Below are 60,948 nucleotides of genomic sequence, written 5' to 3'. Positions count from 1 at the left end.
AATTTCTTTGTAGGAGGTTAAAAACGTAAAGCACCACATCCACAGTGGTCACGCAGTTTGTTCAAAATCAGTAAATGCTTTGTCTCAAAAGGCAAATCAAGTGTTGTTTGTATTTGTCATGGTGTTTTTAAAGTACTCAAATAGTTCATTTTAGCACTTACAAAGCAGATTATTTTCTTAGAAACAGAGATGTTCTTCAGGCTATATTCTGTAAGAAAGGTGCTAGGAGATCTCCTTTTTCTTCAGTCTATTAAAAAGGACTTCCTTGATACAACGACCTTACGTGAGTGTCTCTTCATTCTCAAAATCCTCTGCTGTTGGGCTGCAGGGGCTGCTGAGGTGGAATATCTCTGTCCCTCTAATCGGACCTCTTCAGCATTTTAGAAGGACATACTAATTGCAGAACCACCTGGAAACCTGACTGCTACTCTTCCCTCTGGCAAGCATCTTGTTACCCTTCTCGCATCCTTTCTCTTTTGTCTTGTACTGCTTGGCCAACACAGCTGAAGAGCTCATGTATTCCTGCCTCTTCGGGGGCCTGAGATTCATTTCTTTGTTGTGACTTGTGAGCATTTTAAACAGAAGCAAAGAAGCCCCAGAGAACTGCAAATTTGAAATCAGATGTTTAGATATACCTGAAACAAAACTTATTTTCAGTGTGTTTGTTTTGCTGCTATGGTAGCAAAAAATGAGGTGTTTGCAGCATGCTGGGCTTCTGGCTCTGCTTCTCCAGTGGAGAACTGTGCCAATGTGTGGACAGGAGGCATCGCCCCTCTGCCACTCTCCCAGCTTGGGCGTGGGCACAAGATAGCGGGGCTGTCATCCACGTTTCTAGGGCTTTGTTTCTGTAAGGTGTGCTGCAAACACCTGTGATGCAGTCCAGAGCTGCGTGAAAAGTGTTTCTGTGCTGCAGCATGTTGCAAAGGTGCCACTGGGCAATGGGAGGCTGGGTATGGGAGGGAACAGAACAACCTTTTCCTTTTCTGACTGATCTGCATCTGTTTGAGAAATGCTGCTTAAATCTCACCTGTGACTGACCAGTCATTAAAACCAGGCCAGAACAAGGTAGTATTTCTGTGCTGGAAATGACACTGGGTAAGTGTTCAGACCTGCCCATCTTTGAGTAAAAGGGATATCCCATCCAAATGGAAATAGCAGCTTCTGCTTGGCATAGCGGTGAAACTTGTGTTTTACAAATCTGAGGCATTAAAATAAATCCAGCTTCATCTGTAGTGCATGGTGCAAAAAGAAGAATGAGAGGAAAGATAACAAAATAATCCACTTGGGACAAAACTGTCTTTTAATGTGATTTTGGTAGAAACCAGCTTCTCTGGCTTTGATTACCATGGAAACTAGTACAGCAACACTGCTTACCACTGCCTGCAGCGAGGCTGAGCTGGGCAGTATCAACAGTAGCGGTGCGCTGGGTGATGGGCTGGCCAGTGCCTCAGGGGATGCTCAAATTCATGAGCATGATCTGAACAAAATGGGGTCACTGACCCAAAAAGCCACCAATGGGTCCCTCCGCACCTCCTGATCTGTCTCAACTTTCTTTTCCCAAGGGCTCTTCTCCCTGAATTTTGTGGTCAGAGCCCAGGCCTGCTTTGCCTTCTCCCCATCTTGGTCTCAACTGATGTGTGGATCTCAGTATCGCCTTCCCTGTAGCAGCCTGAGCTCCTGGTAAGTGTGGTGCCTGCTGGCTTCTGGGGCGGTCATGAGCTCTCACAGGCTTCACCCCAGCTCTCAAGATCCCTCTTCACCTCACATGCTGGCCTGTCTTTTCACTACCCCGTGGGCTGCCATGGGGTCTCCTGATTGTTAGTTTTAACCTGTAGACCTGCTGCTGTCTGCTGTTGGCTTCCCCTCAGCAGCTGGGTGGCCAGAACTGGCCCTACAGTACAGCTGTGTTTTGGAAGTGACCACAAAGGTTTCAAAGTAGTGGCACAGCTGCATACAAAGTACAGAAAACTGCTTATTTGAAGAGGTGACATCTTTTTATGTTTCACCAGTGTTTGTGTGAATTCCTTTACCCACCAAAATGCCTTGTTTCCCAGTCCTCCCAACATATAATGAGGGCAAACGAGAAATCATGTCAATGCTGGCGTATTTTGAAGGCGATGGTTTGCATTTTGCCCTTGCTAAAAAGAAGCAGTGTTGTTCCCAGTGTTCTGGCAAGCAGAAAAGCAGTGGAAGAGGAAGTGCTGACATAGGTATGAGGGCACTCAAATTTGGCCATGGTTTCCAGAGCAGAAAAAATGCGAAGATGGCTGATGAGTGCCTTTGAGCCCAATCAGTAGTAGAGCAACAGGGAGAAGAAGAAAGGGCTGTGAAAGGAGCAGGAGTCTTCCTGTGATGGCTGGAGGCGTTTCTAGGACAAGAAGACTGTGGGTCAGGCTCTGAGGACAATGTAGACCTGTCTCTTGTTTCTAATCCCTGCTGTCCCCAGCCCTTCTGCAAGCTGTCCCCCTTCTGTTTCAGGGGACAGCTTGGCCTGTACCAGGTAGACGGCAGGACTTGGAAGAACAATGCTCAGGCTGTGACTTTCAAGCCTGGCTCCCACCAGAGGGAGGTTACGCAGCCAGCAGCGGGGCTGCACTGGTGTGAGGGTGTCTGTATCTCAGGCTACAGCAGAAAGTAGGGCACAGGGTGAGCTGAGACTGATGTCCCACCCCAGATGTCAGACCCAGTTGCACCTTCATGTGCTTCTCTCCTTGGGTCTCTCTGAAACATGTCTCCTGAGTCTTGTTTCTCAGGATCTCAGTGAGGATCAGACAATCCAAGACTGGCTAGGCCTGAACTAGAAGATCTTTTCCACCCCTCATCCCAGTGATTCCTTCCCTTTTAAAATAAACACAAGAGCCACCAGTGCTACAGCTGGAAATTCATAGAATCATAGAATTGTTTTCATTGGAAAGGACCTTTAAGAACATCAGGTCCAACTGTTAACCCAGCACTGTCAAGGCCACCAGTAAACCATGTCCCTAAGCACCACATCTACACATCTTTTAAATACCTCCAAGGACGGTGACTCCACCACTTCCCTGGGCAGCCTGTTCCAATGCTTGACAACCCTTTTGGTGAAGAAATTTTTCCTGATATCCAATCTAAACCTCCCCTGGCATAACTTGAGGCCATTTCCTCTCGTCCAGTCACTTGTTACTTGGGAGAAGAGACTAACACCCTCCTCGCTACAACCTCCTTTCAGGTACTTGTATATAGTGTTAAGGTCTCCTCTCAGCCTCCTTTTCTCCGGACTAAACAACCCCAGTTCCCTCAGCCGCTCCTCATAAGACTTGTGCTCTAGACCCTTCACCAGCTTCATTGCCCTTCTTTGGACTCGCTCCAGCACCTCAATGTCTGTCTTGTAGTGAGGGGCCCAAAACTGAACACAGTTTTCAAGGTGCAGCCTCACCAGTGCGAAGTACAGGGGGATGATCACCTCCCTAGTCCTGCTGGCCCCACTATTTCTGATACAAGCCAGGATGCTGTTGGCCTTCTTGGCCACCTGGGCACACTGCTGGCTCATATTTGGCCGGCTGTTGACGAACCCCCTCGCAGGTCCTTTTCCGCCAGGCAGCTTTCCAGCCACTCTTCCCCAAGCCTGTAGCGTTGCATGGGGTTGTTGTGCCCCAAGTGCAGGACCCAACGCTTGGCCTTGTTGAACCTCCTACAGTTGGCATCAGCCCATCGATCCAGCCTGTCCAGATCCCTCAGTGGAGAACACGTAATAGGGACCGTTAATGCTGAGTTTTGCCTTATCTTACCAAGGGACAGAGCAAAAAAGGATGTGTTCTGCTGTCAGCTGTGATCCTCAGTGACTGCAGACCAGTCACATCAGCTCCCCTTCTCTGAACTGGGAATGGTTCCATCTGGCTGCCACATGAAGTGAACTGTAATTCAGTCACCTTAGAAAAGCAATTTCTCCATGGCAAAGAGGAACCATTTTTGTTGATGATGTTTCTTAATCTTCCCCTGCAAGTTGTTTAATTCTTCGTTGATTTTTTTCTTTGCTCGATCAATCTCCGAGTTTGCTGCACTCGCAGTGCAGTGTGACAAAAGCAAGCCCTCCCTGAGGCACTGGGCTCAGCGAGCAGTCGCAACACAGCCGGTGCTGCCCAGAGCTCAGGGTGGGCTCCACGACCTGCCTGAGCCACCGCACTGATGCTGGGGCAGTTTGCCCCTGCTGATCACCTTGCTGTGCTGACTACAGCAGCGACTGCCCTGCAGCTGGTGTGTGCGCCTACACGTCCTACCTTGCCTGCCCAGCCAGACAGGAAGAGTGAAATTCTTTCTCTGTTATACTTTCTCTATATTCTTTCTCTATTTCTCTATTTTCTATAAATTCTTTCTCTGTTTCAGAAGGCTGGAGCACCTCTCCTGTGAAGAGAAGCTGAGAGAGTTGTGGTTGTTCAGCCTGGAGAAGAGAAGGCTCTGGGGAGACATTATAGCAGCCTTCCAGTACCTGAAGGGGGCCTACAGGAAAGTGGGAGAGGGACTTTTTACAAGGGCAAGTAGTGATAGGATGAAGGGGAACGGTTTTAAACTGAAAGAGGGTAGATTTAGATTAGATAGTAAGAAGAAAAATTCTTTACTGTGAGAGTGGTGAGACACTGGAACAGGTTACCCAGAGAAGCTGTGGCTGCCCCCTCCCTGGCAGTGTTCAAGGCCAGGCTGGATGGGGCTTTGAGCAACCTGGTCTAGTGGAAAGGTGTCCCTGCCCATAGCAGGAGGGTTGGAATTAGATAATCTTTAAGGTCCCTTCCGACCCAAACCATTCTATGATTATTTAGTCTCCATGTGTTTTGCCATCATCTTCACTTTCATCTGCTTTTCTCCTTTCTGGTCTTAAAACAGACTTTGTGGGTGAGGAGCTGGAACAGAGAAACATTTTTTGTAGCAGAAATTGACGGTGGGCTTTCTCTGCACTGCTGCATTTTTCCTTCTCTTTTTGCAGGTTTGTGGGGGGTGTTACTCAGTGCGTACGCATGTCAGGTTTGGGAAAGAGACTCAGTCTAAATCATTGTTCCTGCTTGGATTAAATTTCTGATTGATTGTGCATTTTCATTCTGTTGGCTTTAAGAAATGTGAGGGGCTGGGAGGAGGCTGCCGGTCAGCAGTCGCTGGCTTCGTGGCAGAAGCAGCAGTAGAGAGCTGGCCCAAGGCAGGTGAGACTGAGGGCTAGGGGAGAGCTCAGTGGTTATCCTGCTTGTTTTTTCTTCAGCAACAGACACAGGCAAACCAATAATTTAACATTTACATCTTGAAATGGCTACAAGGAAGGAGAGAAATATACGTAATGCTTGCAGTGGGTCTGCCTTCTGTACTGGCACTGCTCAGGGGATGCTCTGTACAGGTCCTCCCTTGGTGTCCCGCATCATATCTCTTTGCCTTTGAAACACCCAGCTGTCTCAGGTTGTTCATCTGCAGTACTGCTCAATACACTGATACTTCTCCCCATGAAAATCAGCTTGATACAGCTGCTGTGTAGATGAAGGTTTGACTATGTGGGCTTTATAATATCACCCGGACTGCCTCTGCTGCTGAACATGCTGCCGGGCAGGAAGCACGTAAATGGTGTTTCAGTGACTCAGGCATGGAGGGACCTCTTTGAGGCGGAAGTTGTTTTTTTCTATGTCATTTCTTAGACTTTTGAGGAAAAGCAGCAAATTGTAGCAGAGACTTGATTCCAAATTGCTGGATTTGCTCAGCCTGGTGTACCAGGCTTGCAGGCTGCTTTTTCCTTTTGGCCAGCCCTGAATAGTTCTAAACCATCCCCTAGATCAGGCTTACCGGCACAGGCTAGCACAGTGCAGCCTGACTGTGGGCTGAGATACTCAGCTGCCACAGGAGAGTTCAATCCCTCACTCAGCAGTTGCTCTTACCTCCTGCCATATCTGGGATTTTCATGGGAGCCTTCACCTCCAAGAGTTTTGTTTAGTCTAAATCACTCAGCCTGTGAGAGCTGATGGTGCTGCAAATATCTGTTGATGAAAACGAGCATTAAAAATGTGACAGATGTGGCTGAGTCTAAAAGCATACCAAAGGGTCTTATGCTTGGGGTTAAATGATGGAGTGCGAATGTTCAGGCTGGTTCTTTCACGGCTCCTCTCAAGGCTTCAGTGCAGCACGTTTAATCTTTAGGTTTTTTAACTCTCTTAAAGACTATTGCGTGAGATTTGTTGTGTGCATATTTTTAACTAGAGGCTACACGTTGTAACGCTGTTGACAAGGACAACCAAATGATGTCAAAGTCCTAATTATCCCAAGCTGAAGTGTCACCTCTGCTTTCTGTCTGAGTAGATGAAAGCAATGTTCAAAGAGACCCACTTAATACCGGTGCCTTTTTCAAGGCAATCAGCTGCTCCAAGCTCTTTTCCCCCTAAGCAATCTAAATGCTAAATAGATCTTTAAAATAATTACTGTATCGCCTAAGATGAGGAGCCATTTTCCCCTGCAAACACCTGATGCTCGTTAGCAATATTTAATGTGTCACACATCACTCCTGTTTACTCTAAACTTTTTTTGGCAGGAGTTTGTCTGGTGTCTGCAAGTGTTGAGCCTATGCTGAAGAGCCTGGGGAAGCCTCTTGAGCACAAATCCTTTGTCCTGAGAGAGAAAGGGTCTGCTTTTCTGCAAAACTCTTCCCTTTTTCCCCCTCTCCCAGCTTCATTTTGATCTTATTACAAATAAATAGTGTCAGTGAACAACACCAACCTGGCACCAGCCTAAGCTGGGTCTCCAAATCAGAGATGAATTTAGCACTGAGTTTGTGAGGGATAGAGTGGTAGAAAGGCTGTCGTTAACCTGTCTTTGCAGCTCCTCTTTCCCAGGTCAGAAGAGGAGAGAGCTGGGTCACTGGTGTCTGTTTGCAGCAGCCAAGAGCCCTTGGCAGGACCAGCAGCTGCCAGCATGGATGTAGCCCCTTTGCCCAGGAGCATCTTTAGCACATGCTGAACTATGAATCCCACGGGGCTGCCGCAGGGCTGTTATAGCAGCTTTCCCGCAGCAAGCAGAGCCTCCTGCTAGTGGAAATCCACAGGAGCAGTCTGCTCACTGCCCCTCATATGGCTGCCAGGAATCACTCCCACCCTTGTACAAATGCAATATACTAATGAAGGTTCCTTCATTAGACCCTCTGGGAAACTGGGGTTGCTCAAGGCGGAGCCGATCTTAGCTCTGCCTGCTAAAGCTGCTCTCCTTTATGCCTCACATGATAATAAAGCTTAGTTTGGACAAAGGATGTATGATTCCAGCCTAGTGGTTCAAGAGCTTTCTGTCTCTGGAGCAAGGCCTGGAGCCTGAGATTGCTTCAGGAATTACTTTGCAAGTTTATTCTGTAACTGTTTAATCTCAAGTTCATAAACAGGCTTTGGAGCAGTGCCTGGTATGCAGGACCTTCCTGCCATGCAAATGTCCCAGCTGCTGCTAGAAAACTGTAATTGCTTTCCCGCTGGTGCAGGTCATCCTCAGATATTCCATACCAAGGATTTCAACAGAGCCTCACCATAAGATGTTCAGTGTTTTGCCCTCTAATCCCTCCTGCCAGCCCGACAAGCCTGTACAGCTTGGTGAAATAAAGAAAGCAGTGACTGTTCTTTTATTTTTGTGTTTGTTCACAATGGCTGTGCTCTGAGAAGGCTTACCAAATCAAGGGAAATGGAGGAACACCTGGTTTATGAATTCCCTTAGCACTTACAGAGATGATCTGAACACAGCTGAGACTAAAGCGCTTCTGGGTAGGTGTTGGAGCAGATCCTGAATTGCGAAGACTGAGATGTACATGTTTGAGGTGAATCCAGCTTTGGACGTCAGCTGAATAGAGGCTTTTTGGATTCCAGTGTGAGATCTAATGATTCAAATCCCACCTACACCCTTTGGATCTGGGCTTCTGGACACCGCACATTATCTGGTGTACAGCCTGGAAGAGACTCTGAAATCATCCGACTTTGAGCCCTGTATTTTGGCTAGGATGCCATACATCCCTCTTAGTGCACACTTCTCAAAGCTTTTATTTCAAATGTCTCATTTGAATAATGTGTGCTTCATTACCACAGGGGTTCTTTATCCTGCAATATACTGCAAACAAGGCTGAAGGTCTTGAGTTAGTGGAGTTCATGGGAGTCTTTCATGGGTGTGCTGCACATGGTAATACTATCATCTGTGACCTCTGTGAACTCAGAGCCTTCAGACACCATGTCCATTAGTAAAACACGTTACGGAATCTCAAAGGGGTTTTTTGGTGTTGCTCAGAAGAGAAGCAAGTGCTGCTGTGGAAATTTCCTCTGAATTAGATAGTACTAAAACCTGACCCAGAGGACTGTGAGCATGTGTGAGAAGGGTTATTGGGGGCTCTCCCTCACACCCCAGGGCCCCCACCAACTGATCTGTTCAATTATGTCTTAATCTGACCAAAATCCCACCAAGATAATGGAAGGGAACTGGCAGGAAAGGCTTGGTGCCTGCTGTAGCGATAAGTGACCAAGCAGATCCTGTAAGCTGTAAAAGGTTTTAAGGGGATCAATATTCTCTGTGCTCTCATTTCTAACTGGGCTTTATTGCAGGGCTCTGATTCATGTAGTTCATTAAATGGACTCAGATGGAGTTTCTAAAACAGAGTTTATACTCCTAGGGCATAGGATCAAAATAGCAGCAGCAAGCAATAGCAAGGCCCCCAGAACTTGTCTGGAGAAGTAATTGCAAGAGTGCTGAAGCATTAGACTTCAAAGAAACATGGATGTGGCTAAATCAGTATTATTAATTGCATTTAAATTTACAAAAAATGTTATCTGCCATGTTAAGAGTCACTTTAAAAACCACTCAGTGCCATAAAGTAGATATTTCAGCTAATTTGTAGTACCACTTGCATTCTGGGGCAAGTATTTTCTGGGTCATCAGGAAGCCCATGAGTGAACGGCTCCTAAACAGTAACTGTATCAACTAGAGTTACGTCATCTCCAGTTGTCTCATTCTCATGACATCGTGCCCAAAACACCAAACTAGTGGAAACAATGAGGAAAATACACAATGGAGAAAGATGCTGCCTATTGCACCTCATTATCTACCTTAGGTCTGTGTAGACACTTTTAAGTTCCCTGCAAAACACGTGGAAAACATTAGTCAAATAAAGAAAAACCCCAAACCCAACAAAATAACCCCAACATTGAGTGCTTATGTGTATCTGATCAGATAAAAGTGTCACCTAGCCTGTTTCTGTCAGTGACCCAAACCAAGTATCTAGAGGAAAAATGTAAGAACAGGGCAATTGCATGGTGCTACTCTCCCAAAACACTCTTAAGGTCCTCAGCAACTTCTGATGCATTGAAATCCTGAGCCAGGGCTGGCATCCTTGCATTTAACAGCCATTGATGGATTTTTCTTTATGGGGCTTGTCTAAGTAAGTAGGAAGAGGGGTATGTTTCAATTTTTAGAGGGTCTTCTGCATTAACTAATTAGCACTACTTATTGCTAGTTAGGGTGAGTGTCAGCATTTGATGGAAAGCAGGGCAAGAGCTACCAGTTAGGTCAATACATGTGTGAGGGAGGGAAAGGGGGAATTGGACCCAGGTGCTCAGCATGAAGCTGGCTCAGCGGGTGTTGGGCTGGGACCTGCATTTTAGTGTTATATTACTCTGGGAGGTAGAAGGGGACCTGGGTAAGGCACATGGATATTTTTTTCAACCTGAATTACATGTCAAACACCTTTGAGGTGAGAACCTCTGTTCTCCTGCAACTAGACGTAAGTAATGTCTAACTTCTAAGGACAGCATGCCTGAAGGTAGTAGTGAATTTTCTGCAGAAACAATTTAAATGGGGAACTCAGGTTTATGGAGCTTAAAATGTTTTATTTGAGGTGTCTTGGGGGGGAGGTTGATAAAAATTCTTCTAGCTGTTGTTCCCCCCCCAGGAGGAATCTGAGGCTCTAAAGGAGATGCCTAGGCTTCCTGTAGTTAGGGAAGTTGGAGCTGAGGAGTCAGGCAGACAGAAGCCAGTGTGCTGAGCAGAGAGCTGCCTGGGCTATGCAATATGCTAACAAGATGATTAGTCTGTTAATTATAAGATGGGGGTACCTATTTTTCCTTGGGATTTTCAGAAGAAAAATACTTCCTGGAAATATGGCTGACCTGGTTTGGGTGCCTTTCTGCCAAGAAACAGAGTAACACAGCCTTGTGGTTAATGTAGCCCCCACTCTGCTCGTTTCAGACAGGCTTGGAGTCCTTGGGAATATCCCAGGTGAGTGTCCTCATTAAGATCAACTGCTTGGTTATTCTCATGTCTCTCTCGAGCTTTCTAGCTGAAGTTTCCTTTTGTAGGAATAATGAGTGGTTTTACTTGGAGATGATAGAGGAAAGGGATAGAGAGTGCACTGAGTGATCACTGAACAATTAAGTGTGTTGTAAACTCAAAAACAACACATGCAATTTTAGGAGGCATTAAATGATTCATTCTTGGTTAAGACTAAGGAGGTATCATTGCCACAGGATGAAAGATTGGTAAACTTTGTTTAGAGCTGCAGGTGCCCAGAATGATAACTATGTTCAATTGAAGACAAACTTTGACAGGAAAAGATGCAGAAAACTGGTAGGATGAGGAGGAGACAAAGCAACTTCTTGTATGAGAAGAAACTACCAATCACGAGTTACTAATTTAGCAAAATTGAGATGGGGAATGATTGCTTTTCCCAGGAGATGAGAGGAGAAGTACTTGAAGAAAGAAGATAAAAAGGTGCTACTAACACAAAGTGGGTAGAAGTTGAAATTAAACTCATTTGGCCCAGAATCTACAAGGATACTAATGAGCTAAGATGTGTGTTCTGGAACAGCATTACAAGCCAGGCAAAGAAAGCTGCATTTGTTTGGCCCTGGCTAAACTTCTGGAGATGATGGGGGGTGGAGAAGAAACAATTCTGGATTTGAGAAATGCACCACTTCTTTGGAGAGAAGACTTGAATGCTGGTTCTGCTGCTACACTCTGATTATGTCTCAGTGCTTCCGCTACACTCCAGTGTTACAGTGGAATAGATGTACAAGCCAATAACGCCCTCAGAGATCAAGTTAATGTATTGTGAGAGAAGAGAGGTGTGTTTTTTTTTTCTTTTCCCCTCCCTTTCCTTCCTGCTGAGAACCTGAGAGTAGGCATAGCTAAAAATGAAATGTGGAGCAAGGTTTATTGCTAGCCCTAGTAGCATTGACTTTCCTCTTCTCCCTGCAAATATGTTACTGCATAGTGCATGAGGGTGCCTTTGCCTCCCAGTAAGATTAGCAGGGGGTGTGATTGATTTTTCTCTTTATTGTCTTGCGTGACTCAATTCTTACCTTCCCCTGGCATTTTGCAATGTCCTTGAGTTTTCCCTATCAGTACATCACAGATTTCTGAGGCCTTTTCTCTCTTATACAGATTTTTTTTTTTTTTTTTTGGTAATTTGTGAGGGCTGGAAATGCTTGTGGGGTGTGTGAGTGTATGGAGGGGAACGGAGGAGCATCTGGGTGGCAGGTCTGATGACCTCTCGGGACTAAACCTCTATGACAAGGCATTATTCTCTGTCCCGTGTGAACCTTCATACCTTCATTCAAAGAGAGTATCAAAACAAGATTGAATCTGACTGTTCTGCATCCTTTGTCACCAGGGATTAGTTGCGCTTTCTGTAGCCCAGTGAATACTACCATTGTGTCTCACAAACCCCCTCACAGTACTTGATAGCCTGCCATTTGCAGCACCGTCCTAGGTGGCCTGGGGAAAACTGAGTTCAAATGCCTGCATGAAATTGGACAGAGTAGGAATTCAAAGCTTAGGTTTCCCATTTTTTTATGATATGAGATGTTCCAGTAATGAGTCCAATAGAATGATGGATAATTTAGGTTGGAAGAAAGCTCCAGAAGTTGTCTAGTCAAACCCTGCTCAGAGCAGGTCTTCTAACCAGATCAGGTTGCTCAGTACTGTGTCCAGTTAGGTCTTGAACATCTCCAAGGATGGATATTCCCTAACCTCTCAGGGCAACAGGTTGTGTTGGGAGTGCATGAAACCCAATCCCCTAGGTAACTAAGGTGGTAATAGTTTAACCTTAGGAGCCTGTTTCCTGCACAGTCAATGGAGTGATGCCGAAGCTGGCTGAACAGGAATTAAATACACTAGATGGAAGCACTGGTGCATTAGAGATCTGGGCCATGCAAGTGTCATATTTAGCCAGTGGTAGAGTCCACACACAGCCTCTAAGTACAGAGCCCATTTTTTTTTTCTCTTCTCCAGCTACACAGAGTTCCAGAAGCTGTGTGTATGTCACCGATGGCTGATGCTAAGATGACAGTGTGTAGTAACAGTCTTAGTTGGAAGGACTACAGAGATGCTGCACGGGTTGCAGCAGCAGATCGACTAGGGTGTATACAAAATTGATAACAAAACCCTTGCTAATGCCCCACCAGGGATGGCACTGAGCTGGGCTATGCAGCACGCAAGTTTGATTTGCATGTCATATGCAAACTCGGCACAAATCGTAGGAATGAAACCTATAAACTGGAGCTATGCCCAAATCTCATCCAATAAACTGTTCATACAGGCACAGTTCAGTCTACAGTAATGAGAAAACTAATTGCTAGAGTACGATGCTTCCCTGTAACAAATCCAGATGGGGCTTACTTTAACTTCAATCCTTTTCAGGCATAGTGAGGATGAAGCATTTAATGGGTCAGAATAGAGCGCTGCCTTGTACTACGCAAAACCAAACATCCCCAATGTATTTCAGTGGCAAATTCATTCCCCTGCTACTTCAGTGAATGGTACATTGTATTCAGCCAACACTAAGTAACATTATAGCAGACAAGACATTCAGTGTAGAAAACCTCAGAGAATTGACTAGTATGGCAGAGCTTTAAAATAATTTTCCGTTTCAACAGATTTACTCTTGCAGTTTATGTATTGCTAGTAGAAGTTATTTATCATCTTAAGACAAATACTGAAGTCAGCACTCCTAGTCTTCAAGGGAAAGTGGGTACCTAAGGCGAGTGGCTCAGACGCTCAGTGAGGCTGAGAATCTCGGACTCAGTTACTAGGCTCAGCCATACCCTGTCTCCTGCTGGAGAAGTGCTAAATTATGCTCCCTGGCCCTGCAAATACTTCCCCCCACCCCCCTCCGGCATAATGGTAAGACAGAGAATTCATAATTTATTTGTTTTAATGCTCTCCAGGGTCTAGCAGACACATAACATTTCATAGCAGTTGAAAAACAGGAGCTTGAAATTACTTTGTGCTTGTCCAGCTACCCTTCATTTTTCAGTGTTTATTAGCTTTCTAGACAGACTGTTTGAATTTCCAACATAGCTGAGTTCCAGTACAATCAGGCTGTTACTCAGTGGGAACTGCAAATGTACATAACTGTTTATGTACTCTAAAGCAAAGTAGCTGGAGCATTCCCCTCCTCCCTCTGAGAGCAAGCCATCTTAAGGAGCATCCTTGCTTTCAGTGCATCACGAACTAGCTCATTGCTCAGCATAGGGTAATGAGATCACAACCTGTAACTTTCTTACCTCTTTCTAATGTAAGTGAAAAACCTGGGTTCTTTCGACTTAAAAAATACTAAGAGTGGTGAAGTCTCCTCTTGCTGTAAATAGGTTTTTCTAAAGCACGTACATTAGTTACTAACAAAGATAAGGTGGTCTTAGCTACTAACTTTTTTTCCTGCTGTATGTGACAGTGGCGTTAAGCATGAGAACGGACTGATGTAACAATGGGGATGCTGCTTTCCTGCTGTGCTTGTGATGTATTGTGAGAGGTGTCATGATTTCAGTCTATTTAAAAGAATGTGATGATGGAAGAAACTGTAGACAAGTATTTTAACTACCCAGCTTATTTCACCCTCAAAGCAGGAACACAAACTCAATTTTGCTTTTCATAAACCCCTTTCAGCATACTGAAGGAGGCTGCAGAGTGAGATTCCCCTGAGTGTGATCATGTTATTATTGTGGTGTCAAATACAGCTCAAATTCTAATCCTAGTGGGGTTACCTCAGACCTAGGTCCTTGAACTGGCTGCAAGATTTTGGCCTGTACCAAAGGATTAATTACAGCAAGCAACAGAATAGTGTCAGGTATCCTCCCCCTGCCCCAGTGCATGACTGCCTGGCAGGAGCATGCAATGGTAGATAAACTGGTCCTTATATATACATACAGCAATTTATCTACCGTTTTCTCTGCAATAGTATTTACCATGCTCAACCTTGTCCTCAAAGCCTCAGATGAGTTTGTTTTTTTTATAAGTGATCAGCCACTCGGCTTGTTGGTGCTGATTGGCAGTCCTGTTCTCCCCTTCCCCACAACACCCAGCATCTCTTTTGTATGTAGTGTGGAGTAGCATTATGCCTTTCAACAGCAGCGAACTGTTGGATCAGCTTAGCTGTCTCACAACACTTCACCTCACTATTTGCTTGGCAAACAGCCGTGCCAAGAAATGAATTGTACCATTCTCATCACACACAAACCTGAAATCAGTAGCAAGCAAGCAGGAGACTGCATGAGAACTGTTCTATTCCATGATTAGAAAAGACACAGCATCGTTCATGGCTCCACAAGCCAAGCTGAAGTCAGGCAAGCACGTCAGTTGCTCTGTACTCGTGGTGATGGATGACGGCTCGTACATCTCGTTGAACTGAAGCTAGGCTTTCTTAACGCACTTGCTTTCAAAAGAAAATGTATTAAGTATTTATTTCCACCCTTGGAAATACTAGGTCTCTGAATTCCATTCTTTATCCTCGTTTTACAATACTGTACCACTCTCCTGCAGAATCAGCAAATATAATTTACTTTATCATTTCCTCCCACACTGTAGCAGGTATAACCAACACTGCTACTTGTACCTATCCTTTATGCAGGAAGCACCAGACAATCTGCCACAGGGAAAGCAGCACGGGATGACAGATTCTTTTCTGACATACTTTCTATCATCATGCGATTTGTTTATGGCTTTACTTGCAAAATGCTGCTGACAAACCTCACTCTTAAAGTAGCTGAACCCAGGCAAATGTCTGATATGTCTTAGTAGAAGTGCTGTCTTATGCCTCTAAGGACAGGTGCAACTGGAGGAGGTCCTAAACGCACTGCTGTCATCCTTCACTGGAAAGAAACCAAGAAGCCAACTGAAGAGTAATTTTTTTCACCTGGCCTGCTATAGCAGACTGCATTACTAGAGTGCCAGTCTACTAGCACATTAGATGTTTCCAAATGCTCATAACCCTCATCACTCTATTTCTGAGGGCAGTGATTAGTTGGAGACAGCTTTCCAGATTCTTCTTTCTAACCAGTTGCACATCAGGTAGATGCTGCAGCATGTTTTTTCCTTCCAGTGTATTCAGTCAGTTGCTCAGTTAAGCAACAAATCTGTTGTTTCATGAATAGTTAATCAAGTAAAAGGCAACTCTGAAGGAATTTGGAGAACAGCAGCTCAAGAACTATGCACTAGAGAGTTTTATCTAGTAGCTTATTTCAGGAAAAAAAAAAAGACTCGTAGCTGGGTGACAAGGGGGAAAAGAGAGATGATGCCTAAGTCCCTTCTCTTAAAGTGGTCTACAGACTGTATCTTTATATCAGCAGAAGGCTGAGTCTGGTTCCAGAGGTATAAAAGGGACACTTACTTGCATTTTCCAGTTCTGTGAAAACTTCTATTACCGAGATGACCACAGAAGTTTAAGTGTTAAAAAAAAAAAAAAATTATAGTGAATTCATCTTGAAGTTAAAGCTCGTTTCCCTTCTATTTTCCGAAAACATACCCTCACAAAGTCCCTTTCATAAAGGAGAAACGTTTATTACCACCTGCTTTAAAGTACCTTCTTCCTATTTTCTGCTCTAACATGAGAAATTCATGTTTTGTACTTGTTTACTGGTCTTAGTTTTCAGTTATTATACCAGAGCCAGAAGCCAATTTTTTTTTTTTTATCAGACCGAACTTTAGGTTATCTTTGAAGGAAGGGCTGTGTTACATTTCAAGTCTCTGATTACTATAGATTCAGCATGCTCCTTGCACTTTTCACAAGAGACCACATTGCTGGTTCTCCTTAAATTGAAAACAAGCTCACAGAATGAGGAAAGTATTAAATCACTATTTTTAATGCCACAGTAAGTGAGAAGGGATATTTGGCTTCATTTAAAGACTGCAGAGCCACATCCTACTTAGCACCTTGAATGCTCCACCATGAGAATACTGAATTTTTTAAAAAAAACAAACAAAAAAAAAATTGTCAACATTTACTAGAAGTAAACCCCAAACATGTTAGGAAAGAACAAGCTATTTTACTACTTCCTATAGAGGAGGAAAAGCTATACAAGCTGTTTAAATAACATTGCTTATACTAAACCTGAATGTCATTATATGGGGCAATAGCGAATTTTTGAAGTCTTACTGTGTCAAGCTGCATTTGAATATAAAACTTCCATACAGAAGTATTTCCAGATTGAAGTAACCTGGTAGATTAATATACTTCTGACCTACTGTGTTTTGAAAATCACTATTTATTATAAAGTAAGGACATTTTTACATTAGCAGATTGAATCGATTCCTGGTCACTACAACTGTAGAGACAGTAGGTCTATCTCCAGTTTGTATTCGTGTTGGGAAAACAGTTTAACACCCCCTCTGAATATCTTTCTAAGAATTTCTATCTATCTCTTCAGTAATTTGATTCTAAGTCTTCAGCAGCTATTACTTATCGCTTAAGTGAAGCTATTTTCATCAAAGCTTTCCTACAGACAGCCAATTTGACCTCATATTCTTTTAAGCCAATCCACTTGCTGTGAGGTCCATCAGAAACTATCGATGTGTATTAGGAAGTTAGGTGCACTGGGAAGAACTACATTCCTCTGTTAATCCCAGAACTGCTCCTGGTTAAGTATACCCATAGTGTCTAAGATTCAAATTTGTACCTATTACAGACAGACTCTAGACTAACACAAAGGCACCAAGTACCACGCCAGCCTTGCTTTCCTATGCACTGTATTTTTTGGTCTACTGTGTTCTCCAATCCAACCTTTTTCAGTACAGCAAAATTACAGAGACATCAGTGTTCAAGAGAGATATCCTGGGGCAGATATAATTTTACAGAGCGTGCAAGCAGTTAAGTCCTTATCCCTTGTAAAGAGAAAATGCAGTTTGGGGCAGATTCCCATGAAAACATTTTGCTTTGCCTATTCTCTTCTCAGGGAAGGCTGGAAGGAGACTAAATCATGGGGTCTGTGATGTGATACACTCAGCCTGCTCTTACCCATCACCTATCTCAGAGCAGACACGGTTACCTGAATATAAATGCCTTGTAGAAAGATCAAGTTTAGAGTGCAAGAGGGCTGCTGTTTTTCCTAAAGATCCCCAGGAAAGACAGTAGTCAAGACTAAGAAGTTAACTCAGCAGGCCAGAATCTGAGCCATTCTGTAATACAGCAAACAACTTTTGGTTCAGTCCATGTAACCTTTCAAGCCCTGTTCTTTGGCAAACAGGCAAGAAAGATTTAATTTGTTGTTTCAGAAACCACAAAATTCAGCACTCAAGTTTAACTAAAGGGTAATCTTTTATTCCCCATTAAGACCATCTCAAGGACATAACTAAATGTTGGAAAACCCACAGAAGGGCACATACAGTGAATGTGGTGAAATACAATGTGAACAGCCCCAGGGGTTCAAATAAGGTAGGACCATTTGTTAACCAGAGGAAAAAACCAAATTAAAACTGCCGAAGATGTTGCACTTTCTTCTCCATTTACACTGAAAAAAAAAGTCAAATCCAACAAAACCCTTGCATCTCTAACAATACATTCAGTCCTGGCTAAAGAGTTTAACAAGATGGCAACAGGATGACTATAATACAAAACGTTCACTACTACACTCTGTACACACCTGTTGTCCAAGCCCTCCCCCAAACCCACGTAATGATGGTGCCCCCATTATTTGCTTGCTTGCTGGGCCTGCCTGCGGAGGAGGACGTAGATCTTCTCCTTTATCCAGTCTTTATTGTACGGTTGGTATGTCTGAGTATCAGCACGGTAACTAGAGAGAAAAAAAAGAATTAATTGTCCTGTTGTACACCTACCAGAAGAACTTCACAAACAATTAAGCGTCCTCAAGTGTGTGAGGCAGAAAGTTGTGTACAGAACACAATATCAGAAGTAGATGGGAACTGCCACTTATTAAAGAGATTTATCCTGTTCCCTAAAAAACAGTTAACCAGCAGATCAGGAAGAACCTGAAATAATACTAGATGCTCCAAGGACTACTGAGTGACTGGATCACAGTGTGTTCACATTTTAATTAATGAATATAATTACTTATGGGAGAAAACAAATGGAGCACCTTAATATTCTGGAGCTCAGAATGAAGAAGAATAGTTCCACTAGGAAACAATGTAATTTGTCTTAATGAGACAAACACTTCTTCAACACTACTTCAAGCAAGTGTTCATGTGACTTTTCAAGTGTTCCACTTCTGTTTGGAATTTTTAGAAAATGAATAAAAGCACAATTTTCCAGGACCAAAGGTAGACTCATAGATGGATGACAAAAGATTCTTGCCAGTTGGCAGTGACAGCAAGCTTGCATCTAACAAATAAGGATATTTCATAAAAAGCAAACTGAAAACAAGAATGCACAGACTCATTTTCTTCACTACTCAGGGATAGTTGATAAAAGCAGTCTACTAGCAAGATTTCTTGCCCAGGCCAGAGAACTCAGTTACTCAAGACACTGTTGAATTGAAGCAGAATTAGACCGAAAAATGCAAGCAAATTGCGTGAAGTTATCTGTGTAGATTCATGCTCTCCTTTCTCCCTTAGTCATTAAAGATGAATGTTTTTTTGATGAAGATGGTACTTTCAGTGAATGCTTCAAGAACTACTGAAGTCCCAGTCAGTCTTAAATCTTGGTACACATATTTCAAATGAGATTAAGAAGGCCGAGATGGTCATTGGTAAGAATCTACGTAAAAATTCAGAGTTAACTCAATCCAGGACAACTTACAGTTCTCACCTAAGGAAAAACCCCTCAGCATACTGTTTCTAAGAAAGCCTTGTTATTTAAAACCCAGCATGACTGGTTCAAGGCCATAGAAAGAGTTTCAGAATATATTGATATAGCAGTAGTTCCAGCACCGTACAAGAAATGTAAATTTCAGGAAAAGTTACTGATTTCCACCCCCACCCCAATCCATTCATAATGCTGCACCACAAGACCAGATAGAAAGTACTTTAGGAATCTCCATGAACACAAGACATGTCTGGTATGCTACGTGTGCCATCTGGTGGAAAACTATAAGCTGGAGCAGAATTTGGCACAACACTAAGTTTACAAGCCTAATTAAGAAAAGCACAAGACCGTACTAGAAAACAGTTGCTACTTCCTAAAGCAAGTAGCTAGCTTCAGTGTGTGTCTTTCAACCTGCATTAGCCCAGCAATATGACATCTGAAGAACAAACATGGCAGACCGTCTAGGAACAAGGTAACTGCAGAAAATATAATCCTGTTTTACTTATTCTACTGAAAACTTCAGTAAATGGCATTTGTAATAAGTCACTATCAGTAACATAGATTCCATATGTACATCAGAATGCAAAGGAAAGCAATCTGATGCTTATTTTTAAAATAGGTTTTTATTTTAAAATGGAATTAACTGGCAAAGGTTGTTCACTGTGCAGCTGCACAAGTACTTGCACTAAGATTTCAGACAGAGCAGTACACCTGCAGGGATGTCCACATCAGATACTCACCAGCTTAAAAAGAGTTTCTGGAATTTTGAGCTTAGAAAGCCAAATACTGTGTCTTTTGTTATTTCAATGAGATTTGTATCCTTATTCCTACAGAGTATCTGCAAAGTTGATACCACTGTCGTATCAAACCATTACTATGGTATGGGCTGTGGGCCCGGATGGGATTCACCCCAGAATAATGAACTGGCAAATGAACTTGCCAAACCACTCTCGATTATCTACCGGCAGTCCTGGTTAACTGGAGAAGTTCCAGCTGACTGGAAATTAGCAAATGTAACGCCCATCTACAAGAAGGGCCGGAAGGACGATCCAGGGAACTATAGGCCTCTCAGCCTGACCTCGGTGCCAGGCAAGGTGATGGAACAGATCATCCTGAGTGCCATTACACGGCACATGCAGGACAATCGGGGCATCGGGGCCAGCCAACATGGATTCATGAAAGGCAGGTCCTGCTTGACCAACCTGGTCTCCTTCTATGACAAAGTGACCCGCTTAGTAGATGAGGGCAGGGCTGTGGATGTAGTCTATCTAGACTTCAGTAAGGCATTTGACACTGTCTCCCACAGCATCCTCCTAGACAAACTGGCTGCCCGGGGCTTGGATGGGTGGACTCTTTGATGGGTTAAAAACTGGCTGGATGGCCGAGCCCAGAGAGTGGTGGTGAATGGGGCAAAGTCCACAACTGGCGGCCGGTCACTAGCGGTGTTCCCCAGGGCTCAGTTCTGGGGCCGGTGCTGTTCAATATCTTTATAGATGATCTAGACGTAGGGATTGAGTGCACCCTCAGTAAATTCGCAGATGACACCAAGCTGAGTGGGAGTGTCGATCTGCTGGAGGGTAGGAAGGCCCTACAGAGGGATCTGGACAGGTTAGATAGATGGGCCGAGACCAACAGCATGAGATTCAACAAGAACAACTGCCGGGTCTTACACTTGGGCCACAACAACCCCATGCAGCTCTACAGGCTGGGGGAAGAGTGGTTAGAAAGCGGCCTGGCGGAAAGAGACTTGGGGGTGCTGATCGATAGCGGGCTAAACATGAGCCAGCAGTGTGCCCAGGTGGCCAAGAAGGCCAATGGCATCCTGGCCTCTATTAAGAAGAGGGTAGCCAGCTGGTCTAGGGAAGTGATGGTCCCTCTGTACTCGGCACTGGTGAGGCCGCACCTTGAATACTGTGTCCAGTTCTGGGCCCCGCACTTCAAGAAAGATGTTGAGGTGTTGGAGCGAGTCCAGAGGAGGGCGACCAAGCTGGTGAAGGGTCTGGAGGGTCTGACCTACGAGGAACGGCTGAGGGAGCTGGGTGGTTTAGCCTGGAGAAGAGGAGGCTCAGAGGTGACTTTATTGCAGTCCACAACTACCTGAAGGGAGGTTGTAGTGAAGTGGGAGTTGGCCTCTTCTCTCAGGCAACTAGCAATAGGACAAGAGGACACAGCCTCAAGCTTCGCCAGGGGAGGTTCAGGTTGGACATTAGGAAGCATTTCTTCTCAGAAAGGGTCATTAGACATTGGAACGGGCTGCCCAGGGAGGTGGTGGAGTCACCATCTCTGGATGTGTTTAAGAGAAGACTGGACATGGCACTTAGTGCCGTGGTCTAGTTGACATGGTGGTGTCAGGGCAATGGTTGGACTCGATGATCCCAGAGGTCTCTTCCAACCTGGTTGATTCTGTGTGATTACCTTGAAATTTATGGTATGCAAAGTATTCATGATCTGGACTAAGTGATTTAGTTACAATGTTATGTTCTGAATAGTAAAATTTAACATTTGATTTCACAGTGCAGTCAGAATGGAAAGTACACAAAACCACCTTTGCTTGCCCATGACTTTAACACACAGATGAGAACTGGAGATAATGTATTGACAAGAACACTCCAACGATTAGCTATGGCTCTCTGCAGCATTGATCTGTTCCTCAATCACTTTATAAGGATCTACAGAAACTTCCATCTTGCTGTATCTTGATCAAAATAAACAACTGGCTGCAATGCGCCTCTATACATTTCTACCGTACCACTAGTACGGCCCTCAGCTGAATAAAATTCTGTAATCATTCTGCCTCCTTAAGAATCAGACCAACTGCACAAAGGCAGATACAGTCCCAACTTAAACAGATTCTAGCACTAATAAAATATGTAGCTGTATTAAACGGTTGGACTTCAGTATTTGAAATGCTGGAAGCTTCAATGTGACTAAAATCCAAGTGGAACCGTCAATTTCTACGCTTTCTTTAGAGATACTTTATTCCAATGCAGTCAATTGGAGTGGGCAACGTGGCATGCCAGCTGCAATACTACTGCCTTACTAACACAGTTATTGTAAAAAAGCCCCAGAATCTTACCAGATTTCTTGTGAAACATGTAAGACTTCTGACACCTCTAAGTCACTGAAAGGGACTTGTACAACTGAACTTACACAAGACAGCTGAGGTCTGCCAAGTCATCAATGAAGTCGAACAACTGGCTGATATCATATGTAATGGATGGACTGTTGGGATTCATTCTCTTCAGATGCTCTTCATACATTTTACAGACTCCTACAGAAGAAAAAAAAAAAAAAGATTAACAATGCAATATTAAAAAAACAACAACTGTATTTGCTGAAACTTCTTCAGCTAATGAACCACAGGTATCAGGAAAGTTTAGAGACGACTACCATGAAAACAGAGACATAAACTTCTTACTCAGATTTTGCAGTTGAAATGCTTTTGTTATAGCTATCTGCATTGAAACATAATACTAATACTATAAAATCAGGTAAGATGCATGGACAGAAGCATCTAGAGGAAAAAGTTTTAGTTCTGTCAAAGATGTAACTTTCCATGCAGTAAGCTTCAACGGAAACCTGAAATTCCTTCTGATAATTTTAAGACAGCAATTGCAACATATATTCCTATTGTACAAGCACCGAAGAAAGAAAAGAACTAATGTCAAATAAAGCTACTCAAATCTCAGAAGAAAGATCATTCTTTATGGAAGAGTCAAACAGGGCTACTGAGGTAAGAGTGACAGCACAAGCCTGTATATGAATTTAAATCAGTTTTATTTAATCTAGCTCATAAATTAATCAGATACATTTGAGAATATAATATTAAAGTGAGCACAGAGGCTTTACACAGTCTTTACTATGCTTTTGTTTGCCTCGCAAAACTTTCTAGAATTAGAATTTTTAATGTTAAGTGAACTTCCACATTTAAATCATACAGCTGTAGTATTTCCATCTTATTTCCAAGCTCACTATGTGTCTCTTAAAGTCATGCAGGATTTTTTCTCTGGCACACGTGCCACGAGGTTGCAAACTATGTATCAATTGCACACATACTTTTATTTTATATATTATTTCCAGTAGCGATCCTTACACAGCTAGCACAGCAATTAGTGAGAGAGTCAGGCTCTGATCCTGCAATTAAATGCATTCAGGCAAGTCTACCGCATGGCCCCAGCAAAAATATTGCCTACTCTCACGAGTTAGATGTGGTTCCATCTAGCTGAATCAAAAAGAGACATTTACTATAAAAAGGAAGTTTTAGAAACAAAGTTTGCGAAAACATTAGTAAACTAAAGCATGAGACATTTTTGCATTTTTTTGTGAATTACCTTGGGAAAACATGAACAGCAACTTATTTTCTTACTGAGTGAGTTTGGAAATATATCAGAAATGGGGCTTTAACAACAGTTGTTGTCTACCGTGTCTGCACCCACCTTCCATGCACTCATTCACCGATTCATAATCAGCATATGTTCTGCCTTCTGGCCTCTTGGTAGGCTGGACAAGTAGAATTGTGTGAGACTGAAAAACAAAACAAAACAAGCACCAAGAAAACAGGTTACTTGCAAAATTTGAATGATTTTTTGTTCGAATTAAGTTATTTATCTGAATGAAGCACTAAAAAGAAGCATAATATTAAAACACTCGACCAGCAATCAAGGACGCAGACATTTTCAAAATAGTACTTACTGTTCATATAAGCTGTGTTAATAATCTTTGTTTCCAATCAGTCCTATCAATCCTTGCGTAAGTTTAAAATGTGTAAAATCACCAGTAAAGCAGCTACTGTGTTGAAAAAAATACCTCAGAAATAGTAGTTTCTATTTAAAAAGAAAAGCAAAGCAATAAAGCCATTGTATAAAAGCTATGCCATTAGTGCATTTACTTATTTTATTCCAAATGCAAGCTTTTAGTATGATTTTAAATACTCAAATTAAAGAGCAAGGAGGGAGTCCAGCTTAACTTCACCGTCAGTCTCACCTTAAAGATTTTAACACAAATAGCTACTTTGAATTATTCATTCAGCTTCAAGGGAACACAAACCATGCAACAAATCCGCACTTAGTATTCAAGATTATTTCCTGCAAAACAGATGCGCTGATTTTTCATACTTCAGTGAGTCTACTGAAACAGTAATTATGGCACAGATAACTGTTCTAAATGTCAGAGGCTGTAAGCTTGTTCTTCTGCAGGAAAGACACAGATGATAGTACCGTCTGTGGCTTGCATTATTTCTGTAACATTTTCCACTTGGCTACAGCAAGTAATTTGAGCAAACAAGCAAGATTTTTGAAGTGTACACAATCTATGATCTAATTAACAGGTTACACAGCACAGAAAGTTTGCAAGCACGCCACAATACCCCACTTCCAGTGCTGCTAATTGGATCCAACATTTTCAATGTTAATATATGAGGTGAGCACACAACATGTAGTATTCATGGAGGCAACTGCAGAGTCAGACACACTGGAAACAAACACCAAGCTGCTGATAGAAAAATCCTGACCCACACTTTGGACATATCAGTGAAGATAACAGTTCGGTGTCCAAATGCAGTGACAGAAAAGAAAAATGGCAAATATTAGGATTTAGAAGGAATATGTAAGAGAACAGTACAAACTTTTACACCATGACTGATAGTGTTCCCATGCCTGGAATATAGTTTTCAGTTCTTTAAATTCTGTCTCAAATAACTTGGTAGAAGGAGATTCAGAGAACCCCAGAAAAAAAGTTACACAGAGAAACAGAAGCAGCAAGACTTTTCCCAATCAGAAGTGGAAAAATAGGGGAATTCAGAGCTACACACTGTAAAAAAAAATCATACAAAGGAGACTAGACCATTTAAATCCACTTTCATGTATGCCAGACGATGCTAGATTTGAAAGGAATTCCCCAAGGAGGGCTGATATCTGGCTGTTCCTAAGTGCATTGTGCTTGAACAGGCATGTGTTACCAGGGAGTCCAAATGACTCTGCTGAACTTTATAATAAAGTACTTTTTCCAGCAGTATCATTTTTATTTGCTGGTCACTGATGATAAAGCTTGGTTCCAGCACTTGCAACTCTGATTTCCTGCGAACATTTGACTAAAGATCCCTTATTAACAGCAATGGATGAGGTGTATCAGCCATTTCAGTCAGTGTGTTCTAAAAAAAGCTGTGTTATTTTAGCATCGGTGTGTCTTGCAAGCTGCATTTGTGGGGTCTGATTACATATACATCTTTATCTCTTTCAGCTAAACTCAGCATTTCAAAAAAGTTGGGTTTCTTTGACAAAATCTAAGAGAGCATAGATAAAATGGAACTGACCAGAAGTTACAGAACTGTATCATAATTGAGTGAATTCTGTATTTGGTCTCTCAGAATCTTGTCTCCTATATTCTGAAATTATCCCCATAGTCAGATTATAGAAAAACATATCAGTGAGCCAAACATGTAAGCCAGTCCTTTTAGAACTTTAAGGCAGAAATTATTTGGGCTTCTGACTTTAAACCATTTATCACTTTAGACACTTTACGCTATCCATATCAGATACTGGCCTGGAATTTATTGAAATTAATGCAATTGGGACCATCTGTATTGTAGAACTAATGCATCACATCTCAAACATTTCCTTGGGAACTTCCCATTATTTTACCTTAAGGGGAAAAAAAAAATTGCTTGATTTGATAAAATTGCTCCTTTTCTCCTACCACAGAAGTGCAAAAAAGTGACAAGTTCAGAAGCCTGCAAGAAGTTTCCTCCAACTATTATTACCTGCCCTACTGAATATGTGCCTAGGTGACAGGGCAAAAATCAGTGTGATTAATAACTATTACGTTTTCCTATAGGTATAAATCATATTGTTAGGAAAAGGAAAACCAAAACAAGGGAAGATCCATAAACCTTCATGCATTAGGACCAGGTTATCTGGAAGAGTCCAATACGGACTCTTATTGTGATGCATACGTTGGGTTTTCTTATATTTTCTTTTAAAGCACAGTTGTACTGGCTGCTGTTAAGCAGGACACTGACCAAGATATCACATGGCTTATATTACACCAATTTTGAACTTCTTAGAGAACACTTTAGAAAGCGCTCCAATTATTGAAGACACGACCCTGTAAAAATGGGTAAGGCATTACTGACAGCCAAACCAGCAGGAGCTAGGCAGCATCTGCCCAAAAACGTTTCTACCAGTTGTAGTCTATTCAATAATAAAGTAAAAAATACTTAAAAGGGAAGAGAAACAAGTATTGTAAGAATAAGATGTGCAATGATGCAAACACAGGAAGTATACCACACACTTAAATGTCTTTCAATTATTCCTGCTAGGCAGAAAAAGTGGTTTAAGTGTCTTCTTTCACTTTGGAAAACTGGGACAGGGGTTGTAGCTGCTCATCCCAGCAGAAGCTAACTGCTTTTGAGCAAGTGCCAGACATATGTAGAACTTTGCTGCAAACCCAGCAGTTGTCCTTCCACCGCAGGGCAACAACTTGCTTCAGCATATTCAAATTTATTAGACGAATGCAACAAACTATTGCGACTGGTAGGCCTTTACGTGTCATTCACGCAGCCCACCAGCGCAAACTGACGCCTTTCCCTCCCCCAAGCACCGGGCAGAAGCGGGGAAAGCGGCATGGGCAGAAACAGCTTCAATTAACGCCAACCAGCCGTTTCAGGCAGGCACACTCGACGGATCCGCGGAGCCAGCGCTCACGAGGAAGAGCTGCACTTCCCGAAGCGCCCTGGAAAGAGGCTGAAGCTCCCGGGCAAGCCCCGCGCCACGCCAGGGCCGGAAGCCTCCCCCCTCCCTCCCCGAGAGCAGCCGGCCTTTGTGCCGTGGAGGCTCCGGCGGCGGCGGGGCCGCACTTGGCGACGCCGCTGCCCCACCAGCACGTGCCGCTGCCCGCCCAGGCCCGGTGCGGCGGCCGCGGCCTTCCCCGCTACCCGCCACGCCTTCCCACCCGCGGCGCTGGCGACCGCTCCCTGCCGCATGGGGAAGGGAAATCAGCCCACCCCAGCCCCTCCAAGCGGGCGCTGGGTGCGAAGGGAAGCCGCCGGGCCCGGCACGCCGCCCGCCCCGCTCACCATCACGGCTCCCGCTCCTCAGCACCGCCGCGGTAAGAGGCGCGCGACGATCCCCCACAACCCCCCGCGCCCGCCGGAAGCGCCGCGCTAACGGCCGACCATAGAGTTGCGGCGCCAGAGTGCCGCTCGCGCACGCGCACACAGGCCCAGGCCGGCGCCAGGCGCCACACGGCGGGGCGCTGAGGATGCCGGGAGAGGCCGGCGGCGCCAGGCTGGAGGGGGCGGGGCGTGCGGCCATTTTTGATGAGGGAGCCGCTCCTTCCCGCCGCGGTGCGCATGGGGCCTGCGGCGGCCGCGGCCTCGCCCGCCATCTTGAAGTCGGGAATCGCGTGGGTCCACGCAGGCGAGGGCGGGGCGTGCCCCGGAAGGGGAAGCGCTGGGTCACGGAGGTGCCGCTTGGCCTCCGAGGCGCCGCTGAGGGCGGGTGGGCGAGGGGCGGCGCGCACCGGTCCCGTAGGTTCCCCGCGCCTTCTTCCCGCGGACGCGGCCCACCTTAGGCCGCCCCTCTGCGAGGAGCCGTCTTGACGCCCACTGCTTCCCCCGCCCCCCCTTCCCCCCCCCCCTTCCGGGGGCAGCGAGGTGCAGGGGAAGGTCCCGCTGCCTCAGGTGAGGGCCGGGCCTGCCCTGCCCCGGGGCCAGGCCGCTCCCTCGCCCCAGTCGCGCGGGTGTCTACCCGCCTGTCCCCCCCCCCCCCGGCCGCCCTTTGCAGCCGTGTCCGGTGGGATAGCGGCTGCCGCACATCGGGCACGGAGGGGCCGCCGCTGAGGGCCGAGCTGGCCGCAGCCGCCGGGCAAGACAGATATGGCTGAAAGGTTTTCCTGGGAGCTCGGTGTCTGCACGGGTTAAGGCGTGCGGGGCGAGCTGGAAAAGTTGCTGTCGAATTTCACTTTAAGGGACCGGACAGAAAGCAGCGAAATGGATGACTTCCGCTCCATCTGCCTGCTGTCACTGGCCATGCTAGTCGCCTGTTATGTGGCAGGAATTATCCCCTTGGCAGTTAATTTTTCCGAGGTAAGACAGCTTTGCCAGACTGCTCGTTGGTTGCTAGGGAAGAATAGCAGAAACTAGCTGGAGAGATCTATCAGGAGGAGTTAGTGCCTTCTAAGTACGGCAGTGCTGTTAGGGGTGATGTTATTTTAAAAGATTTTTAAGGAAGCTATGAATGCGATACTAACTTTAATCCAAAATCACAGTGTAAAATTGTGCTTATTCTACAGTGTGTATAAAAGCCATGTAAATGTACCAAATTTGATCCAAGCATCTTGGCTACAGTTGAAGCAAAGTCTCAGCATGTAGTGGAGGGACATGGTAGCACCTGGACAGGGTTATTCTTAGAAGCTCGTGTCCGAAACTACTGAAGTCAGAGGTGAACTGTTGTTACGTGTCTATGGGCTACTCAAATTAGGGCTTTTAAAAACAATTCTGAGAACAGTCTTGGGAAACGTTGTTTTGGTTCACAGTTTTGTTCCCAGCTTGTGCTGCTGGAAATTAAGCTTTAGATATTTGGTTACAACACAACTTCTAGTTATGTTACTGTCCCATGGAACTCAAGGCATTCTTTTAGAAAAATGAATATATAAGATACTGTTATAGGAGAGGGAGGCTTTCATAGATTGGATGAGTTTCCAAGTGGTACAGGAGTTCAGAAATTAATGTATTTGGGTGCTTCTAAAAGGTGATTGTTGAGGTGGTTATGATTGTTACAGTCTCTGGAAGTCTCCTAATATCCTCTGATGCCTGAGGGTTTTTTCTGTTTCTAAATGATGATTGTTGTATACAGGTGTGGTGCAGTTAGAGTTTAGTTGTTCTAAGGTAGTAAGAGCTCTCTTATGAGAGGTTTCCCGTTTCTACTGGGAACAGTGATGCTTTTGGAAAGCATAGTGCTGGTAGAGAGATGTGACTGGTTCATCCATCAACTCACAGAGCTGGTTACACCTGTCTTTTGGTCCCATTATTACTAGGAGACTTTGGGAGCAGTAGACTCTGAACAGCATGGAAGGAAAGGCCGTTCGTTTTGGTAACAGTACAATTCAGCTAAATGGGTTGAAAAATGACCATATATTCCCAAGTCTTTACAGAAACATTAGCACAGTTTTGTTTTGTCAGTGCTTCATCTGATGGTTTGCTGGACCTTCCCTTATATGTCTTCAATGCTATTGCTTCCACTGTCTCGCTCATTAAAACTCGCTTTTGCCCTGAAACCTACAGAGGACTGTCTTCCAAATTTGCTGAGAACACTGCCTAGCATGCTAGCATTGTCTCTTTTTTTATTTAATTTTGCATTTCCTCATGTGTGTGCTTGATAGTCACCTGTTGTCTCTGACTGTATGTTTGGTGTTGTTTGAAGGTAGAGTTCTTGATCTGTGTTTATGTTGTTTATTTATATAGTAGAATCAGGGGGCTCCTAAACCTTTTGGGGCTCCCAGCAGCTGCAGGAATACAATCTGTTGTGGATCCAAAACCATAGCACCATAAGCAATAATCACACATTTATTAGCCTTTTGCGTGTGCAGTATTTTACCAACGGTACACACATGCAATCAAGTTTATTGCGGTGTCTTCAACTCTCAGAAATTCTTGATTCAGTTTTAGACTAAAATTAGATATTTTAAGGATGCATGTGCTATGCTGGTTTAAAAGAGGAGCTGAATCTCTCTGCAAATTATGTGCAAATACTAGCAAATCCTGGAAGTGTGTAATTAGAAGTCAGAATTGTTTTGTTTAAAAATGATTGCTTAGGCCTGTGCAACATGGACAATTTCAAACTGAAATGACTGGCCTGTGCATTCTATCATTTGCAGAAAGTTTTGTAGATGGCCTTGGTGAGGAAAAATGCCTCGTCCCGCTGGCCACTTATAATGGATAGAAAACAAAAATGAATGCTCTACATAATATACCCCAGATGATGGAGGACAACAAAGTTATTCATTAGTGTTAATACATTTCTTCAGATAGTTTATTGTGTGGAATCTACTGGTTGTGTTCTGCTTTCATACTGGTTTCTATTCTTTTAATTATATTTGGATATTCTTGAAAGCATAAAACTCCAGCAAAGCCAGGTATGACTAAACATTGGTAGTAAAAAGCTACTGACTGAACAGAGCTTCACTTTATTTCTGTGTGCAAATGTTCTCTTTCAGCTTAATCCTGATTTACAGTACTCTGTTGGGCTAGCTTTGGTCTGGAAACAACACTATACCAGTTCTTGAGGCTGTCTCCTAAGTTGTAACCTAAATGCAAAAAATAATTTAAAAAAAAAAAATACCGAGTTCTACCAGTTTGAATCTTTTGCTGGTGTAACAGCGGCAGACAGTGTTGACTAGAGTGAGACTGCTTGCTGATGAAACTTGGTGTGAGTTTTTGCTAGGTCCAAGTAAGAGTTTCAGTACCATGAACATTTAAACCAAATACCGAGCTGTGGAACAGCTTGCTAATTTGAGGAATTTAGGATTTTTCCCATGCGTTTTTTTTTTAACACAGTTTACTGTGTTGCTCTTGTTTTTAACAAGAGAGACACAAGTGTGTTTGTAACTGAAATGGTTTGATTTCTTGGATCAAACTAGATGACTTTTGCCTGGCTGGGCAGGCTGCGATTATTAGATTGCTGTATTCACTGTGTCTTAAGTATTTTGTACTGAAAAGGAGATGGAGACTTCTCTTAAAACAGTAACTTGTTACTGTGTATTATTTTCATGGATCTTTAAAATTCACAGATGCCCAAATGAAAGCAAGCAGTACTCTCTATTTGCAGTTGTAATAAAACAGTATTACTTCTGACACCTTTTTTGCCTGGGTTTATATATGTATTGTGTAAAAGAGATTATAGTGCTGCAGTATAAAAATAGTCCTGGTTTTCCTTGTAAGCTACTATATTTTTGCAAAATGACTTCATGAATAGTGGGTGTTGAAGATTATCTTTTAATATAGATTGCCACTGTATAACAATTTACCAAGTATAGTTGTTATATATGCTAGTGTACAGTGCATGTTTGTGGAATTGTTACAGGTATTTTAATCTCTTACATATTACTGTTTGGATTTTCCCCGGTAACGCTCTAACTGTTTCCATATGGTCCCATTTGGCTTGCTTTCAGAAAGCTAGTTGTGCATCTCTCTAGAGCCTCCTATTTCTTCTGGGCAAGTGTTGCCTATTTCGGTGAGATTAAACAGCGTGTGTCACTATGGTGCATGAAGGAGAACCGATGGCATAATAAGGATATGCAACAAGTGATTTCCTGTTAGTTAAACACTGACTTCTGTCTCCAGGTCCTCAGTAGTTAACGTTAGAATTTTGGTAGCACCCAGATGTCTCATTGTGCATGGAAGAAGATGATGGTTCTGCCACAAAATATATGCTACATGGTTGTTATGAGGATCTAAACTCCCAAGGTTGCTACATGTGATACAATAAGGGCTATTACAGAAATGATGAGAAACAATGTCTGGAAGTTGTTGTATTTTGGAGTCTATTGGATGTTTATGTAACTGGATTTTCAGTATGTGGCTTTGACTTTAGCCTGTCAATGTTGTAGTCACAAGGAAGCAAAAAGTAATAGTAAACTGTTCTTATATTGGTAAAACAGAATTTAGTTGGTTTGAGAGGGGTGAGGGAAGGGTGATATCTCTCTAAGCTTTTTGCTCAAAATTAAAATATAACAAGGAAGATAACCCTTACTTGTAGTAGCAAGTACTTATAAACTCTTTGTGTTTGTTTTTTAATCTTGTTGTAGAAATTCTTACTGGAATATGAAATAAACTGTTTTCCTTTACTATACTATAATAAACATTAACGTTTATGTATTTTTTGTTAAAAGTTTAATTGCAACTCTTTGCAATACTTACGTTTTAAAATACATTTGTTACATACCCTTTTCAGAGGGGAAAGGGGATTGCCATGCTCTGCAATTTCTTGGAGAGTGAGAATATAATTTCTGTTGCCCTAAATGCATTTACAGTCTTTAATTCCTCTTAAAATGCCACTGGAAGGCTTAGAAGTGGTTGTGAAAACAATAAGCACTGGTCGCATTTATGGCATCTCCTAATCAGACTTAAAAAGAAAAAAAGACGGACATGAAAATGTATATTAGCACCATTATCAGTTTGACCTGATGCAGTTCCCTCATTCAAACTTTTCATTTGAGTGAGCCTTTTCAAATTATTTTTTATAATTCTGGTTTTGGACGTGTTTTGGGGATTCAGTCCCTTCTGCCCTGTTTTGTATCTACCTGACATTCTGCAAGTGCTGTGATACTGTAGTTCTAAAACTCCACCTGGCACTTTATTTTTTTTTTTTTTAATACATGGAACACATCATCAGATCTTTCAAGTACAAAAAAAAGTATCTTTCTCTTAAATTACTTACTTTTTAATCCACATTTTTATGCTTAAAAGAATCTTCTTTGGTGATACCCTTTTAAATAGAAGGCCATTAAAGTATGACAGTTTTAAGGACAACGCTCTGCACAAGAGTGGCTGTTTGGTTTAGAGACTGAAATATAGTTCAGCATCATGTAACAGTCTTTATAACAGCTGAACTTCATTTTTTCTGTCTCTAAACCTGTAGGTGAAAATCGAGCTCCTGCTGCTTTTTTCTCCAAAATCTTCCTTTTCTCTTTCTGTAGTGATAAAACTTTTCTTAGCAATTTTCTGTGTTATATAAATATAGCTGACTTAGCAGTTTACACTCACTCACCAATGTATCTGCAGATGCATTTACATTATTGGTTCTCTTTCTGTTTTTGCTTTGGTAAGTTAGTTTTTTCTTTCTTCTATTTTCTTTTTATTATTTAGATTGGCTTTTCTGGGGAACAGGCAATTTATCTTATGCTCTGCCATACCTAGCAGAGATTTGAGGGAACTTGCATGTTTAAGTTTGATTTCTAGTGGGAAGGATATATTTGAAAACAAACCCCAGAATGGAGATAAAATGTAGAGTTGCAAATATGCTTTTAAAATTCAGGCACTTTTGACCTTTCCATTGTTTCTGCAGGCCTTACAGTTTGAGGCCCTAGAGAGTGAATTAGATCCTAGTAATCATTAGTGCCAAATATAGCAATTCTTGCTATTTTCAAGTATGCTATGTTTCATTTCTTGTCTGATATTAATAGTCAAATGGGTCATCTTTAACTTTCATTTCCTACTTCAGTTGATTGCATCGGACACTGGGTGTGTTCATTTTTCAGAAAGTTAATCGTTAGAAATATAGGACTATGCAACTGAGGTTCGTGCGTAAAAATCAGCAAGAGGTTTTGTGGACCATTTGCTCCCCCCCTTTCCCCTGCCCCAGCCTCTGTTAATGAGGGAGAGTAAAGAAAACTTTTTCATTCTTAAATATGATACTTGTTTTGTACTTGCTTGCAGGAGAGATTAAAGTTGGTGACTGTTCTGGGTGCTGGGCTGCTGTGTGGAACTGCCTTGGCTGTCATTGTGCCAGAAGGAGTACATGCACTTTATGAAGACATTTTGGAGGGTAAGAACCAAACCCAGATGACCTTGTTCAGGATAACTTAGGTCATGGTGCTACAATATAGTGGGGCTTGTTTCTAGGGCTTTTAACATGAGATTGGTGGGAGAGTTTCACAGCAGCATGACACAAAGTCGGCATAGAATCATAAAACTGCCATAGGCGTGATATTGCATGTTTATGGTGATTTGACAGAGGGATGTGATCAGGCTGTGCATCAGATGACACTTGCTGAATGATCCGATCACTTCCGGGTCCAGGTACCGCAGCTTTTTATGCCAGGTCATGTGTAGTGTTCCTTATTCTGGGGAGAGTTAAAGTTTAACTTTCACTGGAACTTCAAAGGAGGTGTAAGGATGCATTTGGCAGAGAATGGAATTGTGGACTATTTGCTGTTGCTTTTTGTAGTTTAGATTGCTTCACATTAAAGCAATCATAGGAAGTGTTTTCTAGATCTATACATACTTGCCCTCATAAGTATTTCCTCCTTTGAAGCTGAAGAGCATCTTGGAATTAAGTTACCTTAATATACTTAGCTGAAAATTATGGTTATATAGGCTAATTCACGGAGTAGGAGGCATTTCTTTCTTGGGTGGTGGTGTCCATTACACGTAGATATCTGTGTGTGGTTCCAAGTTCAAGCATCCAGTTCTAGCTTGCTGTCGCCGCTCTTCGAAACCTCATAGCCTCTAATGAATAGCTCAAAGCTAACAGCGATTGTGTGTCTTGAAGGGCTGTGAGCGTGGAGCACATCTTATACCCAAAAGTCTTAGTAAATCTCAATTTGTGGTTATGACATTATTTTAAATAGTCAGGGCTCATTACCTCTGTTTGGAGTGCACTTTAAATCTTACTTTAGCTTGGAGTGTTGTGCTATTACATTACCATTGCATGTATGAGATTTTTCCAGTATGCTCGAAATCAGAAATTTGTCTGAAGGTAAACACAACAACTTAGCGCTCACAGGAGAAAGGACTATAAAGTTGAGACTGTAGAGAACTTTGCAAGCGTCTGAGGTACCGTTTTTGTTAATCTGGGATTGAGAGGTAGTTGTAATACTCTGCTTTTCTTGTACTACCTTTTTTTTTTTCTTGTTTCTAGACTGTTTTAAATTTCTTTTTGTAATATGCTTTAATTTATCCTGTTTTAGTTTCCACTAAATTTATGTTGTTCTGCTTAGACTTAAAGTAAACAGAAGATATTATATAAAGTCATAATTTGTCAAGAAGTGAAAGAACCTCTGATTATGCTTTTATACTGTATTGTAATTTGTGCCGTCTAATGTAGGATGTCTCTAATGAGCTGGGTTTGCTCTCTATTCAGTTGTAATTCTAAGTAGACTAAATTTTTCTTGTAACGATATGGCTAGCAGTAAATACAATTGCTGTGAATGTTTGCTTTTTTTTATTTTTCACTAAATAGGGCATACTGTTCATGTATGAAATCTACAGAATGCTGTTTAGAGCTGTATGCTATATAACTTTAAATTGAGTATGTGGCAGAAGGCGGCATTTCCCATTACTGTAGTAGTAATATCAGAAGTATCTACCTAGGAAAAAAGAATTTGTTCTGTGAGTGAATTCAGACTCAATTCCTAATTCACAATATCATGACTAAAGCCAGTCTGTAAAGATTTTTTTGTGTTGCAGAAAGGCAAAATTCATGGGTATTAGAAATATTTTTTATAGTTAAATCTATATTTAGGCTATTCAAAATTAAGATCAGATTCTGAGAACTTCACGGCTTTCAGTACATTTTTTTTTGCAACTTCACCCATTTATGGAAGTAAACCTAGAAAGGTGCCTAAGGAGACATTGAAGTATATTCATATAACTGGGGGGGGGGGGGGGGGGGGGGGAGAGAGAGAGAGAGAGAGAGGGAGGGAGGGAGGGAGGGAGGGAGGGAGAGAGAGGGGTGTCTGTGTTTGTCTGGTTCCAAGTGTAATTTAACTCGGAGACTGGCTGCTTGTTACCAAAACAGGTGTTTGTCATTGGTACAAAAGTCATTTACTATTACTTCTGTATTTTCTCATAGGCCACAGAATAAATAACTTCTATTTTTTGACCTTGTAGGCTGAGAGCAAATAGCATATCATGATTCAGGTTATTATTTGATCATAAACCTATGTATGTGTGTTTTGAAACCTTGATTTGAATATTACCAGCAAATAAAATTCCTTTGGCGACTTCAGTCCTTTGTTTTAACTGGTGAAACTGCATAACTGCTGTCAGAAAGGTTGCCCTGAGTTAGCTGCTATGTTTTACACCTTGAAATGATCTGAAGCAAAGTTAACTTTTTAATATAGATGGCAGCATTCCTGTGTGGTCTAGAATTATATTATTGATCAATCTTGTTCAGCAAAGATGTGTTTGTGATATCTTTCTAAGGGCTGCCAAGTCTGTGCTGATGTGCTGTGTCTGTAGTAATGGCACTGTGCCAACATTTTGTACGGTGGGGTGGATGTACAGTTGTCTCATCCAAGAAGATGTAGGAATACTGCAGCAAGAAGATGACTGCTAGAGTAGGTAAAATTTTTGTTGTTAATGTTTAAAACTTCTGAAGAGTAGTTACCAACCAAAAGACCTCCCCAAAATGACAGAATTTTTACTTTTGTCACTTAAGCCACAGATTTTTGAGAAAGCCCTGATGTATGCTGTGCTCCATTTTGTTGCCCTTTTTTAAATAAAGTTAGGTGCATGAAAGTTGCACTGTCACTCATTTAAAAAAAAAAAATTATCTAGAGTGAACTTTAAAAAGGCAAGGTTGAAACCAGAGAGAGATTCTGTGTTGAATTGTAATTATTATAATCAATTCAGACACGAATATCCTTACCGTGATTCAAGCAGAACAAATCAGCTGTTCTGAAGTCAGAAAGCTTTCCAGTGCTGAATGAAGCCTTGTCTATTTTTATACTGAGAAAACATTGCTTGCTGTTAGACCAATGAAACATTCCAGTTAATATCCTAGTTTCTTTTAAGTGCTGTACACTAGTCCTGTTAGTCCTCTTACCATTAAATGTGATAAAAAAATAAACTGAAAACAGTAACATTGTTTCTAGTAAAGATATTTTTAGAATTTCTGATGGAAACTTCTTGCTCAATGTTGTTCTATATAGTCTTGTCACCAAAGCATTGCTGTCCTGTGAAATAGCAAGAAATACAAGGTGAAACCAAAAAGGGGTTTGTGCATGTTACTGTTTAAAGTCACTTTGGAAGAAGTGTTTTTCAGAAAAGAGAGTTCAGCTGATGGGCAAGGTCAAGTAGGTCATTCCAAGCTTCAGGAAGAATTAAAAGGGATAGATAGGAACAAGTGATTAGTACATAAGGTGCTGTAGTCTTTACACCCTGTACAAATTATACAATTTATACACATTGATAAGACCTCCTGAGCCTTCTCTTCTCCAGGCTGAACAGCCCCATCTCTCTCAGCCTTTTCTTATAGGAGAGATGCTCAAGTCCTGTAGTCATCTTTGTGCCTCTCCAGTATGTCCATGTGTCTCTTGTACTGGGGAGTCCAGAACTGGACCCAGTGCTCCAGGTGTGGCCTCACCAGTGCTGTGTAGAGTGCAAGGATTTCCTCCCTTGACCTGCTGGCAACACTCTTCCTAGTGCAGCCCAGGACTCAGCCTTTTTTTGCCACAGGGCACACTGCTGGCTCATGGTAAACTTTGTGTCCACAAGGACCCCAAGGTCCTTTTCTGCAAACCTGCTTTTCTGATTGCTGGCCCCCAACATGTACTGGTACCTGGCGTTATTCCTCCCCAGCTGCAGAGAAAATAAGGTTCCTGATCAAGCATTTGAACATGACAGAGTCCTCTTCATGTTCTTAGTTTGTATTATAGGGCTAACTTGCTTTGTGATAGAGTAGAAATTAATGTGTAGAAAATAATGCTTCCGTATATTGGACTGTGAAGCATATGTTCTCTAGGGCAGTGGAGCTTTGCAAATGGGTTCTCTGTTTTTTATTTCTTATTCAAAAAACAAATTTCTCTTGAGTTTCTGTGTAAATACAGGAAGGTTGCTTGTGTGAGTAACTATGTTCTTTAAGCATAGGGGAAGGACAGAAGACTTTACAAAAATAATTACAGTTAGAGATTGTGATACCATCTTTGGGTCTAGCAGAGACACATAGAAGAAGAAACATTTTCTTAGTAGAACATTAAAGAGATTTACAATTATTAATTGAACCTGCCGAATGTTATTGTAAGTGTTGGCCCTGTTCTGGAATGGGGGCGACTTGTACTGAATGGTAGTAGTTCAGGGCCTTGGAGTATAGCATGCAACTCAAACATCTGACTTAGCCTGAGGTATCAGATATGAAAGTAGATTTACTGTGTCTGTTGTCCCACTGGAAACATTTGAGTAATACTTATTGTGTGTAAAGTGCCTTACCCGCTGTGGAAGTACAACTAATTACAATAACAAGTATGCTGAGGAGCATTAAATGTCTCTTCTGCATCACTGGCCTGGTTTTGGCTGGGATAGAGCTAATTTTCTTCTTAGTAGCTAGAATAGTGTTGTGTTTGGGATTTAGTATGGGATTTGGTATGAGAAGAATGTTGATAATACACTGATGTTTTTAGTTGTTACTAAGAAATCAATGACTTTTCAACTTCCCATGCTTTGCTAGTGTGCGGGTGCACAGGAAGCTGAGAGGGAGCACAGCCAGAGCAATGGACCCAAACTGGCCAATGGGATATTCCATATCATGAAATGTCATGCTCAGTATATAGATGAGGGTTGGGTTGGCTGGGAAGCTCTTTCTGTCGTCCGGGATTGTGGTTTTGGGGTTTCTCTCCTCCAGGATTGCTAGCTGGGAACATTGGTCAGTGGGTGGTGAGCAGTGGCACTGGCGCTGTACATCACTTGTTTGTATATTCTGTTATTTTATTTCAATTATTAAAATGTTTTTATCTCAGCCCATGAGTCTCTTTATCTTTCTGATTCCCCCATTCCCAGGGGGTTGGGGGGAGAGTGAACAAGCGGCTGCGTGGTATTTAGCTGCCTGCCACGTCAAACCACGACAGTCGCCCGAAGTGCTTTCTAGCCTGATGTCTTGTCTCTGCCAGGGGCTGTAAGGGGAAACATAAAGAAAGAATATATGATTCAGGTGAGCAGAGTCTGAAACCAAGAGGTCAAATGTTTACTGTGCTCTATATGGTAGTTGGGAACTTAATTCAAAATTCCCCATTCCTGATCTTTGCTTGTACCTTTCTGACAGTGTATTTCTGTGTGCTGTTGGGAGAAGGCAGCTTAAACATGATTCTTTGCTTATATCATCTGGAAACAATACCTAGAATTCTGCTAAAAAATAGCTTTATTAAATCTCATTCACATAAATGTACTAAGGCAACTCTTGCCAATCTTTGGTGGCCAGTACTGAAAAAAGCTATGTACTTCTGGGTATTGTTTGCCCTCTGTTCAGGTGGGATTGCAGAAGCAGTAATTTCCTCTGGTCATGAGTAAGGCTGGAGGATCTCATGTATCTATCTTGGGAGCCACTAGGCCAAAGACTGCTGGAAACGTTAAATGCATGTGCAGGAAAAACCTCCTCCTTTCTCTTTAAGCCTGTGTAAATTCAGAGTGAGACTGATGTAATTTCTGTTGAAATTGGTGGGAATTTTGTGTCTAGTGAGTATTTGTGATAAAGGTCACACATGCTGGGCAAATGGCAAACTGTAAAAGTTGGTAAAGTTATGTTAAGTCTCTGCTTTCTAAAAGTCATTGTAAGTAGAGACATTTGTCACTTCCTAACCTATGAAATACTTGAAAATGTTTTTAAGTTATGAACTGTCCACCAAATAAAACATTTTATACCATGGAAACTTACTAAAAACCTGTCCAGCCGTCTTCTTTCCCTCTCTTACATTTTAGTCATTCTGAGCTCACCTAATTTCAGGGTAGCTCAGTGAGACACAGTAAATGTCTTGGGGGCCATGGAATTAAAGCTTGTGTAGGGAAAGGAAACAACCACACAACATTCAACCCTGGGGCTTGGACTTTGGGTTTCTAGGATAGTACTGACATTGGTAGAACAGTGTGCTGACTTAACTGTGTCAATGCTAATTTGTGTAACTAGAGACTGATGCTTTGAGATATAAAGCTCATCTTGAAGATTGCATTAGATCTCTTAGTGGATGGAACCTGTTTTGTCTTCTCATCCTGTATTTTCTCACTTAAATGAAGATTATGACTTAACTGCTTGATAGTATCTCTGAATACTGACAAAACTGGCAACTTCAATTAAAAAAGGAATTATTCAGCAATTTTTATCAATTTGTATTTAAAACACAGCATTTAAACAAAGTAGCCTGGCTTATCAAGTATTAATGCTTTCTTTGCTTTTCCATGCTGAAGACATATGGGGAGAGGCCAACCAGACAAATGTGTGCTTCCCTAAGGAAATGGTCTAAGATTGAACTTAAATTTGAGGCTTTTTGTGTATTGTCTAAGAAAGTGTGAGGAACGCTTTCAGCAAAGGAGGGGAAAAGTGACCATGCCCTGTTTAGTCCCATCTCCTAATCTGTTTGCTTGCCTGCTACAGGGAAGCATCACCCGGCAGGCGAGATGCAACGTGTGATTGAGTCTGAGAAGGTAGCGGAAATCCCGGTTGTCCATGAGTATGGCCATGACCATTCCAGATTGCATGCCTACATTGGTGTATCCCTTGTCCTCGGCTTTGTCTTCATGCTGTTGGTGGATCAGATAGGCAGCTCTCATGTGCACTCTACAGATGGTAAGTAAAGATTCACTACAATTAAACTTGCTAATTAGTCTTAATTAGCAGGTTGCAATTTTTTTGAATGCTATTGGGATTTAATTTGACCACTTGTGTCCAGAGTTTCAGTAGGTGCTTTACAAACATAAAGCAAGGTCTGTGTGAAATGTTTTTACTGGAAATCTGTGCTGGAATTCAGCATAATTTGAGAGCTTGCTTCACTAACAAGAAATAACTGTACGAGCACATATGTTGTGGGGTTGGAGGGTGACTTGACACTTGAGTTATTGTCTGTTTTACAGTATCACCCATAGGGGATTTCTTTGGCTTTCCAAAAAACTTCAGTTAATCTTATCTTATTTTGTTTTCCCTACTTAATTGTCATAAATGTAGGTAAAATTTGCAAAGAACAAAAAGTTATCTTAAGAAGACTGCAGAAATGACTAGATGTAAGCTCTGGTCCTTTACTGTAACTGCACAGCTGGAGTCCCACACTAGTCTAGAGCCTCACTTACTTTAAAATACTTCCTGTTTAGTCCAAAGATTTCTCAGCTTCATTGCAAGACTCTCAAAATGCCTACAGTTGCCTTTGTTTCCTGCCCATGGCTTCATGCTCAGACTGTAGCTTGAAAGGCACCAAAGGTGTTTTGTCATCTGAAAAGGTATTTTATTGCCTTTGGCTGCTTATCTTCTCCCACATAATCTCCTCTGATGGTGGAATTTAGCCCTCAAAAATTAAGGAACTGATCTTGAAGGAAAAGTAAAACACACAAAGGAGGGGGGATATGTTTTGGTTGGATCCTTGGCAGTTCACAGTGCAGCTGTGCAAATACTTGTATGGGGTTAGTGTGGTGGGATAAATGGGAGGCCAGTGCAAGGGCTGTGTTGCCTTTGTGCTCCTGGAGAAGTGTAAATGGTGCCACAGCCATGGCTAGCTGTTCTTCAGAGCTTTTCAAAGGAAACAATGACACTGAGGATGACAAGGGGATGCAGGTGAGCAACTGCCAGGAGAATTCTTGGTTTATACAGGTTATGACCCTTTCCCATGTCTCTGATCAGAGCAAATACCAGGAGAAAACTGACTATGATTTGTGTTAGAGATAAAAGTTTGCTTAATATCCTATTTTATAGTGTGTATCTAGTTTGTACCTCTGTTACAGGAAATGTAGTAGTGTTTTTGTAATGTTTTTTTTAAAGCTACTGACGAAAAACGTTTTTCTCATTTGAACCAATGTCTGGTAGTTTTGTTATCTCCCAAGTGGCTAAATTTTACTGTGTCTAAACTAGAAAAATTCTGTAGGCCAGAATGGAGGTATGAAATCAAATATGAACTCTTTCTTTGGGTGTGTTTAGTTCTGGTCAGTCCAAAACAAATTTAAAGGAAATGTTCTTTGTGAATATCTCCTCCTATTTAACATATATTTGAGTATGCCATCACAGTCATCCAAATGCAGCTTATGCAATTAATTGCTCAAGTAGGCTCCTCTTGATTCAGAAGATCAATCTGACCAAAGAGAATACAGCAGTTTTTAGCCAGCTCACTTCCCTGATCTGACTCACTGGGGAGCTGTATGGGTGCCTGGGCAGGCAGAGAGAGGCTGGAGAGCAGGGGGACAGGCAGGAGGAAAGGGACAGGCAGGAGGAAAGGAACAGGACTGGACTTTCCATTTTGTTAGCAGACAGACAGTAGCTATGTAAGTGTGCTTGCAGTCAGCTTACTGGACACTAGTATAATTAAATAACTGCTGTTCAACTGTTTGGAATTAAACAATTGAATAATAAGATGTTTCTATACTTGTGTAGGACTTATCTGCCCTGTTCATTGCAGTGATTCTGCATAACAGTTTCACCACCAGTTGCATAGTGGTGGATATTGCCTTTTTGCGCTGTATAATGAGCTAACCTGCCAATGTCCTCAGAGTAGTTGTCAAACAATTGCGGTCAAAACACTGGATCTCAGGCAGCACTGGCTGCATTTCTCCTCTGTAGTGTATAATGTTGGAGGGAAATCTTTTCCACTGCTGCCATGACAAGCAGAATTTATTGCTTACTAGGAATTGCCAGAGAATCATTGCAACAGAGACTGCCCCAGACAGTCACCTGAAGGAAAATGCCAACATTGGGCTATGTGGAGAAAAATCATCTTGACTCTTGGAGCAGCTCTGGATTCTGGGGATGCAAAACTAGCTTTTCTTCCCCTTGGTAGCACAAAACTTTAACATTTAGTTTCAGGAGGTTAAGAAAAACAACTGCTTCTGTCTGTATTAGCCTGGACGTGACCTTATGCAATGTGCTGTAGGTGAACTTGCTTTAGCAGGGAGTTGGACTAGATGATCTGCAGAGGTCCCTTCCAACCCCAGCCATTCTGTGATATCAGTGATCCTGTAAATTGCAAAGAGTTGTCTATGATTCTGTCACTTATTTGTTGGCAGAACTTCAGGTGATTTGAAGGTGTTAGGTATCAGACTATTTTACAGTAAATCTAATGCAGAAATTCAAAAGCTGATAGTTTTGAATTTACCTACATAAGCAGCTGGTAGAGACATGTGCAGTGATACTTACAATTTATCTTCCAGCATAACTTATGTATTTGTTCTCTTTATCCTAATTTTCCTCATGATCGTTTCAGATCCAGAAGCTGCAAGAACAGGCAACTCCAAAATCACCACAACACTGGGACTAGTAGTCCATGCTGCAGGTACTGTGAGACCTATTGTTAGCATGTGACAGGGACTTCCATTGCGGTGTGGCTCATCTTTAGATTTGACAGAAACACTTGGGCTTTGTCTTTGAAGGTGGCTTTTTATTAAAAAGAAAAAAAAGGCAGGGTGGGGAGGACTAAGGATCTTCCCCAAAATTTACTGGGAAAACAGAATCACAGAATCAATCAGGTGGGAAGAGACCTCTGGGATCATTGAGTCCAACCAAAACATACTGCAGTGCTCAGAATGTTCCATGGAGTTTCATTTGGGTACAGGATTTTCACTCCTTTATTTTTCCCATCTGAGAAGTTGTGTGATGCTCACTCGCTGCCTCTTCGGTTCCTTTGCTGGCTGATTTAGCTGCTAAATTTCAATTCATGCTAACACATTCTATAAGTCGTATGAAACACCTTTGGGTTTGCTTGTCAGTTGACCTGTGTTTTTAAAAAAAGAAAAAAATTAAGTTTAAAAAAATAATATCTTGTGGAAAAAAGGACGTTATAGGGTGGAGGGCAAAGATTTGACTGAAACACATTTGAGCTGCCTTGCAAGGACTGAAAAAGTTATGCATGTGTTGCATCAACCCATGTTCATGCTGTAATTCTTCACTATATATGTGTAGTATAAATATGATGACTTTTAATCTCCTGCTGAAAGTTAATCGTCTACATAAGTCATTAGATATTGATCAAAAAGATATTTCTTCACTGAACAAAGTGTCTATATATTAAGGATCAATATAGTATCCATTTCCTATTTCATTTAGACAATGTATCTATGTTAAATGGTAAAAAATAGTATTTACAATAGTATTTATATTTGAAAAGTCATTTAAAGCATAATAATTGAAATTCTTTTAATGCTTAGAATCTAAAGCAGATTTTTTAATTTAGACAGGAAGCCACTTCCAGTACAGAAGACTAAAATAACTAAACTTGTTACCTGGTTCTAATTTGTCAGAATGTGTCAGTACTGAATAGATTCTCAGTATGGTTTTTATGGTCTTGGCAAATACAAGACAGCTCCTGTTGAGGGTTGCCTGAAATCCTGAAATTGTTGTGGCTTAAGAAGCAAAGTGGGGTGAATCATGTGTTGGATTGGTATTGTTAATGACATTTTGAGTTAACCGGACTTCTCAAATCAACATGTTTTGTACTGTCAGCCATTGAGGGGGTGGGAATGCTGAAACTGATGTAGAGGAATAATCCATGAATTTGCACTCCTGTTTCAGCTGATGGTGTTGCATTGGGTGCAGCAGCTTCTACTTCTCAGACTAGTGTCCAGCTGATAGTGTTTGTTGCGATTATGTTGCACAAGGTAAGTCATCATCCAAAAAATCTTATTTATTCTTATCAGACTGTTAAAGCATACAGAAATTACTAAAGGACTTAAGTTTCCTTAGTGATGTAATCTGGAATTGTGTAACGCCATTGAAATGAACAGATTAGTAGTACGGCTTCAAGGACCAAAAAGCACTGGTATGATGCATGACGGAATAGCAAATGATGGACGCTGAGTCTGAATGGGGTATGAATGAGAGAGAATTCTGACTGCCTGCTGCCTGCCTTGGTTGCAATGGTTGAGAAGAGTCTACCAGAGGTAGAGAAGAATGGCTCATGAAGAAATTTGGCAGCTTTGCACTTTTTCTGAAGCTAGTGTGGTGGTGTGGTGTTTTTTTTTTTTTTTTTAAAAAAAAAAAAACAAACAACAACCAGACAAAACCCCCCAAGATTCTTACTGCTGTAAGAGATCTATTCAGAGAAGTTCTAGAGGGTGAAGCACAGAAGTATATGCTAGTGTATTCAAGGAGGGAAAGCTGTTTTATGCTGATTAGAACAGCTTTTTGGTTCCTTGATGTTCTTAAGAAAATGGAAAGGATATTTGTTATAACGGATTTTAGTGTTTAAAGGGTTAGTCTTTTGAAACCACTTAATATCAGAGTACTAAATTACAACTTCTGGTTACCTCTGTTATTGTAGTAGCTTCAACATCAGTCATATGCCATTTCTGCAGGAAAATGTTTCAAACATTTTTCTGATGGTAACAAGCAAACAATGGCTCTTGAAGATGGGAAGATCTTTTTTCCTTAATGTTTCTGCAAAGTTATCTGTTAGCTATGTAAGTTCTAAACATGTGTGCAGATGCATATTTGACTTACGGTAGCACATGCATATATTACAGTAATTAGTCATACATTCATCCAGAAATCTTGCTTGCATAATTGCATGTTCAAAATGTTAGGAAATCCAAATCTAGTATGTCTTGTCTTTACTGTTCATACAATAAATTGTGGTTTACATAACCCTCTTCAAAGGTGGCAATGTCAATGTCACATCTTGCTGTGAAGCTTAGTTTATGACTATTGCCAAGTGAAACTTGCTTTTATTATTCTTAATGTTCAAATTAACTGACTTGTGAAATGGTACAATTTTAGAAGAGGAAAATTTCTCCTATGAAGGGTTATCAAGAAATATTTGGTATTGAAAGAGAAATTTATTTCTTCTCTCGTGTCTTTTTTTTTTCTAGTCTTCTAATGATGCTTTTGTCTTTCTCATCTTTTTTCCTTCACTCATAGTTTCCTTCTTCTAGGCTTAAAAAAAAAAGGATTCTGTGTATAAAAAATGCTCAATATATTTTAGTTTATGTCCTATCTCAAAAATGTCAGAGTGGACTGCTATTGTCTTTATGTGAGCAAAAATATAGTAAATTCCATGAGTAGAAGGACAGCTATGCCTTGTGGATAAGAAATTGGATGCCAGCAGTGGGAGAAGAAGGAAGTGTTTGTTTGCTGCCCAGTGGGAACAGAAATGAAACTGAATGATGAACTAATCAGAAGAGCTCTTAAGTCTTTGTTCATGTGGAGGGTGACATTTACTTTCTTTGGGAATTTTTTCCCCCTCTGTGTTAATTATAGAATTTTTCTGCTGTAGGTAAAGAAACTGTCCATCTAAGGATGCATAGCAGTATCAGGTCAAAAAAAGAAATTACATAAGTTAATGGAGACTTAGGGATTATAGCAATGACTCAAGTCAGAATGAACATTTTAATATTTATAATGACTACAGAAGTATGGGTACTCTGATAGCCAGAACTATGTGTTTCTATTAGGTACTGTTATTAAGGTAGGGCAGTCTGCAGAATTCTGTTGATTTGGGTTAACTGCAACATACTAGTGCTTTCCCTGAATTTCTTCCAATTCAGTGCATTTTGATGTAGTAAGTCGTATTTCAACTTTATCTCAGATTTCAGGGCATTTTAGAAGGTGTTGTATTATCAGTGAATACTGTTTTTTGCAGGCGCCAGCTGCCTTTGGCCTGGTTTCCTTCCTGATGCACGCTGGGCTGGAACGGAATCGAATTAGAAAACACTTGCTGGTCTTTGCGTTGGCAGCACCTGTTATGTCCATGGTGACATACTTAGGGCTAAGCAAGGTAGGTCTGCGATTTTGTTCTGCCCAAACTGTAGCTTAATGGTGGAGTTTGGGGAAAGGAATATCATAGGAGTTTCATAGAACATAACTCCAAACTGCTTGAAAAAATTAGCAGAATGGAGATGAAAAAAAAAAAGTGAATAAAAAGGTAGCAATATGAGTGTGTGAAACAAAAAATAACTCATGTTTTCCATCGGAACCAGTGATATAACTCCTCTATGGAGTTTTGTATAGCTTTTTTTAGAAGGCTGATTTCTGTCTTTCCTCCTTTCTGCTGCTCCCTGCTGAGAACTTAACAGTTTACTCATATACCAGATTTTATCTGATGACTATATAACTGAGTAATTGTCAGTGTTGCTGCGTGCATTCTTATTATAATATGCAGGTAGAAAATAATCTTTGCTAGCTTCCCACACCATCCCAGAATTGTTCCTGTATGTTCAAAGTCTTTTTCATGCTGTGTCGGAAGTTGAATGCTCAGCTAGAACAGTCTTTTTGCCTCTCATACTCCTTAAAGCATAGTCTTGTCTTGGCTCTGTGCAACAAATGGCCTGTGAAATGGGCCACTGCACATGAGTTTATCATCTCCGTCCAAATTAAATGTTTCTGCTTCTCATAGCATTTCCTATGACACTACTGTATTTCTAACTGCTGTAGGCCATGCTGGTGACACACTGGTTTTGTGTTGTAAAGAATCTAACGTGATCTCATGAAACTCAATACATGAGAGGAAAGATTAAGTAAATCATCCGGGCTAATCCCTTTACTCGCCAGAAGGGAGTTATATTTGATATTGCAGTACAGTAGATGGAAGAAAGGGTTGGGTTTGTAAATAGAAATGAGAATGCTGTTTGAGCGTTCTTTTGATTGTAGGCTCACCAAGAGTTGGTTTTGCATTTTGCACTTCAGAAAGAACAGAGAATTGATAAGGCATAAGGGCTCTCACGGTGGTTGTATAGCTCCAGAGCAGAAGATGCTCTTTGGAAAAATAACCTGAGAGTATACCAGAGCACTAATATCACACTTGAGTTGGAAATTGTTCAAGAAACACTTTGAAACTGGTATGAGTGGGTTTGCATTTCATTACATTTAATGATGTGCAGCATGATCTTAATCCTAGTATGAATATGAAGAGGTGCTCATTTTTGATCCAGAAGATGCATTTCTTTATGAAGCTTGCATGGAAATTCTGGCGAAGTTTTGGGTGTTTACTTGTACATACAAATGAAATATTGAATGAGTGATGATTTTGGACTTAAATCTAGCAAATCTTGCTCTGACCAGCAGGGGACCAGACATTTAAAGGCTAACATCTTAAAAAAAGTCAATCTTGAGTGTCCTTCCTAAAGTTTGTGGCTTTGCATTCTGAACTTTATTTTTTGAAGAACATTTTGTCATTTTGACATTTTATATGTTGCTGAGAGATGTTCAAACAAGATACTTCTGCACAGACTGACTTTTTTTTTTCTGTAAGGGTTCCTAGAAGTCTGAAGTGAACTAACTACGATGAGAGGTGTCTTTCTGCCCCCCACATCAACTTTAGAATGCCAGTTGCTACACATAAGGTGCAAGACACAAAACAACGCATTAAACCATTATCATTATGAGAGAATGAGAGTTGATAGAAATCCTACTGTGTCTGGATGCTTGCAGAATTTTTTTTTATTGATTGAAGAACTTCTGCTTATCCTCATATTTTTGCTCTTTCTGTTTTTTTTTTTTCATTTCAGAGCAGCAAAGAAGCCCTTTCGGAAGTCAATGCCACTGGAGTTGCTATGCTGTTTTCTGCTGGGACTTTTCTTTATGTTGCCACAGTCCACGTCCTCCCAGAAGTAGGAGGAATTGCTCATAGCCACAAACCTGAATCAACTGGAGGAAAAGGACTCAGTCGTCTGGAGGTGGCAGCCCTAGTATTAGGATGCCTTATTCCTCTAGTTTTGTCCATTGGACACCATCACTAAATGCTCAAATTTCAGCGTTCTCCTCCTCGATCTGACATGAGCAGTAAACGTCGACTGCTCCCTTTATCATTGTCTCTTGCCCATCATCCATCCCATCCACATTATGGAGTTCAGAGGGAACCTTGATTACAAAATGAAAAATACTGGGGAAGTTTTTAGTGTAGCAAAATGTACTTTGGCAGCCGGACATAAATTCTATGTAACTTTCTTTTCTGAAGACATTTGGTATTTTAATTGTTACTTCTGGCCCTATTCTCAGGGAAGATGAAATTTGGAGTTTAAGAAAGGTGAGTGGGGAAGAACATAGCGACTCATCGTGAAATTGCAATCACCAAAGTATCCTGCAATTCAGCTTTCATAGCTGCGAGCAAAAACAAAGGATGGCTGCCTTGTGAGAGGCTGAAGTCTTACTAATGAAGAAGGGGGCTCTCCCCCATCGGTTCTATGTTGTCCTGTCAATGCAACTGGTCCTTGTGATGTTTGTCACTAATTGTATTGCAAAAGTGGGCTACATTCGGAACTCTGGACACGCTGCTATTGTCACAGAAGTGTCACTGATAGGAAAGAAATGACGTAGACAAAGTGTAGGATTAGAGTAGGAAATCATCTGGTTAAGAAAGCGCAAATGAATTTTGCAATGTATTTCATTATTTAAGACAAAGGATAGAAGCAAGGAAAGTAGTGTTTTGATTGTTTCTCAATTGTTAATAAATTTTAAAAAGGCAGTATTTCTTGGGAGATAGTCTTCTGCCAAGTCAGTAAAGCATAGGCACCAGAAATGTTAGCAGGAATTAGGTATTGGGTACTGTGATTACACTACTGTTACTGTTGAGAGAGAGACCCATAGTGTCCTTTGAAATCGAGCTCTTCTGGGCTCTGAGGAGTAGAAATCTGATGGAGACAAGCTGTTGAGGGACCAGAGAACTTGACTAGTTCATTTTCAAAAGTCTGAACTGCTGAAATCAGTGGGGATGTGTTGTGTGGTTTTTTTTTTTTTCAATTAAATAAAAGGTATTAAGGCTAACAAAACAAGGTGTTAACGTTAAATATTTATGCTGCAGATAGACTGTAAAGTGTTTCTACAGCAGTTCTGAACAAAAAAACCCCAACAAACAAAAAAAACCAAACTGGTGGGTTCCCAGTGGACCTGTTAGGCATTTTACTTTTCCTTTGGCAGTTGTGCATTCTCCTCTTACTGATAAGCATTCATTTTGGTGAATCTACTGGAGGACTTGCTGCGAACTGCTGATGCCTCTCACTGCAGAAGAGTGATAAAAGATCCCTTCCTTTCCAAGGCACAACCTTCTCTTGTTAGGCACTATTTCTCTTATTCAAAATATATTATACTTTAATAACTGTAGTGCATTGAAAAATCAGGAATGCTTGACGTGCACAGACTCAAAATAAAATTTTTTCTTTAGGGGAGAACTTTTTAATGCTGTACTCTTTTTAAGCTAAACTCTGTCTGCACTTTTTAAAGATAACATTGCCAAATATATTTTTCCTTTGATTTTTTTGTTTGAAATGGATCTTCAGTCTTCTTAACTGAAGTGCTTCTTGTTTCCATTTGAATGTGTCTGGTTTTCATCCTATTTATTACTTATACTACACAGGCCATCGTGCCTCTTAACTTCTTTATATTTTGTCATTGTCCTGTTTGTCTACTAATTCAATACTGGGTATGGCCTGGCTCTTGGACTAGTGGTTCCTTTTCTGTTGGCTTTGTAACAATACAGGTGTATCCCAGGACTGAACCTAGTATTGATCCCCAGGAGTGCTTGTTCATTTGTGTGTTTTACTATATAAAATCAATACAAAATTATTAGAAATCATCTTTTCCCACAAGGCAGTATTTCCAGGTAGAGTTAGTGTATCAGGCCTATACAAGCATTTTTGACATTAGACCTTCAAAATTTAATTCTGTTCTGAAAAACCACTGCAAAATTAGTGACATGGATGAGATCCTCTCCTGCACATTCTTAAACCTTTTTTTTTTTTTTTTAACAACATACATATGCAACTAAAAGTTACCTGTTTAAAAAGTTCAGTGATACAGGTTGCTGACACAGGGATGTTCACATCAGAGCTCCCAGTGTTCTTCCTGATTTCCTGCTAATTGCCTTCTTGCTTGATAATCTCACTATTTTACCTTGCTTAATCTTTCCACGTAACTGTTTCCAAACGCTGGAGAGTTTGCAAGATCTGCAGCAGAAGCAGGAGATGGCTTAGTGCAGCATCAGGTGCGTTCATTTTGAAAAAAGTAATTTTTTTTTTCTTTAAACTATCATCTGTCACTTGCACGTGCACCCCACCCTGCTATTAAGCTGGCATCCTGACTGCGTTCTGATTCAGCCTCATTTTATGTGTAACAATAGCAACTGTTTAGGGAGGTATATAGGTAAGGTCCCATTTCATGCCTTTTGTTCCAGTGTTGGAGCATGTGGATAGTACTTTCTTACATAGGTCTGCATGTATTGATGAGGATGTGGCAGCCAGCGTTTTCACTGCTGACATAATCTATGGCGTATTAATGGTAAGAGGTGCTGCTGCTGAGAGGTCTTGTCGTCTTTCTTTTCTCCTGTTCCTCAGATCACGTTTCCAATTTCTGGTAATAGTTTAATGATTCATGAGCTATAGAGGCCAAATTATAGCAGCAGGTGAAGGATTTCAAATGAAACCATTGGCAACTTAAAATTGGCACAAAAATTCTGGTAACACGTACTTTTCGTTTTGGCACTCGGTTGAGTGATAGAAGACTTCTGTGATTTTTATTTTTTTTTTCTACCCATTTAGAAGTAGCAACAGCATTTTCTTTCAGCTACCTCTGTTATCTGTGTGTTGAACTACTATTTTAAATTTTGTAGCTGAAACTGCAGTGACTAAGGAAGCTTTTAGTTATGTGATAAGGAGAACATAAAATTTTAAATGACCTAACCTTTCCAAATTGTTAGTTCCACGTGGAGGATTATTTTCTTGAAGCAGAGTATTTTAATGAGTTAAATAAAATGGTCCATTTTATCATAGCCTCTTTTTTTACCTATCTCCCCATCTGTCACAGTAAATCCAAGCGGTGCATATAGTCAGGGCCATCTGGTATCATTTTCTGCTCCTCAGGGGACCTTGGTGCAAACAAATTCCTCTTACTCTCTCTGTAATAGCTGTCTCTGCTAGTGTTTTCTCCTGTGAGGTAGGTGGCAGCAGGTAAGGCTTTAACCAAGTGCCAGGCACGTCCATCTTCCCTTCCGTAAATCCCTCTAGGAAATCTATAATCTTCTCATCAGCGGTTTTTTCAGGTAATGATTTCTTAATTGGTGCTAGGAAATGGACTAAAGTTGTTTCCGTTGATTTTGATGTGTTCAGGTACTTTCCCTACTGTTCTAGTTCTTTTGTTGTTCCTTATATAAAGAAGGGAAATACTACTTTTTCAGCACCTGATGACAGATGCAGAAGCTGCACTGGCAACTTAAGTGAGGATGGCAGAGCTGTCACACCAAGACAGGAATTTGATAGCTGTGGCATGTCAGATGGCTGGGTGTTAAACACAGAAACCCACTGTTGACTTCAAAGAACCATTTCCAGGTGGATTGTGTAAAAGACTCATGTTATCCAGGAGACCCGGGAAGACTACTGTCTTTATTCAGGAACTAGTTCAGAGCCTTCAAGGAGCTTTTGACAGTAGCAGATGTGTCTGTGTGGTATCAGCTCTATGCAGAATGGGAGAGAGATGCTGTGGAATAAATATTGCTGCTGCTCCCTTCCTGTTCTGTGCTGGGACTTGGGCAGAGAGGAGGGAAGTGTATTTGTGTTCTTTTGGGGGTGGAATGAGGAGGAGTGGTTGCAGTATGGTGGGAAAGTTTATGATGAATTTCAGATTCTTGTTCACCTCAAACTTCTTTTAAAAATAAAATCTTTTTTTTTTTTTTTTTCTTACTGTCCTTTTATTACATCTCTTAGCAGCCTTGGCTTTACAGGGAAAAACATTGCATGGTCATTCCTGTTTACCTGACTCCATGTATGGAACTGTAATTTTAATGTTTCTTTTTTCCAAACCATTTGTACACAATATCATTCCATGAATGGCTGCCTCATAATTTTTCCACTTTAATTGTGAATGGTTAAAATAATGTTGCCGTTTTCAATTTGTTTTATTATATTAAATTTTTACTAGGTGCGGTGCTTCGGACTTGGCTTGTCATTTACTGCATGGGGTTTTGTGACAGCTCCGACAAAGAGAAGTGACAGCCTTAAATGGGATGCAAGCAGTGCAGACAGTACATTTTATTGCTGTATAAGTGTGTTTGCTGAGCAGCTCCTGGAAACCTGAAGTGTGAAACTGCATGTTGGGAGGCAGTCTAGCATGTTGATTTGGACATGGGTATGAATGGGTTTAGAGGTATAAATACAGAAAGGAATTGACAACTCTGCTTGAGAGGAGCATTTGACAACTTCTGTCTCCCAGGGAATGTTTAGGAGTTGGCTTGCCCTGAAGCTGTCTCTTCCCCCACCCCACCCCCAGGGAAGTCTCTGAACCTTACAAGGCAGAGACCTCTTTTGGAGGGCCATAAGGAGATGATTGGCTCAAGATTGCTCCAGGCCACTGTTAAAAGGCTGGAGGACACGTTGGGGCTAAGGAAAATTGAGAGCACGGGATGGAGTGAAAACAATCTCGTCAGCCCAAAACCCAAAATGTAAATAGTATTTCTCCATTCTTTTTGGAGACTTTGTGACGAAGTAGCCTTCACGTATATATGTGCCTCTGTGTGATTTGGATTAAAAGTCAACTTTAAATATACTTGCAAAGATGTGAAGAAAACCCTAGCCTGCTCTTTGTTCTTATGTTATGGGGATAAACTGCTAGTGAAATCTTTCTTACCCCTGTTCTGTGGCTTGTTTGTTTTTTGTTTGTTTTTTTTTTTAACTCGCAGGCACTGAGTCACAGCTCAGCTTTCCTTGTGACTGCCCTGTGATCCTACTGCTTACCTGTCGGAACCCTTTGGTATCGCCCTCAGTCTTCACTATTGACACAGCTTTTCTCGAAGGCAGCTTACCTTCTTCCTGCGGTGTACAATGAAATGAAAGCCTGTGTTAAGCTGTAGCTACTCAAGTTTTCTCTCTAATGCTAGTTGTGGTGGTCATTGTAACAGAGTGGACTGTGTTCTTGCTGTGAAGAAAAATTGCCTTCTCAGGCTCCTGAATTTCTCTGGAAGGGTTTTATTTGTCTCTAACATAATTTTGAGTTGCAAAGAATAGTTGGAAATTAAATTTTATTAGTGGTCTCTAAGAGGCAGTCAGGCAGGGCATATGAGGAGAGCTTTGAAAATTAATTCTGTTTTGTTATCTGAGCAAAAACTTTCAGGACAGTTGTTTGTTTTTCCTATAGGACATTTTAGGCCATATTTTTAGGATTTGCAGGTTTTATTAAAAGATTCTCAAAAAATTCAGTGAGTTGCACATTGTATGCTGTGATTGTAGAAGGGGCAAACTTCTCATGTAAAACACTGAATTTTTTTTTTTTTAAAGATGCAACTTTAAAAAGAATGGCCACAGCTAGACACCTCTGACTAAAAATGTTACTTAACTAAACTTTGGGACTAGATTTAACATTTTAAAACACATGTAGGGCACAAATAAATGAATTAATTTCAGGAGTAAATGCTGTGTAAAAACCAGAAGGGTGCTTGTCTCTTGCCAAAGCATATGTAAGTTATGGTTTCTGTCCCAATGTGTGTATGCTTTCAGAGGTTTGTAGAAGAAAGTTATTACCACTGCAGCATCCTACAGCTACTGCCAGGCTTTAGTGCAAGGTGAGAATCGGAGTTGGGATCCTTGCAGTAACTAAGGAATAACTGGGAAGGTGACTCCCTGTCACAAGGCAGTCCCTAAGGAAACGCCTGCGTAGGCATAGACAGATTTTGCAAGTGGTCTGAAACTATCGCTTGACCTTACGTGATATAACAATCAGCTGGAGCAATTCAGGAAATGTTCATGGTTTAAAGTGATCTTGGAGAGTGAGGCAACCCCTTAAGGAGCTTGCAGATGAGTAACTAAGGACTCAGCTTCACCTCCCTGATGTGGGGATGGTACCTGGCAATTTGCTGAGTTCTTCAGCACATGGTGGGAAGGCAGTAATTGAATGTGGTCTGGAGCACTGATTGCAGAGTGGTCGAGGCTGGAAGGGACCTCTGGAGGTCATCTGGTTCAACAACCTCTCTGAAGAATGAAGCAGGGCCACCTAGAGCTGGTTGCCCAGGACCGTGTCCAGATGGCTTTTGAATATCTCCAAGGTGGGAGACTCTACAACCTCCCTGGGCAACCTGTGCCAGTGCTCAGTCACCCTAAGAGTGTAAAGCTTTTTGTCTTATGTTTGGAGGAAACCTCCTGTGTTTCAGTGCGTGCCCATTGCCTCCAGTCCTGTCACTGGGCACTGCTGAAAAGAGGCTGACTCCATCCTCTTTGCACCCACCCTTCAGGTATTTGTATACACTGATGAGATCCCTCCTATAGCTGCCGAATTGACACATTTTGTAGATATTCTTGCTCTCCATACTCTCTAGCTGCCGTGTAAGCAGGATTGGTTTTTAGACATACATTTTCAGAAAAGAGATAGGGGAATGATGCTGTAATAGGATTCCCAAAATCTTCATGTATTCGTTTAAGAGATACCCTTGATGGAGATGATTTATAAGCAATTCTGTCACTTTAACAGTGTTTTAGCTATTTCACTCAAGCAATAAGCAATCTTCTCAGCTAATTGCTTACTCTTGATTTTTCTGGTAGCTTATAGGACTTGTGTGGTTAGGAGAAAGTGTAATCTCTTTGTACTGGCTTAATTACAAGAGAAAATGGTTAAATGTAAAGTCAGTAGGAGAACTGAAACAAATGACAGTGTTGCTATTGTAGCTACTACAGGCAGATGGAAGGCAGGAAGGATGGGAAGCCAGTACTTTGCCGTGTAGGCTCTTGGGTTTTGGCAAGTAAAACTCAGTTTTAATGGTGAAGCATTATGCAGTATATTTATATTAACATTCTTTTAGTGTGTTCAATAAAAATGCCATCTCAGTAACTTAACCACTGCAATCTGTTGTAAATTCTTTTAGAGATGAGAGGAAGTGTTTTGGGTGCATTTATGCTACAAGAGTTACCACTAAAAACTTAAATATTGAGGAGCTGTGGTATTGCAGGCTTCCTGATGATGGCTGTAGAGTGTTCCTTCATTTGTTAAAGAGAAAAATTTTTGATCAGCAATTTTATCAGAGACTCATTGGGGATGAGCACAGCATCAAGAGGAAGATGAGCTGTCATCTATTGTTCCAGCTTACAAATTAAGCCCTTCTCCTACTGATATGTGCAACCCTTATCCGAATATCCCTGCAGGCGAATTGCACAACATTCCACCCTCCTTGTCACAGCACTTCTCCCTCTTGTCTGAGATGTCTAGAGATTAACACATCCTCCTGGTGGATGGGGGGTTAAGAAAAATGCCTCATTCAGAAAAGTTGTGGAGCTAATTAGAAGTAAGCTGTATTGTGATGACTGACACCAAACCTATATACTATTTAGAAAACCTAAAAGGCGAGGTGAAGTTATTAGAAAGGGGAAAAATGCTTGTTCTGTATCTGTAGGCCCATCCAGTGTCTGAAGTGCAAATTACTGTATGATATACAACCATAGTTGTGTTGCAGTCTGTGGAAGTTAATGGGCTTCTGCTGTCTGAAGAAACACTTTAAATGAGATACTCATCATTGCACTGGGCTGAAGAGGGCTGCTAAAAACCCTGCTTACAAGCCTTAGTACTAATCTGAGTGACTCTTGCTGTAACACCTCTTAGTCAAGCTCTCCTTGCTTGCCTCCTGAGGGTGGAGCTGTAAGTAGAATGAGTCGCGTTTTTGGACTGCAATGGATTTTCCCATGTTCTGTTTTCTTTTTGACAGAGAAATTGAGGGATGGCTGATCTTGAACAAACTTTGTACTCCTGGTATCTGCTCTGTGCAAGTGCTTCACATGAACATGCTTTTTGTGCCATGGGTCTGTCTGGGAGTTTTTCTGTGCTTATCCCTGCAGCCCGGACTCCAGCACTATGGAAGAGGCCTCATCTACAAAAGCTGTGTGGCAGCATCGCTCACAGTAGGGTAAATGGAGATGGGGGAGGGAGGAGATGGCCTTCTTAGCCTGATGCATTTTGTGGAGAGCAATCTTTTTGGTGTCCTGCCTTGCCAGGCAGTTTATCTTTCATCTGGCTGATGGCTCTTCTTGACATACAGGGTTTGCAGCAGAGCTGTCATGGTCTTCTGCTGTGATAGATGGCACCAGTAGGTCTTTGTGCCACTGTATTTAACCACTTGAGAATGCAGATGGAAAGGAGGCAAGAAGTATGTCTTGTTCCTGTCCTGCGTATGCGTACGGAGTGAGTCCTGACCTTGCAGCGATGGGTTGTGAGCAGGACCAGGAAAGAGAGAGAAATTTGGAGTGGAGGCTGCTGGAGATTAGGGCTGAGGGGTATAGCAGAATGTGTAGGTGAAGGGTGTGAAGAACATTGATGTTGTGGTCTCTGCAGTTTCCACTCCTGAATGAAGTCCTAATTGTAGTGTGATTAGCTTTTTAAGGCCTTGCCTTCAATGGTCATAATAATGGTAGGAGTAAAGGGAACATGGAATGTGTATGTGTCCTGGTTTGGCCTAAACCAGGCCAATTTTCCTTTCAGTGATTTTTACTTTCAGCTAAGTCTCCTCTAAGTAACTGCACTTTCTGAAACTAACTGCATGTTTTGCAGACAGTGTCTGCTTCCAGGACTGATAACGCTTGAAGTTTGTAGTTATCGCTGAGGCACCGGTAGGGATGTTGTGCAGTAAGGCTCTTGCTGTACTTAGTCTTAGAGAAACCAAGGTCACTGCTGAATTCCTCACTGCTTACGAGTGAAGAGCCGAAGGGGGGTCGCAGCTGCAGGGGGGAGCAGACAGGGAAGGTGACCAAAAATTGACCAACGAGGGTATTCCATCCCATACACGTCATTCTCGGTATAAAGAGGGGGGATCACGAGGGTCTTGCCCTCTTTCTGCTATGGCCGGTGTCCAAGGAGGACTCCGACTGTTTTCCTGCTGCCCCCGATCTCGATCCGTGCATCCCTGAATCCAGCTCTCAACCGTCGCTAGGCCCAGCCTGGGCCTTCCCGGAGCCTGCCCTGCAGTGCTGGTGGTGACGTGGCCGACTTCAGGGGAGCTCAATCTTGGTTTTGTATATATATTTGTATATATTTGATTATTTCTATTATTATTATTATACTCTTTTCCATTATTATAGTTTATTAAAAGTGTTTTAACTTTCCAACCCGGAAGTCTCTCTCCCTTTTCCCTTTCCCTTTGGGGGGAGGGGGGGGGATAACAGAGAGCATCTGCCACAGGTTTAATAGCTGGCCCAGCTTTAAACCGTGACAGTATGCAAGAGCAATTATGGTCTCTGTGTGCGTGTGCTGGGCATTTTATGGACTTTTGCATAAAAACTGGTATACTGCAGGAAGCCTACAGGCTGTCTTCTGGAGGAAGCTTTTTCAAATGTAGCTGACCACTCTGATGTATTCTGAAGTCCCTAAAAAATGCCTGTTTAGCAGAAACCTTTTTTTTTAAAAAAAGCATCAGAGTGAATGAGTCTTCTTCCAGAAGAAATCTCTTTATAGAATTAAAAAAAAATGCTGAGAGAAATGGTCATGGGCTGTGGTGTCAGTCCTTGAGCAAGCCACACCCTAAAAGCCAAGCTGTGAGTGCTTACAGTCCACAAGGCTATTGGGCTGGCTGCTTGCTATCAAATCCCTTTGCTTCAGTAAACTGGCATCTTATTTTCTGTCTGCCTGTAAGTCTCCTGAAGTGGTGCTATATCCACAGCTAATAGTTTGATTAATACGATTCATGGGCCATCCAACATGGATCTGGGTGGGTTTGAAGGGCTGGGACTGATGGAGGGCTTTGTCTGGAACAGGGCACTGAGACCATGTGATTCTCACCAAGGGGTGATATCAGATGGGGTTATACATCTACAAGGATGATGTCAGATGGGGTTATACATCTACAAAAGCGCTTTGCTTTAATGCCCATTTGCTGAATAACTTTTCTCTTAGCTCTGCAGATCAGCCCTGACTTCTCATGTGACACTAAAAATTTGATCACATGCAAAAGAAACATAACCTGTCAATGTCTCACGCTAGAGATGGATTGACAGTGGTGGCTTTTGTTCTATTTAAAATAGCCTCTGCGCACAACTACGTCTGGGAAGCTGGCGCATCATTTTAATAGTACATGTGACATTTTATCTTTGCAAGAATGATATATCATAAATTAAGCTTAAGTTGAACTTTCTTTTTATTTCTCCATATTGTTCCAGGTACCTGCTAATACCTCCCATAATCGCTAACAATTCTCTGGGTTGAAAATGGCTACAGAGCCTATCAGAAGCTGTAAGAGGAAAGGGAGTCCATACTGGAAGGCAAAATCTGAATCTTTCCAACTCTGCAGTAGCTCTGAACAAATCTTGATTTCCTGGCCCTGGCCCAAGGATTAGTTTGTTCTTCTCTGCATAAAGTACTATTGTAAGGCTGCCCAGAACATAAAGGTATAACTTTTCACTTAAAAAAACCAAACCAGCCTCCTCATCAGCTGCAGTTAGCCAGTATGTGCATCCTTAAACTGAAAGGGAGCATTTTCCAGCTGGAGGGTGGCCTGTGATGATGGAGTGTTACTTCTGTGGTAGCTTGCGCTGTTGTCTGCTTCAAAGGTGGTGTTTTTGAGCAAAAGTTTATTGGCTTGATGTGTAGGAAAAATGGGGACAACATACTAGCAAAATGATTCCTGCATCAGTACAACCTGTTTCGCCGCAGGAAGGTTTTCTGAGTAAAGCTATGGTGCTTTCTCTCCAGGATGTACAGCTGGGTTTCCCATATGAGCCATCAAGAATGAAATATCCATCTAAGATCTTTAAATTATTATTCTGAAATAAAAATGTTTCAGAGAAAGAGGGTGACCTAATCTGTATCCCTGGAAGGTATGACTACCTCAGGTTGCTGTGCATGTAAGGGGTCCAACCAAGTAAAGACTTTTCGCCTCTGCTACTCTCATTGCGAGGCAATTCCACAACTCCCTTGCTGTAACAGTTACACACCTTCTCATTTATTCACGGCCAATTTAGGCCCATTTGTTTTATTGCAAGCATCAACCTTTACCAATACAGTAAGAGGGGAAACAATGCTTGAAATTAGACAGCAGTCAAATTTCCCCTTTGTACTCATTCAAACGAGTGAATCCTTTTAGTTTCCTGTCATACTATACCTGTGATCATCCCTCAAGTCCTTTTCTGCATCTCTTCAGGGCTGGGGAATCTGTTTGGCCAGAATTGTACAGAAGGGATCTTGTGTGGGTCTGGTACAAGGGCTTATGCCTGCCTTCACTTGTAATGCAGAGCACAACTGCATTTTTCTTTTTGTACCGGTGTCACACGATTGTCCTGCTAAGGTCTCATATACTTGGGTCTCCTTCCTCTGCTCTTATTAAATTATGAGCTCCCAGATTAAATACGAATGGATTATCTCTGTATAAATGTCTATGTGCTTTTGGGCTATTAAGTTTCACCAAAATCTTAGAGCAAAACCAAGCCTGCTTGTGCTTCCCTAAGGATTTCTGTCCCCTGGAATTTGGAGAAGGCACTTCTGCAGGACCTGGCTCTCCCTACTCACCATGTGGTGGGCCCTTGTCTCTTGGCTGGGTTTTATGACACTGTTCTTTTGATCTTGAAGGTCCTGGACAGTTGAGGTAAGTTTTGCATCTGACAGAAGTAACATTGAAGAACCTTTAAGCTGGCCCTTATGCTGTTACCTTCTGTTTGTGAGAGGCAAGTTGCTTAGAGCTGTTGTGTTGCTCTCCTGCTCTTTCCTTCAGACAGGCCCCTGATTTATTTAGATTAGTACACACATAAAGGAAATGTTAACATAACCACTGTTATTATAAATTACTTTGTCCAGCCACCAGCAGTTACAGAGCTCACACCACTGCTGTTTACCGCCCTGGTATTGCTGGCTCCTGCCCACGTTAAACTCTTCGTGACTTTACAAAAGCAAGTTGCTTTTTCCCTCCCCTGGAGCTGCCCCACTCTGAAGAATTTGCTGTGACTACGCAGTCCCTTGCTTGCCCTGGAAGTTTCCAGAGGAGACAATATCTGCATTTTTGATATTTGAAGCTGGAGACCTCTCTTCTCTCATGGTCTCTGCGAGATAAAATTAAGAAGCAAAGGATGAAAACCTGCTTTTCCTACTGCAGGTTACTGCTATTAGATCTTTGCATCGCTGGTGCAGTACAATGGCAGGGGCACTGGATCGTACTTACATGAGGAGCATTAAGGTGATGCTGTTGGGCCCAGAATCCTTTTTACCCTTTGTGCAACATAATTCCAGGGAAACTTTTCCCTCTCCTGAAACCCTGGTCATGAGTAGTATTTTCTTTTCAGTGCAGTGTGTGGAATGGTCACTGCAGCATTAATACTTCTGCAATGCAGGGTTGTATTCAAGAGTTGGGGCTCAGGTGAGGTGGAGGCATCCCTGCTGCTTTCCCCTGTTCCCCACTTTCTCCCTTCATGTCACTCT

The 60,948-nt window shown here is 41.8% G+C and overlaps 2 protein-coding genes across 4 annotated transcripts; one reads left to right on the top strand and one right to left on the bottom strand.

Annotated features, from left to right (window-relative positions):
• Positions 1-17,520: 17,520 nt before the first annotated feature.
• ERH (ERH mRNA splicing and mitosis factor) lies at positions 17,521-27,161 on the bottom strand. The gene is made up of 4 exons (XM_068399369.1): positions 27,057-27,161; positions 23,422-23,509; positions 22,136-22,256; positions 17,521-18,014 (listed from the first exon to the last, which is right to left on the bottom strand). The coding sequence occupies exons 1-4, from the start codon at positions 27,057-27,059 to the stop codon at positions 17,912-17,914; spliced, it is 315 nt and encodes a 104-aa protein (XP_068255470.1). The 5' UTR covers positions 27,060-27,161; the 3' UTR covers positions 17,521-17,911.
• A 282-nt stretch (positions 27,162-27,443) lies between these two features.
• SLC39A9 (solute carrier family 39 member 9) lies at positions 27,444-52,496 on the top strand. 3 transcript variants are annotated; one of them, XM_068399620.1, is made up of 8 exons: positions 27,527-27,662; positions 27,950-28,067; positions 33,417-33,525; positions 40,063-40,254; positions 42,866-42,934; positions 44,170-44,255; positions 46,235-46,369; positions 48,099-52,496. In XM_068399620.1, exons 2-8 carry the CDS (start codon positions 27,972-27,974, stop codon positions 48,327-48,329), a joined length of 918 nt encoding a protein of 305 aa, XP_068255721.1. In that variant the 5' UTR covers positions 27,527-27,662; positions 27,950-27,971; the 3' UTR covers positions 48,330-52,496. The 3 variants fall into 3 exon arrangements, with proteins under 3 accessions (XP_068255719.1, XP_068255720.1, XP_068255721.1); XM_068399618.1 differs by having other exon boundaries at positions 27,444-28,067; XM_068399619.1 differs by lacking the exon at positions 42,866-42,934 and having other exon boundaries at positions 27,444-28,067.
• Positions 52,497-60,948: the final 8,452 nt, after the last annotated feature.

The sequence above is a fragment of the Nyctibius grandis genome, chromosome 4, assembly GCF_013368605.1.
Source record: "Nyctibius grandis isolate bNycGra1 chromosome 4, bNycGra1.pri, whole genome shotgun sequence".
NCBI classification, from domain to species: Eukaryota; Metazoa; Chordata; class Aves; order Nyctibiiformes; family Nyctibiidae; genus Nyctibius; species Nyctibius grandis.
Note: the sequence above shows the minus strand (reverse complement) of the source record. Positions and strands in the feature narration are given on the sequence as shown.

Bases quoted from the DNA above. Each gene is read 5' to 3' on its own strand.
- ERH (XM_068399369.1), bottom strand. The intron at 22,257-23,421 runs GTGGGTGCAGAC...TTTCTTCTGTAG, and splicing joins GGTGAATGAGTGCATGGAAG to GAGTCTGTAAAATGTATGAA. The intron at 18,015-22,135 runs GTAAGTTCAGTT...TTTTCTCTCTAG, and splicing joins GCAGACCTCAGCTGTCTTGT to TTACCGTGCTGATACTCAGA.
- SLC39A9 (XM_068399618.1), top strand. From the start codon at position 27,972: ATGGATGACTTCCGCTCCATCTGCCTGCTGTCACTGGCCATGCTAGTC. The intron at 28,068-33,416 runs GTAAGACAGCTT...ACTTGCTTGCAG, and splicing joins TGGCAGTTAATTTTTCCGAG to GAGAGATTAAAGTTGGTGAC. The intron at 44,256-46,234 runs GTAAGTCATCAT...TGTTTTTTGCAG, and splicing joins TTGCGATTATGTTGCACAAG to GCGCCAGCTGCCTTTGGCCT.